Source organism: Cricetulus griseus, chromosome X (genome assembly GCF_003668045.3).
Source record: "Cricetulus griseus strain 17A/GY chromosome X, alternate assembly CriGri-PICRH-1.0, whole genome shotgun sequence".
Taxonomy (NCBI): domain Eukaryota; kingdom Metazoa; phylum Chordata; class Mammalia; order Rodentia; family Cricetidae; genus Cricetulus; species Cricetulus griseus.
This window is the reverse complement of record NC_048604.1, coordinates 100,953,111-101,025,199: the sequence shown is the minus strand read 5'-3', so window position 1 is coordinate 101,025,199 and position 72,089 is coordinate 100,953,111. Positions and strand designations below refer to the sequence as shown.

General features: G+C 42.2%; 1 protein-coding gene across 1 annotated transcript; it reads right to left on the bottom strand.

Annotated features, from left to right (window-relative positions):
* Positions 1–39,210: 39,210 nt before the first annotated feature.
* On the bottom strand, positions 39,211–58,900 carry Gemin8 (gem nuclear organelle associated protein 8). The gene is made up of 4 exons (XM_027432708.2): positions 58,760–58,900; positions 50,419–50,456; positions 48,212–48,668; positions 39,211–39,699 (listed from the first exon to the last, which is right to left on the bottom strand). Exons 2-4 carry the CDS (start codon positions 50,419–50,421, stop codon positions 39,443–39,445), a joined length of 717 nt encoding a protein of 238 aa, XP_027288509.1. The 5' UTR covers positions 50,422–50,456; positions 58,760–58,900; the 3' UTR covers positions 39,211–39,442.
* Positions 58,901–72,089: the final 13,189 nt, after the last annotated feature.

The following is a 72,089-nucleotide window of genomic DNA, read 5'->3' as shown; positions in this document are numbered from 1 at the left end:
GAGGTTGGAGGTCAAATTTTTGGATTCTAAGGCTCAAACGTGAGTCAGACTTGATTCATCTTGTCAGCCCTTCATATTCTTTCTTTCAGTCAGCTTCACTCGGTACACTGTATGCTTCCTATGAGTATGAATCTTGTGTGTTTTAAGCATACCATTGAGTCTTTGTTCACTGAATTTGAACTGGTGCAATTTTGAACATATTTTGTTTTGATGCAAGGGAATTGAATTAAGAGCCTCACACATGCTAGACACATGCCCATGAAATATACCTCCAGCCTTAAAAAAGCCAGTTAAATTTTTTGTTCCAGTCAATAAGATCCTAATGCCTTGTCTACATCATCCTTTGTCATCTTGATTCTCCTACTGTTTCTTCTACTGTTCCTGGCTATATTGCTTCCTTTTGGGCACCATTGTTTTCAGTCACCTGGACAGTCTTTGACTATGCAGCACACATCTCTCTATGTTGTCCACAGGGGATTGAACAACTTCTGTTGTGGAAAAATGCCATCCTTTGTTTAGCACACACAGAGTTCCAGGTTTATGCAGCTGTTCAGCTGGGGAAAGCACCTGTTGGCAGGGTAATTTCCAAAATCTGAGTTCATTTAAAACCTCAGAAAGAACAGCTATCATAATGCTGCAGTTTATGGCATAACTCCATGTCTCCTGGTGAAGGAACTGGTTCTCATACCACACTGTGGCCAAGAGTCAAAGAGCTGATCTAGCAAGGCCATCTGATACAGTTTCTCCTCTCTGTCATTGCTCATTGCTCTGCTTTTCTACCTCCTGAAGGCCAGACGGGAAGTTGAGTGGCATCCTTATTCATCCTAGAAACTTGATCCAGGAAAGCAATGATGTTGGAGGTGGGCAGCAAGCTGCTGTAATGACTTCATAGACCCTCATTCTGTGGGGCCATCTCTTTCTTTTCAAATATGCTCAGCTCTACCCAACATTCATATATGTGCACTACACATTGCCCAAGAGTGCCCCATGGAACTCAGCAAATATGAGTCACATTGTGAAAACTTTGCAGAAGACAATGTCTGAGGATGGAGTAGTACCTTAGTTGTGGAATGAACGATCATAGGTGACTGCTTATCTGCAGTCACAAGAGTTTCTCCATGCTTTCCTTTCCCACATACCAGCATCAGCATATCAGTGGTAGAGTGCTTGCTTAGCATGCATAAGGCCTTGGGTTCAATACCCAGCCCCTCTCCCACTGAAAGTAGGCAGTACTGACTTGGCCACTTGTGGTTTCTTTCCAGAAATAATTCTTACCTAAGCCCTTTGAACCCATTTCTTCTTTATTTTCTTTTGTCTTCCTTTCTTTCTTCCTTCCTTCCTTCCTTCCTTCCTTCCTTCCTTCCTTCCTTTTTCTTTCTTTCTCTCTTCCCCCTCCCACTCTCTCTCTTAAAATTATTTATTGCTGGGGTAAGTGGCACATGCCTTTAAATTCAGCACACAGGAGACAGAGGCAAGTTGATCTCTGTGAGTCCCAAGCCTGCCTGGTCTACATAGAGAGATTCAGGCCAGTCAGGATCTATGTAGTGAGACCCTGTGTTAAAAATAAATTTTATTAGCCAGGTGGTGGCCCCAGCATTCAGGAGGCAGAAGCAGGCAGATCTCTGAGTTTGAGGCCAGCCTACAGAGCAAGTTCCAGCACAGCCAGGGAGGGCCACAGAGACAAACCCTGTCTCAAAAAAGTGTGTGTGTGTGTGTGTGTGTGTGTGTGTGTGTGTGTGTGTGTGTGTGTGTGTGTGTGTGTGTTACAGTGTGCATGTGGAGGTCAGAAGGCAACTTGATGGAGTCCGTTCTCTCCTCTCGAGTTTATGTAGATTCCATGATGAAACTCAAGTTGCCATTCTTGTACAGCAAGCACCTTTACCAGCTGAGCCACCTTGCTTGCCCTGTGTCCTTATTCTTGATTTGTAAAGAAGAGTATCGTTAGCACATGCTTTCTTGTTCACTCAGTGTTTGAAGATGCAGAGTCAGGTGAAGCCCTGCATTAAGGTTGATTATATTTTGTTGTTGATGGCATGGCTTTTTTTTTTCAGTTAACATGTTTCCTTTATTGGAAATGTAGACTCTAGCTCTGATCTTGGTGAGTCTTTGGTTCCTTGTTCATGCTAGTTTACATTGGAATCTCATGACATCTCTGGGCAGTGGCAGGGAGGGGGGTCCGTATTTTTTGTTGGAACAAGGACTCGGGTAGAAGCAGGTGGAGAGAAAGTGAGAGAACTTCAAAAAAGAGTATAACATTCTGGGGCTGGAGTCTCGGCTTACTTGTTAAGAGCACTTGCTGCTCGAACCTGGGTTCTGTTCCCAGCATTCAAATTGGTCAACTTCCAACTAACTGTAACTCCAGTTCCAGGGGATCTATGCCCTCTTCTGGCCTCCATGGACCAGTGGTGTACACATAAGCAAAGAAGTGTGTGCATGTGAGTGTACACACACACACACACACACACACACACACACACACACACACACACACACACACACACACGTTCTGAGAGCTGAAGAGACAGCTCAGCAGCTAAAAACACTTGCTGCTCTTCCAGAAGACTCACATAGTGGCTCTGGAACTCCAATTCCAGAGGAACTAGTGGGAACAAGGCATGCATGTGCAGCACATACATATGTGTAGGCAAAAATCCACACCTAAAAATAAGTATTTTATTTATTTTATTTTTGAGATTACTATGTATGTAACAAAAATTGTGCTTTAAAAGAAAAGAAAGTACATTATGTCAAGGGAGGAAGTTTTGAAGCTCATTGGCAAATTCTGTATGAAAGCTTTCATGTCACATAGTGTGGGCTTTGGGGGTCACTTGCACAGCACAGATTTTCTCCATTGTGTTCCCATAAGTTATCTTCTACATACAACTTTATGTGTCATATATTTCATTGGCAACTTAAACCTTTACCCAAGGGGTCTATTTTAAGATAACTAGCCACAGTTCATCTTTGAGACCCTCTGGAGTGCCTCTGTGTCTGTGACAGTGACTTAAGCCAATTGTTTCTGCTGGGGTGGGAATGTTCCATCCTTCTCCTTTGGCTATAGATTTTTGTCCTGTACTACCTTTGTAGCCTTCCAGACTCCAGTCTCCAATCTGTCCTCTTGCTCTACTGTGGTCCAGAGAGTTGGTGATGATGACTGCAAAGTTCCAGAGACTCCAGGAATGTGTTAAGACTGACAAGCTTGAAATTCTGAACTTGGATGGAAGGAATTAGATGTTCATTTCTCATATAGTCCTGTCTGGGAAGTTGAAGGCAGCAGTAGTTGGTTGGTGGGGACTGCTCCCTGGTTCCCAGAGAGCCATCTCCCCATTCCTCTGTCTTCATGTGGTGGAAGAGACTACTGCTTCCTATGAAACTCCCGTAATAAGGGTACTAATTAACTTCCAATACTATTATCCTGGATTTCAACATATGAATTTGCAGATACAAATGTTCAAGTCATAGTGGAGGTTCTCTTTTCTGACTGACCCTGGAGAGGGCCGAGTTCTTCTCCATGTCCTCCTCTTGCTGTTGTGAGCCTCTCCTGGAATGGGCATTGAGTGAAGGAATGAATTAATGGACGAGAAGACAGACCAAGTATCAAGCCCTATTAGCAGAGCCTGAGTCTCTCCACCTTAGTACCCTTGGTGGGTTGGGCTGGCCATATACACAATAGCTAATCTGTAGGTTTTCATTCCTACATTCAGTTTAACTCAGTCCTCCCTTTCAGAATGGGACCACTTCCATTTTGTCCTTTCCTTCCACATACTTACTTATTTTTATTATTGCTCCTTGTCAAAGGGAGAAGAAAGTAATCTCTCTGTCATCCAATCTGCTCCCACCCATACTTCTATTCATGCTTTGTCCCTCTGCCTTGTCATGGGTTTCAAAATAGCCTTTGTGTTTTGTGGGTCACAAATAAAAGCATAGCACACACAAGGATAAGACATTAGTGTTCCAGTCAGCCAACATAATGTACTTAAAAAAATCCAAGGTAATTGCAATTCATAATTCTAAGAACCCTCATACTTGTTTTGATTTCTCGAAAATGCAATTGAATTTGAGATAAAGAACCAAAATTCTTTATTTAAATTATATTGAAGTAGCTTTCTATTGCCAAACAGGTCATATTTGGGGAGCAATTTCTCAATATTTAAAATTAATAATAATTGCTTTAGAATAATCATAATTACATCCCCCAAAGGGAATTTTATCTCAGTTAATTTTTCTCCTTTGTACTGTAGAATGACTGATTCTGAAGCAATTATGAAGCACAGCGTTCCTTTTCGCCATTGAATGGCATGCCTATTATCCTGCCTGTGTCCTGTGTTTCCCCGCAGCCCCACATGCGTTTGAAAACAGTGGTTTTGTGATTTAAGCTTATCATAGAAAATGCCAATGCTAATCGACCTTTGGGTGTGTACGTCTCTGTACCAAAGCAAAGGGCCATGAAAAAAATATGTAGGCGTGCAGCTATGAGGCATTTGCTTTCCACTGTGCTAAGGGGCTCTGTGTGGGTGGCACGAGCAGATTGAGGTCTTACAAAATCCTGGTCCTCTCTGGAAGAGCTGGCCCTTTGGCAGTGGCTTCCAAGATCAGGTTTTCTGAGCCCGTCTGTCGGTGGGGAGCTGGGGTCTGCCTTCCTGACATGTTTGTCCATTACCTTGCTGCTGGTGCAACTACTGAAGTATCAAATCCTATCAAGAAGGATAGGTAATGAGGTGATGCTGCTCTGTTGGCCCCTGCACAATCCACTCAGCTAGAAAAGTGCTCATGGACTCAGTGGAGAGGCAAGCTTTGAGGGTAGGTGGGCTGAAGTTCAAATCCTGACCCTGCCCATGGCTCATCAGGTGATGCAGTAGGCCTGTCCACTTGTGGATTTGGGGATGCTGAGGTGGAGCTAGGAGGTCACACCATAGCCAGTTTGCTTTGACAGAAGCCATCTGCTGCTCAAAACCCATTCTGGCACGACCCACATTGTGGTATTTTTCAAGACCTGAATCTATCTGAGCAAGTGTTGTCTTTCATGGAATGGGAGAGAAGCCATACCTCTCCTAAGAGGTTTTTAAGAACATGAATATATAATATACTTAGATATGTATTTGTGGCCTGGGCCTTATCCCTTATACAGTATCTACCTATTCTGAGCAGCAAGGGACATCCTAGAAGGACCTACCTCATCTTCTTTGTTAGGCATGGCTTCTTCAGAAGGCAGTGTGTGTGTGTGTGTGTGTGTGTGTGTGTGTGTGTGTGTGTGTGTGTGTGTGTAGGTTAGAGGACAAATTTTGGAAGTCATTTGTCTCCTTCCATCATGTAGGTTTCAGGGAACTGACTCAGGGTGTCAGGCTTAGCAGCAATCTGTGTGACCTACTGAGCCTTCACTCTGATCTCCTTTGTGTTTCTATGTTGATGAGTAGAAGTATAGGTTTAATTTCATGTACATGCATTTATGCAGATATTGATGCCTGCTTCCTTTTGGTAGCATTTTCTTGCTTGTCTCATTTCATGAAGGTTTTACTATAAGATGAAGCATTTGATTTGTGGAATGGAGTTCAAAGCCTAGTGTTCATTTCTTGTGGAGACATTTGTCTCCATATGTATTCAGACCCTCTTGCTAGCACTTCACCAGGTGTTGTGTATACACAGGGGATGCCAAAGTGGGCGGTGAGGGTCATGGCATAGCCAGCTCACTTAGGCAGAAGCCACCAGCTACTCAGAAGCCATTCTTCCACTCCCACAGAGTCCTTGGCTTGGACTCCCAGCAGTTGTCCCCCTTGCTGTTCTCATGTCTTACTCATAGTCACTGTCTGTTCTCAATCTGTCTTTTTCTGATTTCCTTTTTCTTACTCCTCCTACTCCTCTCCCGTCTCTTTGTTGTTTGGCTTCCTTGTCTAATTCCCACCAGTCACTGCTAGAACACATCTATGTTTATGTGTGTATGTATATTTATTATTTTATTTTTAGAGACAGGATCTAATGTAGCCCAGGCTGGCCTTGAATTTGCTGTATATCTGAAAATGGCCTTGAACTTGTAATCTTCTTCCTTCTACCTCCCAAGTCCTATGATTAGGGGCATGCTGACCACACCCAGTGTATTAGTTAGTTAGTTAGGGATTCTGTTGCTGTGAAGAGACACCATGACCTCTTTTTTTTGTTTTTTTTCTGAGACAGGGTTTGCCTGTGTAGCTTTGGAGCCTGTCCCGGAATTAGCTCTTGTAGACCAGGGTGGTCTCAAACTCGAACTCACAGAGATCCGCCTGCCTCTGCAATTTTCTTTCAAACCACCACACCCAGTTTATGTGGTGCTGGTGATACAATCCGGGGCCTGGTGCATGCTAGGCAGGCACTTTACTGAAATTACTGCTTCTGGTATCAAGAGAAGTTAAACTCTGCCAGTTTCTTGTTCCAGTGTCGACTTGTACCACATGATAGGAAGAGCTTGAATGTCCTGGACTCCACTGGCAGGATTTCTCATCCAGTGGGTCTGGAGTGCCACGGGTGCTGGAGAAACAGAGTGTCTTTTCTCTATCAGGGACTGCCTCTCAGCTAAAGCTGGATCTTTGAATTGGCTGCAAAGACTTATAGCATGAGCCAGAGGCAAGCTTAGTTAGCAAGTTCATTACGATAAGGGAAAGGTGTAGCTCAGTTGGTAGAGGGGCTGGTTACTATGCACGAAGACCTGTGTTTGATCTCAGCATTGCACAAAATGAGCATGGTGGCAAATGTCTGTTATCACAGCACTCCAGAGGTAGAGGCAGGAAGATCAATACTTCAAGGTCATCCTCAGCTACATAGGGAGTTCAAGATGAGACATCACTGACACATTGTTTATGAAGGTATAGTTTTAAATCAGCAACTTGCTTGTTCCAAGTACAAAACCCTGACGTTTTTCATCTAGATTTCATGACAAAGTAATAATGTGTTTCCCCAGCCTCCTGGCCTGCTCAACCCGGTTCCAGCCTACATAAAAATGACAGTAGCTCCAAGAGAGGCTTCCTGATATTGCTGGGAGGGATGCTTATCATCTAGTATTGTGTGGTCAGATATCAACATGGCCTTCAGACAGAGCAGGCTATGGAATGTGCCCTGTGAGCATTTGTGCCAGCAAGACTACTTCACTGAGCAGGCAGGTTTGGTTCCTTGTACCTGTAATCCGAGTACCTGGGAGGTCAAGGTGGATTTCAGAGACTCAAGGACGGAAGGCCAGGTAGTAATGAGTTCACTAGACCCAAGATCAATGATAAAAGGGTGTTTTACCAGGGAACAACTTACACAGATAATAGTAAAGAACCGCTGTGGCATTCCTGCTCCAAAAGATGCAGTCTCTGCCCTTCCGAATCGATCCTCAACCCAAGAGAACCAGCAAGAGAGAGCCAGAGCAAGCACCAGCCCCAGGCTTCTCCACCCATCATGTACTACACACCTGAAGCCACACCCAAAGGGGTGTGGCCACTAGCAGGTACACTGGCAAGGTGAGAAGCCACTACACAAGGACAACCTGGGCTACATAAGACTAAAAATGGAAATGGAAAGAAAACAAAAGACTGATTTCTAGACAGATTGTATCAATTATCACTGTTTTGATGCACATTATTATTAGAAAGGAACAGCAGGTGACTCATTGTCATTTGATTTCTGCCCCCCCCATTTCTCATACTCATCCAGAGTGTTACAAATCTTTAAGATATTTGTTTTTGTTTTTCTTTAAGTGGTTTCAGGTAGCAACCAGCACTATAATAAAATTTTGAATGCTTTCATTGACGCTGAAAGAAACTGGTCTAGAACAATCATCGGTGATTTCCAATTGCTCTCTAGCATAAATGAATACAGGGTGGTGCTGGACAGGGAGGGCAGGACATCGGATCTGGCTGCAGAATGTTCTGGTCACTTCAGAGAGTCCTTCCTGCCTGGTAGTCCTCCCTGGCACTTTAAAAGGAAGCTGGCCACACTGTTTTAGGATGAGGTGGTCTTTAGATGATGGGGGTACATCCTCCTCCTTTTTGGTGTCTGGGACTTCACCCAAGTGAGACATTGCAGTTGAATGTACTCTGGGGTTCATTCAAAGTTCTGGGGTTCCAGGTACAAAGCAGCTGACATTAGCGCTGTCAGGGAGACAGAAGCCCCAACCAGGAGCCCCAATTTCATTTAAGCTGAGTTCTATGATTGATAGTCAGTCGCCTATCAGGCTAGAGCCTGGGCCAATGTAATTGGACTGAGTATTTGGCCCCTACCAAACAAGCCACAATGAGAGTCAGAGGCTGGGAATGCTAGCTTTGCCCCCATGTGGAAACTGTTTTTCCCAGCTTGTGAGTGTCCTCAAAGCCAGTGATTCCTATTAGGTTTCCATAGGGCCTAGACTTCAAATCACACACACACACACACACACACACACACACACACACACACACACACACACACACACTAGAGAGAGACAGAGACAGAAAGACACACAGATCCAAAGAGAAACAAAGACACAGAAGGACATAGATACACAGAGACAGAGACACACACAGAGAAAAAAATTGGTCTTCGCAAAGTTTAGAGGAAATAAAGACACAATATTTTTAAGGTTTTTCCTTCTGGTCTTTGCATTGCATGATATTCCAGGGTAGAGAATTGCCTCTATTTTTTCTCCCTGTAAGGAATGGGGAAGGATGTATTTTTTGAAATTTTTTTGAGATTATAACATAATTGCATCATTTCCCCCTTCCTTTCCCTCCCTCCAAGCCCTCCCATATACAACTCCTGGCTCTCTTTCAATTTCATGACCTTTTTTTCATTAATTGTTATTACATGCTTATATGTGTATGTATACACACACACACACACACACACACACACACACACACACACACACACATATTCCTAAATACAACCTGTTCAGACCATATATGTACGTATATATGTGTGTATGTGTATCTAATTTGGTATTAGATAATCACTTGTGTTTTTCCCTGAGGAAGACTATTTCCTTGCTTAGTTACCTCTCAGCATTCCTTAGTTACCTCTAGTTATTTGTGTAGGGTTTACTTTTTTTAATATAATTTCACTACCATAGTTCTCCACTCAGGAGAAATCAGCCCAACATCAGCGTTTGATTTGGAAAGAAAAAATTGAAATCTTCACAGAAAGAAAACCCACTTAACTGTAGAGACGGGTTAGTCAGTGCTCAAGAACACTTGGAGCTGAAGAGATAGCTCAGCAGTTGAGTTCTTCCAAAGGACTTGAGTTCAGTTCCTAGTACCCACAACCCTCTGTAACAACTGTAAAACCCACAACAACTAGGCTCACAGCCATCTGTAACTCTAGTTCCAGGGAATCTGATGGCCTCTTTTGGCTGTGGTGAGCACCAGGCACCGATGTGGTACACAGACTTTCATGTATGCAAAAACACCCTTACACATAAAATAAAAATAATTTTAAGAGAGAGAGAGAGAGAACATGATGTTCTTCTAGAGGACTCAGGTTTGGATCCTAGCACCCACAGCTGATGGCTCACAATTGCCTCTAACTCCAGTTCCAGGAGCTCCAATGCCCTCCAAGGATACCTAAGCACACATGTCATACACACACACACACACACACACACACACACACACACACACACACACACACACACGATAAAAATAAAAGTAAATTTTTAAAAGAAACCTCACTAATATGTTTTCTGCTTCTACAGATGTGCTTATAATGAATAGAATCATTATAAATATGGACCTCTGCCCATACTCCTGTAAATAACTTCATGCCGTGCTCCTATAAGCAACACTAAAGAAACACACACACACACACACACACACACACACACACACACACACACACGAAAATAGAAAGGAAAAGGGGATCAATGGGAACTGGAGGGGAACAGATACGGGGAATTGGGGTGAATATGATCAAACTACATTATATATATGAAATGGGTGTGAAATTCATTATTATATATTTACATATAATTAACATGCTAGTAAAACCATAAAAATGTGGTCCTCTACATCAGCCTCTTTCAGTTAGCATGAAATTTCAAAATGTATCCATGCTGGCATGTGTCACCATCAGTACCATTCTTTTGCTGGCCACCTACTATTAAATTGTACAGATAGATCATATTTTGTTTATCTATTGATTCATTTGTTTTGGATATTTGAGTTGCTTCCAGGTCAAGGGTACTATGACTAATGCTGCTACAAACATTTGTACACAGCCTGTTGTTTTAGAGATAAGGCTTCATGTAACTCAGGTTGGCCTCAAATTCTCTATGTATATCCTTGAACTCTGGTCCTCCAGCTTTCACCCAGTTTTATGTGATGCTGGGGATCAGAACCCAGGGCTTCATGTAAGTACTCTATCCATGGAGCTCCAGTCTCAATTATGCATGGCTTTGCCTTTTTCCTTTTTTGAACTTTCTTCAAACCATACTTTTGTGGTGTGCGTACAAAGTCTAGACATTAACCTTTTTTTTTTTTTAATGAGGTCTTGCTATGTAGCCCAGGCTGCCTTCAAATCTGCAGAAGTGAAAGCTCTCTTGAGCATCTTTTAAAAATTGGCCGCCAGTGTAGAAGCCAGACCATTTGTCTGCCTGCCTCGGAGGGCCTGATCATTCCACCGAGTGAAACTGAACTCTATCAAATTCGAGAGTTCATCTTCTCTCTTCTGAGCCCCCTGGCCTCCCAACCTAAACATAGAAAGCCAGAGATGGAGGAATGGAAAAAAGAAGCAATAAATCACTCATATGAGTGGATCATCTTGAAACTAACAATGTAAAATCCCCAGTGAGAGAACGAGTCTGCCAACTGGTTGAGGTCTTAGTGGAAAAAGAAAAAGAACAAAGGATTTTCAGGAAATGAACCTTTCATTAACAGGAAGTAGAAATCTTCTTCAAATATTGAACAAACAGTCCTTTGGAAAAACCCTGCTGATTTGTTCACTAACAATATGTAGATGCACGTTGATTTAATATGACAACTGAAGCAGGCTTGGTGATGTAATCCCAGCACTGCAAGGAAGAGCAGGATTCCTGTGACTATTGGCCAGCTTGGGCTATATCATAAGCCCCAGGCTAGCCTAGATTAGAGTGTGATACCCTGTCTCAAAGGAACAAAAATGATAGCTGAATTTTTGAAGAAAAATGGGAGACTGTCCTCCAAAGGCCTGTGGCATGTTTATTGGAACCATTTTTGGAGAAAGAATGGATGCATTTGGGGATGTCAAGGTGGCTCAGTGAGTACAAGTGCTTGACTTGCAAGCCTGATGACCTGACTTAGATCCCTGTAACCTTTCCCAAAAGTTGTCCTCTGAGCTCCACATGTATGCATCTGCACACACATATAATACAACAACTACTACATGAAGAATGGGAGGAATTAGAAAGTGCCCCTTTGCACACATCCCTACCACTCAGCCCTCAAGCTCCCTCAGGTCCCACCCTCTCCCACAGCTCCCTCAGCCTACACAGGGACTTTTGTTCTCCACAGCATCTTGCGCTATCATTCAGGCTTCGACTGGATTCTCTACTTCCTGAAATTTCTTCTTTAGGAACACATTGTCTCCCTTGTCTCCCTGCAAGGTCCTAGGTTCCAAGGTTGTTACTCCTTCTCTATGAAAAAATGAGTTTCAGTAAATATTTGCTGGAGTGAGTTGGGTTAGGATATCTGAGAAAGGGATCTGCTACTGGGTGGGCTCTTGTGATCTCTTTGGGTAGTGTTTTGTCACAGTTCTCAAGGCTACTGGCAGAAGTGGGGAACAGCAGGCTTGGGGGCTGCAGCTTCTGTCACTACACTATTTGGCTCTTCCTCTTCTCTTTTTTCCTTCCTGTGCCTCTGCTTTCTATTTCTGCCCCTTTTCCTTTTAAAAATGTCTATCCTCACTAAAATAAGAGGAAAAGATGGTGGTCACAGAGCTAAGACTCTCTCTCCCTCCCCACTACACACACACACACACACACACACACACACACACACACACACACATTTTCTTGTTCCTTTCCTAGTTGGGACAGGGGGAACTAGGGTACTGCAGATCAAACCAGTCTTTGTGATTGCTAAACTCATGTTTCTATTGAGCTATACCCAAATTCCTCATTTATTTCATTTAAAACTACTGGGGGGAATGGCTTTTGGACATTTGGATTCAGCTAGAACTTTAGATGTTGGGAAGGTTTTGAAATATATTGTACAGGAGCTAGGAATGTAGTTCAGTTGGTAGAGGCTTGTCTAGCATGCTTATGAAGCCCTGACTCCAACCCCACTACTACATAAACAGGGTGTGATGAAGCACACATGTGAAGTCAGCACTTAGGAGGCATAGATGGAGGATCAGCAGTTCAAGGTCATCCTCAGCTACATAGCAAGTTCAAGACCAGCCTAGGATAAAGGAGATCCTGTCTCAGGGGGAAAATAGATTTATGCAGACAAACATTCAAATTTAGCATGAGGAGAGAGACATAGACAGACAGAGAGAAAGAGAGAGAGGGGCACTTACAGAGGGGGAGGGAGAGAGGAGAGCAAGAGACTGGTTGAGAGAAATGTCGAAGGTAGTATAACTGAGAGGAAAGGTCTAGGTTAGAGCCTGAGTGTCGGACTCACTGTCCAAGGTGGTGGATGCGATTTCCATGCATATAAATGTTTGGGTCCTAAGGAAGAATTGTTACTGCAGTTAGCAATGTCTACAAACCTGTTTAATGTTTGCTTCAATAGGCCACACACCTAGAATTCAATTCAGGCTCACACAGAAAGAAAACTGTGCACTGTCTGTCTCACAGGTTTCAAAAGTTCATGGCAGAGTTTCCAAATCCCCACAGTCACCTACCCTGGAGAATGGCTTGCTTTATTTCTGGTGGATGATTAAATCCAACATCTGATGATATGACAGGAACCAGGAGCAGGCAAGCTGGTGACATGTCAAACCCAGAAATGAGTGTGAATGTCAAGAGGCCTCTCCTGGGGCTCTAGTACGCCCTCCCCCGCCCCAGCTAGTTTGAATTAGGTTGTTCTGGAATTAAAAGACACCTTATCTGTAGGCCAAGTGGCATGTTCCAGCGTTAGTAAGAAATGCATCTAGTTTGTTAGATTTCCATCAAATGTGTCTTTGAGAATCAGTTGATGTTGAGTAGGGCAGGGAAGCCAACATTTGGTCCTGAGCAGTTTCCATAAACTTACTTCCAGAACCTTCTAGCAGATGTCTTAAGACTAGTTTCCTCCATTTTTGTGGCCTTTGGAAATAGCACTCAACCTTTTTTTTTTTTTTTAAATCACATGTATTTGTTTTGTGTGTACAGTGGGCGGTTCCTGACTGCTACTGTGAGGGTATGGAGGTCAGAAAACAACTTGTAGGAGTCATTTTTTTCCTATCCTTTAGGACTCTGGGCTGCAATTCAGGTGGTCAAATTTGGCAACAGGTACCTTTACCCACTGAGCCATGGGTGGGCCAGTGCTCTTTTCTTTCAATCATAAAAATTGCTTACATGATCCAGCAACAACAGAAGCACGGTAATGGGAAGAAATTGGACCAAGGCACTGAGATAAAAGTCATGTTACAATTTTGCTATTTTGTGAAAAGTGTCCCTGTCTGCCTGCAGTTTCACTTCTTTCATCTTCATGATGGTTGAAAGCCTGACTGGAACAATCAAATTCAAGTGGAGTACCAGTTGAATCTACTCCTGAGAGAACACAATTCACTGAGAAAATGGTCTAGCTCAGCCCCTCTAGCAGTTTTGTCCATCAAAATCCTGCATTGATGCAGGTTGCCAAGGAGATGATTAGTTTAGGGACCCTGGGACAGAGCCCAGCTAGGTGACTGCCAGGGAGTCTGTAGCCCAAAGCCTTTTAAGACCTACTGGTTTATCAATACACACCAGGAAGTCACTTTAGGAGCAACATGATACCAGAGAGGCACCTGTGTCGTTACAATTCTGTCTCTTATGCCTTTGTGGTTCACCACTCATACTCATAAGAGGGCCAATGGCAAAAGTCTCAAGGCCTGAGGTTAACCACTGCTGAAGCTGGCAAAAGGCAAATCACGGGCTTCTGTGGTTTAGTGAAACACTGAGGATCCCGAGAGCATTTTTTTTCTACATACATTGACTACCTGGGTGATTGTCTTTCTCAAAGAGGCAGTGATGATGAGGTCCATGGGAAAGATGAATCCAGCCTGCTGAGAGCTTTCACTGAGAACTTCAGCATGATTTACTCCCTGCATGCACGACTGAGCTTAAGGCCTTTTGGTGTCACAGATACTGAGATACAATGTAGTATATCCTCTACCTAAAGCATCACAGTTCCTAAGGAGCCCGAGACTTAAAAGAGAAAGAGGGGAAGTGCCTGGTTTAGGGAATCTTAGCCTACTTCCTGACCACATGGCATCCACCACGGGGGAGTCAGATGGAATCCCGCCCTGCAGTGCCTTATTCCAAGTGTGAAATTTCACGAAGGTTTGTCAAAGTCCATATGCCAGTGTTTTCTCCAGGCTTCTCCCATGCCCTCTCTTCCATAAAGCCACCCACATAACACAAGCCGAAGTAGAAGTCTAACTGCATTACGTCATCCTTTTGTAGGCCAGTTTCTCTACTGCTGTGGTCTGGGCTTTAAAAGTGCCAGCTTGCTGCAGTTTGAACCATCAGACTTTGGCTCTGTACTGTGTGGAAGAAGAGCAGAGTACAAAATCCCAGAGCAATTTATTGGGTAAATAAGAAGAAAACAAAATGGGAGGGAGGGAGGGAGGGAGAGAGGAGAGAGGTAAAAGAGAGAGAGAAAGAGACAACACACACACACACACACACACACACACACACTCACAGAGAGAGAGAGAGAGAGAGAGAGAGCATGAGCAAGTAAGATATTTTACATACATGTCCGGGAATCCCATTGTGGTTTAATTAGATGATCAGTCATCCCAAGCCCAGACACTTCAGAGCGTTGGTTCTCAGTCTCGGCTGCATATCCACTCCCCTGGGGAACATTTAAAATGTACACATATCCTACCCCCAATCAATTACACTGGAATCTCTGGGGGCGGTTCACAGGCATTCGTATTTATTAGAGAGTATGCTGCTATTCAGAATCACCAGATGCCTGAGAACCATCAAATTAGGTTTCCAGTATCAAATTTAGGAAGACCACGTCTAAAAACATCTTTGCTTTTCTACTTAAGTACAAGACCTCATCACAATTAGCATCTAGTGTTGGGCCTCAGTAACCTCAAGTTGTTATACTATTCTTTACATTTGTAGTTACCAAGAGATTACAAGATATCAGTTTGCATAAAGGCTGTTAGTAGATAGTCATGTATCTATGTAGATAGATTGTTTCTAGAACTGAGATACAAAATGGCTTTATTTTTACTTGGTATTTGTTTCCTGTTGTGACCTGAGCCTTGAAAAGGTCACACACACACACACACACACACACACACACACACACACACACACACACCAAGCTCGAAGGCATGCTCTCACGACACAGTCTTGTGTTTCAAATAGCTCAAGCTGCCCTTGAAATTGCTAAGTAGCTGATGCTGAGCTTGAACTTTCTCAGGTCTTGCTTCTATCTCCTGAGTGCTGAGTTCACAGGCATGTACCACCACTGCCACTGTTGTTTCTTTTTTACAGTGTTACGAATGGAATCCATGGCTTTGGATATGCTAGGCAAGCACTCTGGCACTTTATGAACCATGATAGACTGCCAGCCCTGTCATCCATTTCTTTATGCATAGACCACATTAGAAGCCCGGGGTAGAAACCAACATTTGTCCAAAGAGGAGACATCAGGATAGGCTGGTCGAGTTTGGCTAGTCTGCTAGGAAACAGAACATTGTAGCACTCACAGGACAGGCTTGGAATGAGGTGTAATGGGTGCTGACAGAGTTTTTGGGGGACATGCTTTACTGGCAATCCCGGAGGAATGGAATCACAAGATGAAGGATAGGAGGCCCAGAGGCAGCAAAGAAATTCCTGTTAGACCACTTCTCATCCTAACTGAGATACAACACAAAGTGGGAGGGAATGAGCCTGTTTTGTCTTATCAGGGGCTGTAGACCATCTATCAAGTGGGCAAATGAGAAACAACCATTGCTCTTGAGGAAATGCCAGTGTAACCAGAGGCTCCGACCTTTGAGTAGATTCTCTCTGAAGTAGATTGTTGAATCTGCTACAACAGAAAACAAGACCAAGCCTTTGCAGAGGCATTCAAGGCCCTCTTTATATATGAGTATCCAGCTTTGAGGGCCCAAAGCTTCAAACATGGGAGACCACTTTATCACTTATTAGCATGTATGTGCTCTTTATGAAAGCTCTGTGAGGTAGATCAGATCCTATTAGCCCAGCAGTAATATTTTTACATTACTTGACTCAAAGAACCAAGTGACTGACCTACATGGAGTTACAATGCAACACATTGTTTCAGATATCACATCCTTCCGTTTCTTATCTTGTCCTCATTTTGTGCAGTTCTTCCCTTCTGGCCAATTTGTCCCAAATGTTTCCATGCCGTACCATTTAACAAGAAGAGAAGGCTAGTCCTGAAATGACTCATTGGAGGAGAAGGTGTGAAAAGTTAATTCCCAGTCTCCAGCTTAGTATCTTAGCAACCACATATATTTAGTCATGACTGCTTCTATGCCTACAAAGCACACTTGCTTTCATATGATCCACAAGCTGTACCACAATTTAACTGAAGCTTTGCTCTAAAAGCTCTAATGACTCTTTCATGCACAGAATCTTAGTTTCCACCATCTCTGCCATGCATATGATGTGCGAAATTCTAGCACTTTCTTAGTATAAAAAGAACTCTCCCCCCTTTAAAAGGAGGATGGTGCTAATAATGGGCTTCCTCCCACCCTTTGAGGTTGTATATGACTTTCATGAGCCTGGGGAATTTATATAGGTATAACCTTTTTGGAGCGTGATTTGATAGTGACTATCAAAAGCCTAAAACATGTTCTCTATTTGACTTGCTAATTCCACCTCTGTATTCTGTCCTCAGGCAAATGAATCTGAAAAATAGACTAAAGTTTATGCATAAAAGTCTTTGCTGAAGCATTATTCATAAACATCAAAGCATCATTTACAACAGCAAAAAGTGGAAAGAACCTCCAAGAATAAAAATTTAGTGAGATAGTCAAGTTGAAATTTATATAGTCATAAATAGACTCAATGATATAGGGTGGGGGAGATGGCTTAGGAGGTAAAGTGCTTGTCATGCAAGTGTGAGGACCTGAGTTCAAATCTCCAGAACTAACACGAAAAGCTAGATCTGGCAGTGAATGTCTGCAAATCCCAGCATTGGATTGGTGGCAGGAGAATCCCCAGAAGCTCACAGGCCAGCTAGCCTGCCATTCACAGGGATAAGCAAGAGACTCCATCTCAAGCAAGGTGGAAGGCAAGGACCAACATCCAAGGTTTTTTTCCCCATGGGGTCTTACTATATCACTTTGACTGCCTTGGAACTCTCTTTGTAGACCATGCCCACCTTGAACTCATAGAGCTCTGCCTGACTCTATCTCCCAAATGCTGGGATTAAAGGCATACACTGAAACCCCTGGAGTATATTTTTGTTGTTTTTGAGCCAGGGTCTCATGTGGCCAAGTGGCACAGGCTGGCCTGGAATTCATTATATAGCCAAGGATGACTCTGAGCTTCTGATCCTCCTGTGTCTACCTCCGGAATTCTGAGATTACAAATGTGTGCTACCATGCCTAGAATATGAGGTTGGGGATTGAATCCAGGATAAGGCCTCTAGCAACTGAACTACACCCCCAGCACCCCAGCCTCTTGATTTTCTACTGCTGCTCCTAGAAGCCAATGGGATGTGTTGAAAGGAAGGATGGATTTCCTGTCTCTGCTCAATATCCTTTAGCACTTCATCAAGGCAGTGTCCTCAGGAAAGCTGCTAAAACTCTGGGGGATTTCTCCTATCCTCTTTCTTTTCCGGTCACACTGGCATCCTTGGTGTCCTTTGAACAGGCGAGGCACGCACTTGTCTTAGGGCCTTTACACTGTTAGTGAGCACACTTCTCTCAGGTACCAACATAGCTGTTCCTTCCTTTCTTCCCATTTTTGCCCACACGTCATCTTCACAGTGAGGCTTCTTTAGACACACAATTAAAACATGCACTTTCAAGATTCCCATCCTGAACTTTAGGTTGTCATGGGATTCACTTCCCCTTTTCTGCAGGCAACACCATGTTTTCACAGTCCACTTGATCACTATGAAACAAGACTACTTTTGGCAGGGCAAGAGACAGAGCCCTCCTCCTGTTGGCACATTCTGGGACATTTTTCTTATCTTCTCTCTTCTAAAACTATTATTATATTTCTCATTGTGTGTGCCACAGTGCATGTGTAGACAGACAGAGGATAAAATTCTTCCATCTTTACTTGGGTTTCAGGTATGAAGCTCACATTGCTAGACGCAAACACCTTATCCACTGAACCATCTCATCAGCCTTCCTAATACATTTTTGTTTTTTTAGCAGTGAAATGAGTGCACATGTGTGTGTGTGTGTGTGTGTGTGTGTGTGTGTGTGTGTGTGTGTGTGTGTGAGTGTGTGTGTAATGTCACATCTGCTTGTTTATTTATTTTGTATTTATTAAAACTGGGTGGATAAAGTTAAATCATAGAGGTTAAATCATTTGCTTAGTGGATACAAGCATACTCATACCCACATACTAAGATTTATGTCTAAGGATGAACACAACAGTATTGTTTCCATTAGAAAATCAAAATCGTGGGCTGGAGGGATGGCATTTGTTGTCACGACTCATGCATGACCTTAGTTCAATCCCCAGGACCCACATGTTGAAAAGAGAGAACCAATTCTCTCAATTATCCTCTGATGTCCCACATGCATGCTGTGTTCTATGCCCCTAACACAAAATAAAGGTCTCTTAAACAAGAACAAAGGAAGAAAGGAAGAAAGGAAGGGAGGAAGGAAGGAAGGTAGGAAGGTAGGAAGGAAGGAAGGAAGGAAGGAAGGAAGAAAGAAAGAAAGAAAGAAAGAAAGAAAGAAAGAAAAGAAAAGCCAAATTTCTAGCCTGAGCTTGATGTAGAATTCTTGTCTAGCATGCACTGGGCTGTCCATTTTAATCTCCAGCACTGTAAAACAAACACAAACTGAGTTGCCCCGTAATAAGGAAATGCTGTTTAATAAAGCTGATCTGTATCCATACAATGCAATACTCTATAGCTATTTGATATGTGACCTGCAACTTATCTATAGTTACATAATAGCTTATATAAGATACACTGAATACAAACTATTTGCAAGTAAACTGATGTCAATGTCATACACGGATAAAGATATTATTGTGAACATACACAGACTTTCTGGAAAGAGTCATAATTTGACCACTGGGAGATAGACCTTGGACCCACATTTGAATAGTGAAAGCTTTACTTTTCATTTAATAGTCCTTTTATAGTTCTCAGTTGCTTCTATGAGATATATATGTTATCTTTATTATAGCAGCCCAAATCCAGGATAAACAGTATTCCAACATGCTGTTGGAACTGTGCTTCAATTATAAAGGTATTTTATTCACTAGTCAATTTATGTTCCTGAGCAATAATAAAAGAGCTTTGTTGAGATTGGAAGCAAGAATCAGAATTTAAAAAAATAAAGAATTGACTGAAATTCAGGTGATCACATAAGGGTATCATTATCTCTTAATGAAAGTGATACCTCTACTTGCCAATTAAAACACCGAGATGGTTAACTCCAAAGACCCTGTGGTTTGAGGGGGCTGGGTTAGCATTAAGAAACAACTCCTTGGTTATTGGGTGACCTAAGGCATGTGGCTCTCTATAAGGAAAATTCTAAAAACGTGGTTTAAAAGTAACAGACTTTTCCCCTCTATCATCACAAAAGGTAATTCTACAGACGGGACTCTAGGGCTGCTATGGTGGATTCAGTTCCATGGTCACCAGGAACACAAACCCTTGTACCTTCCTTCTTCATCCTCCTGGAAAATGCTTTTATTTTCAAGTTGCCTCATGATCCAGGGTGGCATTTGAAACACCAGCCACCATACCAGAGTACCAAATGTCAAGCAGGTATAAGAAAGAAAGGATGAAAAAAGGCATCTTTTCATTGATTAAACTTTCTTTAAGTAGCCCAAGAAGTTTCACACAATTGTAGCTGGATGCTTTCTCTCTGGCCGGGTCCCCCTGGACCGCTTTCTCTCTGGTCCACCAGTTCCTGCAGCCACTGCTTATTAAATAAACATTCTGAGGCTTAATATTAATTATAATTGTTTGACCAATGGCACAGACATATTACTAACTAGTTCTCACAACTAAATTAACCCACTTTTGTTAGTCTGTAATTTACCATGAGGCTCATGGCTTGTCACCTCACATCTTCCTTCCCCAGTGTCTGCTGGCATCTTCTGACCCCCTTCTTTCTCTCTCCATATCTCTGGATTTTCCATCTGGCTCCATTCTGCCAGGCCATTGGTTAAATCAGCTTTATGCATCAACCAATAAAAGGAACAGATATTCACAGCATACAGAAGGACATCCCACATCACACAATAGTTTGGCTTGGCTATTGCTAGAAAAATAATATGATCAAACCTAGCTGTGAGGGAGGTAAGGGAATGTAATCTTCTAGCAGATCACATTGTTAGCCTGAATAAACCCAGTCTTCTGATACTGAGAGAGAAGAGCTTACAGGATGGACACAGTCCTCAGAAACAGAAATAGCAATGTCCATTTGAACATAGATGTGTGTGTGTGTGTGTGTGTGTGTGTGTGTGTGTGTGTGTGTGTGTGTGTGTGTGTGTTGTGTGTGTGTGTGTGTGTGTGTGTGTGTGTGTGTGTGTGTGTGTGTGTGTTTGACACAAGATTTCATGTAGCCCACATTAACCTCAAAATTACTGTGTAGCTGAGAATGACCTTGATCTTTTGATCCTCTTACCTCCACTTCCAGAATGCAGCCTAGGACTTTGTGAATGCTAGGTAAAGCACTCTACCAACTGAGTCACATCCTCAGCCTTGGACCTGGATTTAAAGTCACATTCGTCTTACCTGTCATTTCTGTTATTTGGACATTTAGTTAGAATTAATCTTAAACGAGTAGAAAAACAGGATTGAAATGTAATCTTAATCTCCATAGATGATTATTTTATAGACTGACTTTCTTGGGCTTTTTTTTTTTTTTTTTTTTGGTTTTCCGAGACAGGGTTTCTCTGTGGCTTTGGAGGCTGTCATGGAACTAGCTCTTGTAGACCAGGCTGGTCTCGAACTCACAGAGGTCCACCTGCTTCTGCCTCCTGAGTTCTGCGATTAAAGGTGTGTGCCACCAATGCCTGGCTCCCTTGGGCTTTTTTTTTTAAGAAGTGGAAAAGAGTAAAAGGGTTCCTGTGAACCAGTGAACTCCCTGTGGTTGCTTGGAAGAGAATGGCTCCCCCAGGCTCTCGCTCTTTTCCTCTTTCAGTTTTTGTGGTTTTATTTAAGCACAAATAAAACATGCATGTGTGCTATCCATTTTCTTCATTTTGCAGCCTGGTATTGGGATTGATGACTTTGAGGGCCAGCTGTGCTGTTCTTTTTATGATAGCTTTTTGGCTCTTGGGGGAAACACGAGCCATGTCAGCACAGTAAGATTTCTTGCACATTAGCAGCATTTCCAGATCCTTGGTGTATGGACCAAGAGCTTCAGGAAGCTGCCAAGCAGCATGTGCTTGGTTTTCTCCTGTAACCAACGGTGGGCTTCAGGATTTGGTCCTTGGATCTTCTCTGCACCCTGTTGTCAATACCTCTAGTTTCTTCCAGTTTTGCTTCATTTTGCCATATCTGTCTTGATGGTGTCAGATGCACTTCTTGGTCCTCTATTTGATGATCTTGAGCATCATCAGATGTCAGAGGGTGCCATGATGCCATGAAAGATATGGCAACTGCCTTGAGGGCAGAATGGAGGAAGAAGACAAGAGTGTCTTCATTTCTTTCTTAAGTTTTTAACACAATCTAACAAAATGAGAGACTCTGTTAATGCCATGTTTGTGGAATGATATATTTTCAATGTTTTTATGGGACTGGTGTACATTAATTATACACAGTAATGTGTTTCATCATGTCATTTTCAAACATATCCATATACATTGGCCATTTATTTACCCATTGCCCTTTCTCAGTTTCCCTAACCCTCTTGTTTGGAACGCTATTTTAGAGCTATATTTGCTCAGTATATTTTGTTTCATTATATGAAATGAAAAGTACAAAATATTATGTTGGAATTCTACTTTACCAACTAGAACAAAAAGCATTTTTTTTTCTGGACAGATGACATAAAAGAACTGTGTGCTGGCAAATGTACATGATGGATTAATACTCTTCTCTTCATAGCTTGGGCAACAATGGTCTTTTGTGACCTAGAGAGACACACTATCTTCTAAGACAGAAATGACATATGTGCATGTCTACCATAAAAAGAATCTTGTGCAGGGAGTGCCACATACCCCGGGGAAAGTGGAAGGGAGTGACAGAAGAGACAGCAGCAATGCCTTTTATGGCTTCCTTTCAGAAACTTGCTTCTTATGCCCTTTGCATTTCACTTCCTGAATAATGAGCTTCATGCATAATAAGATTCTCTGCTACTTGTGTTGTTTCTATTTGGCAACTAGTTCTATTTCTACTGTACTTCAAACAGGAAAAAAGACCCTTGAAATACCGTAGGAAACGGTCCTAAGCAAAAATAGAAAGGAAATTGACTACTTGTAGGGAAATGAAAAATTGGAAAGAGCAAGTTACTATAAATGTGGCACAGGTGGGCCGGAGACGTGAGTTGGGAATCAATGATGGGCACAGTCTGCAATGGATTCAGCTTCCCTTTATCTGTTTTCTTTTAATCTCTTTCTCTCCCCCTTCTCTCTCTCTCTTCTTCTTCTCTCTCTCTCTCTCTCTCTCTCTCTCTCTCTCTCTGTGTGTGTGTGTCTGTGTGTGTGTGTGTGTGGTGTGTGGTTCATGTGCATGAATGTGTGTGCCCACGTGCCACAGTACATGTGTAGAGGTCAGAAGACAACTTTGGATGTTGGTCCTTGCCTTCCATCTTTGTTGGAGACAGGGACTCTTGCTAGCCACAGTGTCCAGCAGGCTAGCTGACCTGTGAGTTTCTGGGGATTTTCTTGCCCCTGCCTCCATCTCACTATAAGAGCACTAAGATTACAGACATGTGCTAACATGCCTGGCTTTATGTGAGTTCTGTGCATCTGAACTCAGTTCCTTATGCAGCAAAGTGCTTTCTCCACCGAGCCAGCTTTTTAAATTTTGTTTTGAGACAGGGTCTACCTATAGAGCCCAGCCTAGCTAGTCTTGAACTCATGATCCTTTCAGAGGAGTACCTAGCTCACTTCTCTTCATTTTTAAAAGCCCAGATCCTCACCATCTTCATAGGGGGCTTTCTATCACCATGGCTGGCCAGTGACCAAAATTGATTAGGTACAACTGCCAAGTATCAGACTCCAGACTCCAAATCATAGCAGCTCAAGGAAATAAAACTTCCTCTCATGAAAAAAGTTGGGACTGGGTAACTCAGAATCGATATGGCTATTATGCTTCATCCAGTCCTGAGGATGCAGACTCATTTGATGTTTCTAGTATTCCTAGGGCATGATGTCCCACCTGTGGTTGAAAATCATGGTCAGGAGCCCAACCACTATATAAGAATTCAGGGCCTCAGAAGGGAGAGATAAAGAACAATGCTTCAGTGTACATGTGCCAGCTGTCTTTTAAAGATTCCTGGCAGCAGCCATGGGAACTTCTTGCTCATGTCTCATTGGCTAGAATGTAATCACATGCCACAAGTAACAGCAAGGAGAAATGGGAAATGCAGTCTTTCCCTGTAACCAGCTTATTTAAAACAATCAGTTTTCAGTCTGGTCAATTCTCAGCCTTCTGGCTAAGGTCAAATATGAAATCTTCTCCAGTGGAAGAAGAACATTAGATACTAGGGACAATTTCTCTTTTTCCCTTCCTTCCTTTTTTCAAGAAACAGTCTCACTATGTAACTCTTGCTGGCCTGGAACTCACTATGTAGCTGGCCTTGAATTCACAGAGATTGGCTTGCCTCTGCTTGGAATTAACAACATGTGTCTTCTTTGTTGGTATTCTTTTCGATTCTTATGATGTGAGCAGTCTTTTCTGCCATATGCTTCTGCCATGGGTACTGCCCAAAGGTCATGAAACCAAGTGACCATGTAGACTGTAATCTCTGTAACTGTAAGCTACACAGACCCTTCCTCCTTTAAATAGATTATTTTGGGGATTTGTTATAGTAATGGAACACTAACAGATACAAACTTGGTTATAGAAACCCTTGGATGGGTGGGGCTGGAGAAAAGGCACAGTAGTTAAGAGCACTGATTGCTCTTCAGGAGAACCAGGGTTCAATTCACAGCATCCACACAGTAGCTTACAACTAGCTGTAACTCCAGTTTCCAGGGCCTTCTTCTGGCCTCCATGGGTACCAGTCACATGTCACTCACCCCCACACACATAAAACAAAAACAACCAAAAAAGACCACACACACACACACACACACACACACACACACACACACACACACACTCCTTAAAAAAGAAAGAAACCCTTGAATGAATGATAGTTGCATGAGAGCAGGTTGAGAGTTCATGCTTCCCCACAAGAAAGGCACTCTAACACAGGACTGAGAGGGTATTGTCCATCTTCAGCAGGAATGCTGAGGAGAATTTTTTTTAAAGACTTTATTTATTTATTATGTATACAACATTCTGCTTCCATGTATATCTGCACACCAGAAGAGGGCACCAGATCACATTACAGATGGTTGTGAGCCATCATGTGGTTGCTGGGAATTGAACTCAGGGCCTCTGGAAGAGCAGTCAGTGCTCTTAACCTCTGAGCCATCTCTCCAGCCCGCTGAGGAGGATTTTAAACATTCAAATACTCTATATATCTAGAGAAGTATAAAAATGCCTTCTTCTTACCAATACATTTTCTTTGTAGTTCTTACCTTTTCTGATTTTTTTAAGTGTGTGTGTGGTGTGTGTGTGTGTGTGTGTGTGTGGTGTGTGTGTGTGTGTGTGTAGGCCTAAGGTTGATGTTGAGTGTCTTATTCAGTTACTCTCCACCTTATTTTTTGAGACAGGGTCTGACACTGAACCTGGAGTTCAAAGCTAGATGTGCACCAGCAAGCCCCAGTGAACTTCTGTTCTCTGACTTCCTAGTGTTGGGATTATACATTCTGTGTCTTAGGGTTTTATTGCTATAAAGAGGTACCATGACCCCAGGAACTCTTTTTTTATTTGAATTAGAAACAAGATTGTTTTACATGTCAATCCCAGTTCCCACTCCCTCCCCTCCTCCCCTACCACCCCCCCAACTAAAACCCTACCTATCACATATCCTTTCTGCTCCCCAGGGATGGTGAGGCCTTCCATAGGGAGTCATCAGAGTCTATCATATCCTTTGGGATTGGGCCTAGGCCCACCCCTGTGTGTCTTGGCTCATTGTGGTGGCTTAAAAATGTAATTCTACCACTTGGGAGGAAGGGAGAGGATGATTACTACAAGTTAGAAGCCAACATAGGCAATAGACTGAGACCCTGCCATAAACAAATCCTCCCACTCACTAACAAGAAACAGCACACCCATTACCATTTGTTTCCTCCCTTTCTTCAATTCTGTCAGCGTTTGCTATGGCCATTTTACACTCTTTCTCCATAGATTTGTTATTCTGGGAAATTTGTATGCTAGATGGAATCAAAGAATATTCAGATACTGTATGTGGCCATAATTTCACCATCTTCATGAATGTCAGTTAGATATACAAGAGAGACTCATATTTGTTGTTAAATGGTATGATCACAAAACCACAGGCAGTGGTGGCAAATGCCTTTATTCCTAGCACATGTGAGGAAGAGGAAGGAAGATCTCTGTGAGTTCAAGGCCACCCTGCTCTGAAGAGCTATTTCCAGGACAGCCAGAGCTACACAGAGAAACCCTATCTCGAAAACAAAACAAAACAAAAAGCCGTAAATGGTATGATCACAAAACCAGGCCAATATCTAGTCACAGAGAAATAAATAGATGGGATTTGACTATTCCCTTAGTAGAATGCCCGAACTATTTGAAAATTCACACTTGCATGCTAAAACCATATTCTTGACTTATACTATTCATTAAAAAAAAGATGTTGTTCTTGGTATTTTTTCATGCTTTGGCCTTTCTGCCAAGTCAAAAATTTAAGCTCCACTATTCTCTCTGGGCTCATATTAGAGGGAAGGGTTCAAATACATGCAGAACACAGAAAAATAGAGAAACACTTCTTGGCTTTTAAAGTTCAGAAGCCTCAGGAGGATGGATCAGTGGTCAAAAGTGCTTGCTGTCAAGTCTAACAACCTGAGTTCTATCCCCAAGACTTCTGAAAGTTGTCCTCTGGCCTCTACACAACACACACACACACACACACACACACACACACACACACAGAGAGAGAGAGAGAGAGAGAGAGAGAGAGAGAGAGAGAGAGAGGCACACACACACCACATACAATAATAAATAAATTAATAAGATGTTACATAAAAAATAAAGTTAAGAAGCCTTGTCCTCCATAGAGCAAAGGACTACCAGCCAACAATCCATACCACAAGAGAGACTGGGAAACAAGGAGAACCCCAAGAGAAAAGCACATGCTCCCCCAAAGTAGAGGAAAGTGACAAGAACTCCTGAGCAAATTGGGAGCACAGTGCGATAGAGGAGGGAGGTAGGAAAAAGAGAAGGGGAGAAGCAAAGTGGGGAGGAAAACAAGAGGGATCAGGAAGATTGAGACGGGAGGAATAGAGGAGAGCAGGAAGGGAGATACCTTTATAGAGGGAGCCAGTATTGGAGCAAGGTCTGGCACAAGGGAAATGTTTAGGGATCCATAGGGATGACCCCAGCTAAGAATCTTGGCAGTAGTGGAGAGGCTGCCTTTGATGCCCTTCCCCTATAATGAGATTGATGACTACCTTGGTTGCCATCCTAGAGCCCTCATCCAGTAGCTGATGGAAGCAGAAGCAGGCACCCACAGCTAAACACTGAGCCATACTCCCGGAATCCAGTTGTAGAGAGGGAGGAGGGATGAACAAAGGAGCCAGGACTAGGCTGGAGAAACCCACAGGAACAGTTGACCTGACCTAGTGAGGGCACAGAGACCAGAGTTGTAAAGCTAGGGAACCAACATTGGACCTAACCAAGCTCTCTGAATATGGGTGTCAGCTAGGAGGCCTGGGCAGTCTATGGGACCTCTAACAGTGGAGCCAGTGTTTATCCCTAGTGCACAAATGGACTTTGGGAGCCCATTCCCTATGCTATGGAGGGATACTATTTCAGCCCAGATACACGAAAGAGGACCTAGGCCCTCCCCCAAAGGATGTGACAGACTTTGAAGATCCCCCATGGAAGGCCTAGCTATGCTTGGGGAGTGGGTGAGGGTTGGGTGGGGGGTCTGTGGGGGCATGGGAGGATGGGAGGGAGAGGGAGCTGGAATTGATATGTAAAATAAGATTGTTTCTATAATGAGAGAGAGAGAGAGAGAGAGAGAGAGAGAGAGAGAGAGAGAGAGAGAGAGAGAAGGAAAAAAAGTTAAAAAAGAAGCCTGGTTCTCCTGGCAGACTTGTGTAGTTATCAGCTGGCCTGTTGTATGGCAATATTAAAAAGTAGTGTGCATTGGCATGGGGCTGTGTCCCCTAGATGGGAGGGGTGCCTTGGTCTCATTTCGTTCCTGTCATGAGAGCTAGCAGCATAACTGTTTTTAGCTGGCACCCAGGGGTCATAGGGCAGATATCTGAATTCAAACCAGGCTTCTCACACAAACTCTATACCTAGACCCCAGATGGGGTCTAAGAGCAAGCAGCACATGCTTTTAATGACTGAGCCATCCTGCTGGCCCCAGCTGCTTGCTTCTTGATGCAATGTTTGGTCACCAGTGTTGGCTGTGAATCAGTACTGTCCAATAGAACTGAGGTTGATGATGGATGTGCTATATCCACTAAGCTGCTAGACATCTGATATATTGCAAGTGTGACCCAGAAACTGCATCCAATGATATATGTGGCTACTGGCTACCACACTGGACAGTAGACAAAAGTTCTGCTGGAGAGCACTGCTCCTCTGGAAACCAGCCCTGAGCTATAACCTGTAATTGATTTGGAAGCTACTGGAGCAGGAAAATGGGCAGCTGGAAAAGGGAGCACTGAGAAGCAGGTCTGCACATAGGCAGCTGGAGCCCGGTCACCCCCAAGAGTTATGGGAACCAGCAGAGTGCACACCTTAGGATAGGGCTGCCCCAAATGTCATGGAATTGGCACATTTCTTTACCAATTTTCCCTTATGTGGTTCCTGTGACTTTTTGGGCACTTGCCCCTGTCCTGAACAAGAGAGGACACTGTGGTTCTAAAGGGTCTCAATCATAGAATAGCATTAGTCAATGCTGCCATAGCCTACAGTATTGGTATCCACGGGGTCCTGCTCCTGACCTCTAGGCTTAACCATAGTATTTTATATATGCCTTCAGAGAAGTCTCCTATATATTTTGTGTTTCATTTAGACAAATGACTTCATGCTGTAATACTCTTCTACATTGCCTTTTCTACTTAATAGCATGGCTTAGAAAGATTCCAATGGAGTCATTTAAAAAATTTTCTCTTCTTGGCTGTCCTTATTACAAAAAGTTTAGGCCGGAAGAGAAAATGACCTTCAGGGGCTTGGCTGAAAGAACACAACAAGCCCCATGTTTAGCTTATAGATTTCAAAGGCAACTGTTGAGACTGCACTTTGCTTCGAGTCATTTCAGGATGGTGATTTTCCTGTTAAAAACAAACAGGAGTTTGCTTGGTGATAAATTCAGGCAGTGTGTGGGCTGATTAGATAATGGAGTAGGCAATCAATGCATTAACCTCCCAGGATGACTACTGCAGCAGAAGGAAGCAGACTCTTAGGCGAGGCAGCAGCTCCCAGCATGGGGATCTGAGTTGTGGATTCAGTCCACAACCCCACCAGTCAACAGCGTTACTTTTGATGCCTCCTGAATGTCTTCTAGGTTCCTAGTTTCTTTTTCTTCTTCCTACCTCCATTCAAGCACCCCAGGCTGGCCTTGAAATGCCTATGTATCTTCTTGAACTTCTGAGCTCATACCTTCAGCTCCCAATAGCTGGAATTATAAGCATTTACCACCTTGCTCAGCTAAGTAAGAATGCATTACACAAACTACTCTTACCTTTTCCATTTCCTTGACTGTTCAGTGAGGGTGGAAATGACTGCTGAGGCCAGGCTGTGTCCTGCTCTAAGTTACTCCATAATGTGTAAAACAGTGGGTTTTCAGACTGTGTCTTGCCTTGGGAGACTCCATTTTACAAGTGGCTTTTGACTCCATTTGAGAATGGAGGATGATTCTGAACCTTGGGGGACACAAAAAAACACCATCTTTCCCTACCACCCACAAGACACAGGCTGACAAATAACTTATTCCTAAAAGTAGAAAAAGTGCTGCTGTGATGACTTTATCAAGTACACTGGAACTATAGGAAGGCATGGGCATGTTCAAATCACATCAGGATAAGAAGGCCCAAGAACTTATTTGACACACCAGACTGAAGACAAGTTGCTACACTCTCACTTGGACACCATAAAGAGGAAGACACCTAACACTGATGGTGGTGGCCCCATAGACGAGTCATACCTGGTGTGTGTGTGTGTGTATGTGTGTGTGTGTGTGTGTGTGTGTATAAAAATAAGATTAGAATAAAATGGCCAGTATCAAGGAGAAAAGAACTTGGGCGATTGCTGTCAACACAATCATACCTTGTAAATGTATTGTTATTCAGTAAATTCTGACATTGTGGAAAGACAATCTTGTTCATTTCTGTTTCTAACACAGCATGCTCATGACTATGTATTTGCAAATCCCATTCCTCCTAAATGAGTAGGCAATAATAAATACATTCAGGTCTATGTAAGTCAGGCAAGCACTTGAGTCACAGATGTCTGTTCTAGGTAACAGGGAATAGTGGACACTACAGGTAAGAGGAGAAGAAGTTACACACACTGTATCTTGCCTCCTTTTCAACACATAGCATATACTGAAGGTGTATACGTATAGATTGCAGCCCTTCTGCACGAGTTGACAACCTATATATTTGAGTTATGTCCTGTGCTTAGAACAGACAGCCCTGCTGTGGCCTTTTAGCAACCTTGTGGCCTCTTCAAAATCATCTCCCCCATTCCCACAATCCTTTCATACAGCAGTCATGAGCACCAATGTTGCTTTGTGGGAATAACTGGAGGTTTTCTGGCATCTTCACTCACAGTCTGATGGTGGTCATCACCCTGAAGGTCACATCATCTAGTTCTGGTATTTCTGGGACCCAGGGAAGGGAAGAGAAAGGAGGGCAATTGTACACAGGCTTATGAGTTCTATTTGCATCTCATTGGCCAAAGCAATTCATGTGTCTCATCTACTCCTAAGCACGATATGGCAGGGAAAAGAACTAGAAATGTGTGCTCACAGCACTAAGGAGGGACCAGCTATTTCTTCCCTCCCTGTGGTTTACTGTATGCAGACCACTTATAGCATTTGCTGTCCACTGAGTCTCGTAGTTGATTTCAGGGCATTTGCTGCTTACACTCTTGATATCAAGTCCGGTAGGAGCTATTGGCTTTCCATTCTTTCTTTTCTAACTTCTTTTGGAAATGGAGCTCTTTACCTCAGGGATGGGGTATGTAGGAGTGGGGATGGGTCTGGGGTCTTACAGTTAATATCATACAAATGAAAGGTATTCATGCATGTGATTTAAGAGTCAAGTGCTTAGGCATCGGACGTAGCATAGTTGGGGGAGGGCTTGTCTAGCAAACATGAAGCTCTGGAGTCTGGCTCAATCTTCAGCATCTGTAATCCCAGTACACGGGAGGCAGAGGTAGGAGCATCAGAAGTTCCAAGTCATTCTTAGCTACATAGAGTTCCAGATCAATGTGGGCTGCTTAAATACTTGCTCTTTTCATTTTCCACAAGACTGCCTAGCGCTATGATGGGCTGAGCAAAATAAGGAGACATGCTCTGAGGAGAAAGCATGGTCCTGCCCAGTGCCATGAAGGTCTAAGGGGGACAAGGAGAACCACACATAGGCCAGGGTAGTCCATCCCAGGCTCCAAGGAGAAAACACAGTTCCCCCTTGTGTCACCAGGAAGTTGGGCACTATTGTGGTGAACAAATGTATGGTATTTTACATTTACATGGTATTTAGAGAGTCAAAACAGTTCATGTTCTGTGGACAGAGGCATATCTGAAGAGGTGAAAACGGTGAGGAGCAAACTAAGGTGGGTGGCTTGAATGCTACCCAGGGCCATGGTGATGTCTGGGCCTATGTCTGGGTTAATGGCCTTGTTGCAGCTGTGGAGATAGCACCGAAAGCTGAGAGGATAGGCTGTACAGAGTTGGCCTTGTTCCACCCTGGCTGCAACACTAGGGAAGCTGAAGCACTTGGGAGAGCAGGTCCTACATCTCACATGGATAGCACAATAGAGCTGACCCTGTGTGCGAGTTGGGGAGTATGGGTGAGATGGCCCTGAGGGCATGAGAATGGGAGAGCTGGTCCCATCTCCCTCGTCTGCCATGTGGTGGCATGGGTAAGGGAAAGATGTCCTCTCTTGCTCAGTGTTTCTGCCACACTACATCCTCCAAGCTAGTTGCCCCACTAGTTTCTGGATGATTCTGTTTCTCCTCTCAGCTCGCTATAGAAGTGGGATTACACATTACACATCCAGCCTTTTACATGGATTCCTGGCGTGGATGGAGCTTGGGTCCCTGATTGCGTGGAGCTAATGCTTTTACCTGGTGAGCTATGTTAATTTGGTTTCTAAAGTATGTTTTATCTTTTGACACATCATATTTGTTAAGTGTTTAAGGGGTATAGTAGGATAGTTCAGTATATGTGTAAGTATGTACTGACTGATTTGGGATAATTGAATTTCTTTGTCCTCAAATATTTATCATTTATATGGGTTGGAAACCTTTATACTTCTCTAGCTATTTTGAATTACATCATAAACTTATAGACTGTAGTTAGCCTATTGTGTTATAGAACACTAGAACAAATAATTTCTCTTGTGTTCTGGTACTCATTATCTAGTCTCTCTAAGTGACACTGGGTACGGTAGAGGTGGGTGTGGGGAATGATTTATGTGGATCTTTCACCTAGAGGGTTTGTTAGTTAACTTTTCTCATCACTTGGACCAAAATTCCTGGCATAAACAACTTAAGGGAGGAAAGGATTATTTTCACTCATGGGGTTATAGTCCATGGTGGCAGGAAGCTGTACCAGAGTCTGACATGGTAATCAGCACAGGAAACCAAGAGGTTAAGTTGGAGTCAGAAAGTCAGTATAGCCTTCAAGTCCACCTCCACTGAGCTACCAGGTTGGTTCCAGGTTCCGTATGCATCAAAATCCACCAAAAGAGCATCGCCACCTAGGGCCAGAGCTTCAAACATATGAGCCTATGGGGGACATTTTACATTGAAACCAAACCAGAAAGTTTTATGTAGAAGAGATATAAGAAAGCAAGGGTGGGCAGGGAACTATTGAAAAAGTCCTGATTTGAAACAGATAGTAGCATTTGAATAGTATGGAAGTTTGAATGAGAACAGCTCCCATGGGCTCATATGCTTGAATACTTGGTCCTCAGTTGTTTGGGAAGAATTAGAAGGTGGGGTCCTGTTGGAGGAGGTATGTCACTGGGGGTGGGCTTTAAGGTTTGAAGAGCTCACATCGGGCCCAGTGTTGTTCTCTGCCTGCAGTTTGTGGATCAGATGTGAGCTCTCAGCTACTTACTCAGCACCATGCCTGCCTACCTGCTCACTCCACACCATGAGGATCATGGACTAGCAATGTGAAACTGTAAGCAAGCCCCCAATCAAATGCTTCCTTTTATAAAATTTCTTGATCATGCTGTCTCCTCACAGTGCTAGAACAGTAACTTGGCCAGATAGGGAGGCAGGAGTGTGATGTGAGATGTAGGGAGAGCCATCAAGATTTCTGATGAATTGCTTGGAAGACCAAACGGGTTGAGTGGCTGGATCACCTAGAAAGATGGAGTTGTCATTTCTGCTCCATCTCTCACATCTATCTTCTGTCCCGTTTCACTGTCACTTTCACAGTTTAGGTCGCATTGACTGTCATCGCTGTTGTTGCCTTCACAAAGATCACAGTGGAAAATGGGTTTTTTCAGTTCAGGCCTTTGTAAAGACTTGACAGTTGCTCACCGAGTCCAAAGTGTAACACAGAAAACCTGTTCAGTTCAAATATGACTTGTCTCCTCTGAAATTCAGTTGGAAATTAATCCTTAATATGAGAGATTAAGAGATATTGGAACCTTAAAAAGGTGGTTAGGACTCCGAATGGACTAGACCATGTAAGTCCACTCTAAACCCAGTTTAGACAGGTCTCATGTACATTCACTATATTTCACCACATGGTTCCATCACTGCCTCAGGGCCCTGGCAGCAAGAGTATCACTCAATTTCCAGTTCCAGGCAAACACTAACTCTCTCTACCTCAGTGGATTTACCCATTTTGAACATTTTATATCAATGGGATCATTCTCTCTCTCTCTCTCTCTACTCTCTCTCTCTCTCTCTCTCTCTGTGTGTGCGTGGTGTGTGTGTGTGTGTGTGTGTGTGTGTGTGTGTGTGTGTGTGTGTATGTGTGTTGTGTGTTTTATCTTGCTTTTTTTTTTTGATACAACAGTTTTGAGGTTTCTGTTCCGGAACTGGGTCTTCTTATGTTTCCCAAATGGCTCTCCTTCCTTTTAGTCTTTGTAGCCATCTTAAATGGTTTATTCTATTCACATGAAATCTACGCCCACAAATAGACTCACAGTTGATGAGTTTCTGACTTGACCTCAGCTTTCTCTTTCAGATTTTCAGCAATTGCCCATACAATCACTCTGCAACTCCAGGCATGGGAGACAGAGACTCAGTCCCCCAAACAAGAAAGCTGAGGCTCACTCAAATCTTTTCATCCATCTGCAGATAGAAAGTGTAGCAGAGAGGTAAGAGCTCAGAGAGACTCAAATCCTAGATTAATCTTCACACCTGATGTGGCCTCATTTATGGGCTTTGGGCAACTTCCTCTGATTTCATTTCTCTATCTGGGCAATAAAGAATTGACCTTCAGAGGTGTGCTAGGATCGAATCCTGTAGTGTACATGAAGTGCTCAGCACACAGCATCACCGATCAATCACGTATCCCATCTCAGTTTCCTGTTTCACTTTTCTGATAGATTACCACAAATGCAATGGCTTAAGCCACACAGATATATACTCTTACACTTCCTGAGGGCAGAAGTCTGCATTGAGTCTCACAGGGTAAAATCAAGGCATATGAAGAGATTCATTTCTTCTAGAAGCTCTTGGGGGAGAATCCATTTTCTTGACATCTAATTTCTGGAGGCTGCAGGCAGCTGTCTTTCACTCTTCCCAGTCATGTCTTAGACTTCTGCTTCTAATGTTCATTTTTTTCACTCCAACCCACCAGCCTTCCTAATTGTAAAGATCCTTGTGATGACACAGCACATGCAGAAAATACAGGATCATCCCTTCCTTCATGAGATCTTTCGCTTTATCATATCTGCCAAATCCTCCATTGCCATGTAAAGGAATTGGACAAGTACCTCAGACTAGGAAGTACTACCACACCATCTCAGAGATCTGTGTCAATGTCCCTAATACGTGGGCTTTTTCCTTCAGTGCCTAAGGCTAACCCTCTCCAGCTCTATCTACTTCCCACTCTGTTCCCTTATTACTAAGATCTCCTGCTCATTTTCTATTATTATTACTATTATTATTATTATTATTATTGTTGTTGTTGTTGTTGCTTTTTGAGACAGGATCTCTCTACATACCCCTGGCTATCCTGGAACTCACTATGTAGACCAGGTTGGCCTTGAAGTCAGAGATTCACCTTTCTCTGCCTCCCCAGTGCTGAGGTTTAAGGCATGCACCACCACAACAGAATTTACAGTTTTCAGCAGAGCAACCCTAAGTGATATCTAGCACTCTGGTCCTTCCCCACCTGCAGCTAAAGTCCCAAAGCCCATCTTTATGCAGAGACTTTTGGTTGTGTTCTAGACCATAAACATCTGACTAATCTCAGGGCTGAAAAATGATCTGGATGCAAGAGATAAAGGCAGGAAGATCAGAAGTTTAAGGTCATCCTCGGATCCATAGCAAATTTGATGTCAGACTGGGCTACACGAAACTCAGCCACAAACCCCCACAAAATTAAATATAAAATTTAAAAAAAGTCTACCAGGATGTGCTGGTTACTTTTATGTCAACACACGTTTTGGTCACTAGAGAAGAGGGAGCCTCAATTGAGAAAATGCCCCCATAATATCAGGATGCAGGGAAGCCCATAGGGCATTCTCTCTCTCTCCTTCCCTCCCTCCCTCCCTCCTTACTGTTTGCTTTTTTGAGACAGGGTTCTCTGTGTAGCCCTGGATGTTCTGGAACTCACTCTGTAGACCAGGATGGCCTTAAACTCACAGAGATCTGCCTTTCTCTGCCTCCTGAGTGATGGGATTAAAGGCATGTGCCACCACAGCCTGGCTGTAGGCATTTTCTCAATTAGTTATTGATGGCGGAGGGCCTAGCCCATTGTGGGTGGTGCCACTCCTGGGATGGTGGTCCTGGGTTCTATAAAAACAGGCTGAGCAAGCCATGAGGAACAAGTCAATAAGCAGCATTGCTCCATTCTTCTGCATCAGCTTCTATCCCCAGGTCCCAAGTTCCTATCCTGATTCCCTTCAGTGATGAACTAAGAAAGCTAAATAAATTCTTTCTTCCCCAACTTGCTTTTGGTCATGCTGTTTCATCATAGCAGTAATAGGTACATGGTCCTATACTCCTTGTGTGAGTTCCCAACTCTCTACTGCCTGGGCATATATTTGCCTATCTGAAAGGTATGGAATGTTATTCTATTTTAATTATCATGGTTCTGATTAGCAGTGAGATTAATTCATAATGGGCTTGTAATGACTCTCCATGTTTCCATAAATTATTGGCTAAGGCTTCATATAGACAGCTTGTTTCACACTTATTATGTAGTGGACAATAACCTTGAACTCCTGATCCTCCTCCTTTACCGCCTAAGTGCTGGGGTTACAGGTGCACACTACCACACCTTGTTTATAGAGTGTTTGGGATAGGACCCAGGGCTTCATGCATGCTAGGCAAGCAATCTCACAACTGAGTTACATATCTAGCCCTGTGGTATGATATGCAATATGTATTAGTCTCTGCACCTGGTTCTCAAATACAATCATGAAACTTTGGTAGAAATTGGCTCTAGGAGAATATTAATTCTAATGCTTGGCCTTTGATCTTCATGGTATAGAGTTCTTAAATCCCTTGGAATTTCCAGCACAAGATCATCTCTTGATCTAATGAAACAACTCTTGGTAGGCTCTAGGATGGACTCAGTTTGGGAGCTCGCTGCTAGCAGAAACAAGCATGCAACTAAAACTGTCAGCATCAAAATGGAATCCCTTATATCAACCTCTATAAAGCAACTGTTTCTTTACCTTTGGCACACTTTGGTTATTAGTCATTGTGGTAGAGGATAGTGTTTCAAAATGTCTGACTTGACCCTCCACTTTTGACCTAAATCTTCCTCTTGTCCCAACCTGAATATGGACATAGTTTACTATGGCAAAAATATTGCCACTGCCTTGCCCTAAGCTCTCTCTCCTGCTTTTATAGATAGATGCCTCTAGCAGTGCATACATGCAGTAATTAACATGGTGCCATTTGTGTCCCTGCCTAGAATACAATTTCCCTAAGGGAAGGGACTATGGTGTAGCTAATTGGAAAGTATACTCAATATATTCAATAGTTATTTGCTGAGAAATGGATAAGCAATGGGTGCACTCTATCACCAATTATCTTAGATACAAATTACAGCTGGGCATGAGGTATCCAGAAGCTTGAGTGGACAGGGAAAGATTTCTCTATATTTGGAAGTTTTATATTCTGGACCCCCTGTTGACGGAAGTTTCTGTCTCGCCTGGTCCGGCAGCCATTTAGTCCCAAATAAATACACAGAGGCTTATATTAATTATAAACTGTTTGGCTGATGGCTCAGGCTTCTTATTGGCTAGCTCTCTTTTAGTTACTAACCCATTTCTATTAATCTATATATATCTCCATGTAGTCTTGGCTTACCAGAGAATGCCCAAGCTTCCTACCTTCCCTGTAGCTACATGGTATCTCCTCGACTCTGCCTACTAACTTTCTCTATCCCTGTTTGGATTTCCCACCTGGCTAAATCCTGCCTGTCCAAAACAGCTTTATTCATCAACAAATAAGAGAAACATATACTCACAGCATACATAAGAGCACCCCCTATCAACCCCTCCTTGACATTTTATGGCATTTAAAAAAGAGTGACTATAATATAAACATTGACTATTTACTGTGCGCTCAACAGTGTGTTTTATAGGTCCTGCTCAATGGTCTTCGCAAGAGCAGTGAAGAGAAATCATTACCACTCATTTCAAAGAGGAAAGAGAAGCACGGAGAGAGGAAGGAAACAAAGCCAGCAGTGGTGGGGTGGCATGGCAGCATCTCTGAGGCAGGGATAAAAAACTGGACTCTCAGCTAAGCACTTGCTGCTGAGACAGGCTTTGGCTTGTTTGTATCTGAGTCATATTAATTTGATCATTTAGACATTAGAGTTTCTAAGAAAAAGGAGAAAGACCAAACATTGAAAATTTTAGTCATGTGTCACCTTGGGGGCAAGTGAATTCTGATTTTTGTCCACAGTACCTAAGCACAAATTGCAATGCCAGTAATAAAATGAGAGCTTGGAACAAATAAACACCTGGGGCTGCTGAAAGGAATGTGTTTGTCTCAGGGCAGGGGCTGGATGGAAGGTAAATGTGTTCCTAGGGAGAAACATGTCAATACAAAATCTTTTCACCAACCTGTGATGGATGTGCTAATCTTCTCAGGTCAACACAGGCTCACCCCAGCAATGCACTGTAATAACTTACTTAAAAAGCAGCTGGCTTCTATAAATGGACTTCTCCATCAGTGTTTAGATTTTCTTCTCACAGATGTATTTGCTTATCAAATTGTTATTTACTATATGCAATAAGAACTCAACTGTGCATTTTGAGGCTGCAAAAGTGACCAGATTTGGGGATTACTGTTCTTTGCAACCACTTCTGTTTGACATCCAAGCTCTGGACAGAAAATGAAATAACAATAATGTCTGATGGCTGATTTTCACTGTTATACCAACAGTTGTAGATAAAATCTAGTCCATGGCCTGTATTTTTTTTTTATTTAGAGAATACTTTATTAGTTTTTTGTAACCAAACCCATGTAGATAAGACCTTACATATTTAATACAGTACATTACCCCTGTACAAATGGAAAAAAATTAATTTCAACATTTCTAGACCAATATGGCTGTTAATTTCTGTACAATGCCAACTGAACATGGTAAACTGGGATAGTCCATGGCCTGCATTTTACAAATAAAGTTTTATTGGAACACAGTCCTATCCATTTGTTTACTCAGTACATATGGCTGTTTTTATGCTATAAAAGTCAGGGTTAGACAGTTACAAGACAGACTACATGGCCTGCCAAGACCAAAGTATTTACTCTCAGGCCTTTTATAGAGCATGCAGGCTAATAACCTAGCTGAGTGACAAGTGACATTTGTCTTACTGTACAGTTGCATCATTTTCAGAGGGATCCAAATGGTTACAGGCAGAGAGAATATGTATGTGGATTAGAGCCCAGAATGGGGTGCACACCTGTAAGCTAGCATTTGGGAGGTGGAAACAGGAGGGTTTAAGAGTTTGAGGCTAGCCGGGTGGTGGTGGTGCACGCCTTTAATCCCAGCACTCGGGAGGCAGAGGCAGAGGCAGGCGGATCTCTGTGAGTTCAAGACCATTCTGGTCTACAGAGCGAGTGCCAGGATAGGCTTCAAAGCCATAGAGAAACCCTGTCTCTAAAAAAAATCCCCCCCAAAGAGCTTGAGGCTAGCTTGTGCTATATGAGAACTGGTCTAAAAAAGAGAATGACGTGGCTTAAGGCTTTTGTGACATCTAGGAACGTTAAAGAAGGAAATTACAAATGCAAAACACTAGATAGTATCCCTAGGCAAGAATTTCAGTGAAGTGGACTCTATTAGAGAACGTATTAAGAGCCAAAACAATATACACGGTTATCACTTTATGTCAAGGGGACATTCCTTGTGTTGGCAATAGGGTACCTCCTGTTGATGGAGAATAAAAAGTGGCTGACAGATTGTATTGGTACACAGGCCTCTTTCTCTGAAAAATATCCAGGAGGAAGAGAACACACCCAAAAGAAAGAGGGAAAGGCCAGACCATGTTCAGGAGGCATTCCCTAGGGTTCCTGTGTGCCGGCGTCAGAACTTCAGGGGAATGACAGGCCAGTATTTCGGCTGCTTTTTGTCACAGTACTTGTCAAAGCTCAGTTGCACAGCAGCCTCCATGGCCAGGATCTTGGGAGCACTGTCCCCATACAGGCGCTTCATCTCGGCTTGACGCCGTTCCCCAGGCTTCTCAGAGGGGGGCTCCACGGACCGGTGGTGGTTGTAGTACAGGCCATGGTCAGCATTCACATAGTCATCCAGGCGCTCTGCATCTAGTTGCTGCTGTCGCCCTGGGAATGGATAAGACCATGACCATAAAACGTATGCACATACAGGAGAGGATCTGATGAATGCTGCCACTACTGCTATTGAAATTCAGATGCTGCTACAACCCACATGCTGCCCGTGTTCCCTAAGGCCCTTCTGTTGCTCTTTCCAATGGCAAATTTGGATCCTGTTGGGCAGCTGAGGTAATCTTTAGATCCTGAGGCATGACCCAACGATCCTCCTTATCTATTCGTAGTCATGAAGCTCACTGCTCACTTCTTAGGGGCCACTAGCCACTGACAGAAATGGGCAAATGCCACCAAGAAACCCATTATTCCAATTCATCAATCCTCTACAGCAGACCTTGAAAACAGAGAAAAACAAAAAACACATGGCTTTCTCTTGCCATCTGCAGAGCCATGAAGTCCTTGCTTGCTTTCATGCAACGCTCCCCACGAGAGGGAAATGTTTCCTTCCAAGTTCAGTGTTTCAAGAAGCGTATCTCTAAAAATTCCATTGATCTGGGGGTGTATGCACATTGTGCTTTGGCCCATGTGTGGAGCTCAGGGGACAACTCTAGGGAGTCAGTTCTCTTCTTCCACTATGTGAGTCCTGGGGATCAAACTCTGCTTATCAGGCTTGGCAGCATGTGCACATCTCCACTGAGCTGTTCCACCAGCCCCAGTTTCTTTTTTTCCTTTTGTACATGCGCGTGGTGTGCTTGTGTGTGTGCATACTTGTGAGCATGGAAGTCAGAGGTTGATGTCAGGAGTCTTCCTCAATGACTGTCCACTTTCTATATTGAGGCAGGCTCAGTCATTTGAACACAGAGCTCACTGATGCAGTTAGTCTGCTTGCCAGCTTGCTCCTGGGACCTAGCCTCCATTTCTCAAGTGCCGGGATTACAGGTGGCCTGCCATGCACCCCTGACGTTTTAGGTGCTGGGATCCTAATTCCGGTCCTCACACTAGTGCTTTATACAGAGCTGTCTACTCAAGCCCCCAAGAAGCAGCTCTAACTCCCACAAATGAGGTACGTATGTGGGGTGACCCCTCTGCGGCTGACTCAGGGTCTTCCTGCCACATAATGAATCTGCTACATAAGGAATCTGCTTTTCCCGGGGTGGGCTTTCACTTGTCCCTTCACAGCTCAGCCCAGGTGAAACCTGCGGGTCTACTAATTTAGTAAGTCCCTGTCAAGTAAGCATGTGTTGAATTTGTTTCCTCCCTTTCTACTTTTGTTTAAACCACATCAAGTCCCAATAGTACAATTCGATTCCTATGTAAATAGGCACATAAAAGTGTCAACAAAGCAAGGCTGCAGAGGGTAAAATGGAGCCGGCTCACACAGGTTTTTGCAAGTGACTGTGTCAAGAGGGAAATTGATAGCAGAATGCACATTATCTGTAGCTGCTATTGTTACCAAGAGGAATGCCTCAAGATAAGGAGTCAAGATGGCTGGAGGGGAATAAAACAATGGAATAAATCATTCTTCCTTTGCTGGGCCATTCTCTGCTAGTATCTGGAAGGGAAGACAGCAGTGAGCTAATCAAGTGTGACGGGAAGACATTTATATAGCTATTCTCAGTCACCCTTGTAAATCCAGTTCTTTATACTAACACCTTGGAGTTGGTGACTTGGAACCATTATTAAGAATAGATATAGCTAGACCTGACGGCACACACCTTTAATGCTAGCACTCTGGAGGCAGAAGCAGGCGGACAGCTGTGAGTTCCACAGCAGACTGGTCTACATTGTGAGTTCAGGACAGCCAGAACTGCATAAGGAGACCCCATGGAGCACATAGCGCTGTGGCAGAGGACACACATTTCATTCCGGCACCCAAGTTGGGCAGCTCACACTCACCTGTAACTGGAGCTCCCAAGGATCTGGTACTCTGAGAGCACGTCCACACATTTGGCACTCACATAGACAGACATATAAATAAATAAAAATGGCTATGCGGCACACATATTCGGCCACTGTTGTCTTAGAACAGCTGCATTTTACTGTCACGTGTGGGAGTAATATATACTAAGGCAAAAGACTGCGAAGCCACAGAAAAAGAGATGTATATTGATCTATACCAGGAGATGCACAAAATGGGCCTAATGCACAAGTGAACTGGAGGTCACCAAGAATTTACTTCAAGACTTTGGTCTTTGTGTCAAGTTTCAGACATTACTATTTTCGCTGCTCTATACCTCTAACCCTGAGTTCTGGTAGAGGAGTGTGATGTTAATGAACTGGGCCCCACTTAGCCAGGGGAAATGGCCATTTCACCTCTGACCTCACTTCTATTGGGAGAACAAAAATAAAAAACCGAGTCAGGGAGAAGCACCTGACGGTTCTCTGTCTGCTTCTTATTGCTATAGTTCCCTGTGCCTTTGATGGGCGAGCTTGGGTGGAAGCCCAGTTTGGGACCCTGGGCTTCCCCCCTTCCCCTCTCCACCACAGTCCTGGATTCAGTCACCTCTGGTTGTTCTGGCAGAACTCTGAAGTAAGCTTAGATTGCCTGGTGAGACACACACAGTGTGTAACAAGCACTGGGATCTTCGCTTAGCTGGGGCTGGCTATGCAGTCAAGGTGACCTCGAACTTCTTATCTTATGGTCTGCACCTCTGAGGTGTGGGATTATAGTAGAGTTCCATCATGCCCGGTTTAGACAGTGCTGAGGATGGAACTGCAGGCTCTGGGCAGGCTAGGCAAGCATTTTACCAACTGAGCTATATCTTAGACTCAACAATGTAATTCAAAATCAAATAGTCTCTGGTCAGCAGGCTGTGTACTTAAGATCAGCTTGTATCTGAACAAATGGTGGTTCTCAATCTGTAAGCCATGACCCCTGAGGTCAAAAGACCCTTTCATAGGGGTCACCTAAGACCATCTGAAAACACAGATATTTACATTATGATTCATAATAGGAGCAAAACTACAATTATGACGTAGCAACGAAAATAATTGTATGGTTGGAGGCCACTACAACACGAGGAACTGTATTAAAGGGTCACAGCATTAGGAAGGTTGAGAACCACTGATTTATAATATACTGACTTAGAGAACCAAGAACTGTATGATACAATGAGCTTGAAGGCCTCTACTCAGTCTGTTTATTATTCATGGCTCTCTTCCTCTCTCCCAAGGAAAGAAGGATCCTTAACCCTCCACATTTTCTTTGTCAAGGTAAGGTAAGGGCTCAGCCAACTGGATAGTGAATCATCCAACTGAAGCAGAGTACCATCAACATCACACCAGAGGCACAACTGAATAGCTGCCTTGCACAGGTAACAGATTGGGTCCTCTTCAAATTGCAAGCGGTGCTAGCACTCAATGGTTCTGAGCATTTTTTCTCATAGGGTTGTAATATCGAGTCTTGATTAACAATATGACCACACTGAGGGACACACAGGATATATATAGTAAAGCACACCTCTGCATGTGTGTAGGAGTGTTTTTCTACATGATCAACCAAGGAAGAAAGGTCTGTCATGAATGTGGCTGGGCCCAGAGAGAATAAAAGGATTAGCAGGAGGAAGTCCATCAGCATAGGCAGCTCCCTCTGCTCCCACCACAAGCTCCCACTACCTCCTGTTCTGCCATGATTCCATCCGATTGATCTTGGATTAAAACTTCTGAAACTCTGAGCCAAAAATCAATCTTCCCTTCCTGGTTGACAGGTATTCTGTCACAGCCACGAAAAGTCTAACTAACTTAGGGGTATTTGGCCAAGGGGATTTACTAACTTCAAACCAAAACAGCACTTCAGATCCATTCCAGCTTCAACACAGGGCTGAAGCAAGCTAAGCACCAGGGCCTTACCACCAGAGCATCAAAATGGGAGCTGACTTGAAAAGAGGGTTTTTTTGCAGACAGTTAAAGATAATGATGAGATTATACTAGATTAGGGCAGACCCTAAATCAAATGAGAGTGACTTTATACGAGACAGAAAAGGACACAGAGACACACAGGGAATACACAGAGGTACAGACATCCTCTGACATTGCTTCAAGTGAAGGGATGCTGGGAGATACCAGAAGCTGCGGGAAGCAAGGCTTTAGAGCCTTTACATGAAGGCAGTCCTGAGGGAACCTTGAGTTTGAATTTGAAAAGATAAACCTCTGCCATTTGACCATGATATCTGCTGTTATTTGCTGCAGCAACCCTACAGAGCGAATACAAGGATTTTCATTTGGGGTTAAAATAAACACACCCCACCTCCAATCAGTAATATATTTTAAAGGAAAAATATTGCTGGATTCCATCTAAGTTCAGGGTACATGGTTTTGACATACTTCTGCCTCAGTCTATAAGAGCCTGGAAAGATGGCTCAGTGGTTAAGAGGTCAGACTGCTCATGCAGAAGATCCAGGTTTGGTTTCTAGCACCCATGCAGGGGACTTACAACTGCCAAGAATTCCAGGCTCCTCTGGCCTCTATAGGAATTGTACTAACACTCCTATACCTTCCCCACCCTGCCACATAATTAAACATGGCTTAAAAAAGAGATATTACTAATGTAGAATTACAACCCATAATGGGAAAAAATAATCACAGGAAGCCATTCGGACTTTAGGGAAATTTTACACAGCAGGAAAACACTCATTCAATATTCCACAGATAATTAGCTTAAGAGCAGAACAGTTTGAGCGACAAAGCACTACTATAATGAGTGTTAAAGATTGTTATTTCCCTCATTTTTCTAGGATTAGCATGTCTTTCTGATGAGATTTTCTGCTATGTTGCCAGAGTTAATGATGATAACACAACCAAGGGACAGTACAAACTTGAATATATCAAGAATGGCTTTCTGGTTCATCAGCAACAGACTCAGAACACAGGTGCTTGCCAAGCAGAGTGATTTGATTGGTCTTCCCATTCTGTGTCCTTTGTTCCACGTCAAATGTAACCCTGAAGTTAGTGGACAATCACCATTTTAGCTTTTACCGGGAAAGTGCATTTACTCAGCCCCCTTCCATTTTTTCTGACCTTCCACATCCGTCATCTCGACAGTTGCTTTTTTTGTTCTTCTGAACATCTGTACTCATGAGATGAATGCATACGGTGGAATGGTGCACAGTATGATTTCATACCTTAACCACATTACCTGAACCAGAATAGCTCAGGAAACATCGGACTTGTAGCCTTGCTATATGCTCAGTTTTCTAGAGAACAGACTGAGGGGAGAAAGTGGTAGGTTTTCAGTGCACTGACTAAAGGGTTGATCACTATGAACACAACAGTGGAAGCCCCCTGAATGGGGTATACAGAACATAATGGAGCCCATGTTTCCCATGAGATGGACAAACACATATGGGCTCTTTAGCAAAAATAACACAGCAGCCTGAGCACCAAGTGACATTACCCTTTCTCTCATTCCCAATAGATGGTACTGATCAAAGTCCAGAGCACGCTCCATTTCTCCACAGCTACTTGGTAACGGTCGCCCTCCCACTGCCTTGGATACCTGGCTCTACCCCTTGTTTGTGTCAGTAGTTGTGTGTGGACTGTATACTACAGACATTCTTCCACACTTCATCTTAAATAGGATTTTCTTTCAACTTCACTTAGGAATATCATGTTCTCTGAGAACATGTCCTTATTCTGAGCCAACATCCACCCTTGAATCACATCTAATAAAGAACTGACTGGCACAATACCAAGACCACAGGGGCAATATTTGTTTTGGAGGGCTTTCTTTCCTATGGGGGATGTTAACTTTCATTCATGTTCCTTCTAAGTATCAGGGATATAGTCATACAGTTTCAACTGATGTCCATTTATGACTAAAAATTACCCTTCTGGATGCTAAACATCTTTTCCTAATAACTGAAACTACAGCTGACCTTTAAAATGTTACAACTGTGTATTTTCTCATAAGTAGTGCTTTGAGGAAGTATGTTAAGAGGAAATGATGACATATAACATAATGGAAAACATAGATGTTCCCAATACACAAAAGGAGTTTTTTCATTGTGCTATGCTGGGGATGAACATGCCAGGCTACACTATACCACTGAGCTACAGCCATATCTTCAGTATTTGTGTACATGTGAGTGCCTGCAGATGCCTGAAGTTGGTGTTGGATGTCTCCCTTGATTGCTCTCTACCTTAAACATTTTTTTTTATTGAGGCAGGGTCTCTTAGTGAACATGGGGCTGCCTGAGAGGCCACCCTAGAAAGCCAGCTTGCTCTGGAGGTCAAACCTCTGCCTCCCAAATACTGGCTTACACGTCGATGCCACAGCTGGCCAGTTTTCTGTGTCAGTACCGGGATATGAACCCTGGTCTTAATGCTTGTGAGACAAGTACTTTATCAGGTGAACCATCTCCATAAAACCCTCCAGGGTTCCTTATCCTACTTCAAGTTTTGTGCTTTATTATTTAAAGATGTTATTCATTGGGAAGGGTAGAAGTCACAGACAGGAACATGCTTGCTGTCCCCAGGCTGAACAACTGTATTGAACAACTCACTGATGATGAACTAACTCACAGTAGATTCCTGTGGGCTGATTACTTCTGCAATGTTAAAGTTTTAAAAATTCAGATATGCAGCCAGGCAGTTGTAGCCCACACTGTTAATCCCAGCATTTGGGAGGGAGAGTCAGGAGGATCTCTATGAGTTCAAGGCCAGCCTAGTCTACAGAACAAGTTCCAGGAGAGCTGAGGCTACCCAGAGAAACCCTGTCTCAAAAAACAAAAACAAAAACAAAAACATCCGATATGCCTTTCCTTGGGAGTAATATTTTATGAAATCCCATGTTGTAATTCACAAGTACATGTGAATATGCTCCAGCACCTTACCTCTTCATTTGTGGTATATGTTGAAATTAGACTAATTATTTGCTATGAAGTTTTAGAAAAGCTAAAATTTATTTCTAGGGATCAAAGAAAGAAATGTACTCCATGGGCCTCATGAGATGGCCTGGTGGGGAAGGGTACATATCAATACTGACGACATGAGTTTAATCTCTGTGACCCATATGGTGGAAGGAGAGAACCAACTCTGGCAAGTATGTCCTCTGACCCGCACCCCCCCAATAAATAAATAAACATAAAAAAGAAATGTATTCTATGCAAAACATGAAATATTGTTTTCATAGAGTTGTTTGAATATACTTTCTTTTTTCATTATTATTTTTATTGAATATTCCTGGGTGTTTTGCCTGCATGTATGTCTGCACACCATGTGCATGTTTTATGCTCCTGAAAGTCAGAACAAGGATTCAGATACCCTAGAACTGGGGTTACAAGGAGTTGTGAACTACCATGTTAGTGCTGGCAATGGGACGTGGGTCCTCTGGAAACAGTCAGTGCTCTTAACCACTGAGCCATTTTTCTAGCTGCTGGATATACTTTCTAATATGCGTCAAAGAAATCAACAGTTTAATCAGAAGAAAACTGGTCAAAACAAAGGGTTTAGTAAAGAATCACAGGCAGATGCTAATGGAAATAGTACTTCATCCAAAGCCCCTAGGGATCAATAGATGCTAATCTATTGTTAAGAGGGCACAGGTATTTTAAAATGGAAATGAGACTTTCCTACTTTGAAGCTTCTACGTTTCTGTTTACCAGAAAATTCTGGGCTTCAGTGGTGCAAATCTTTACTCCCAATATTCAGGAGGCCGAGGCAGAAGGATCATAAGCTCTAGGTTAGCCTGGGCCATATAGAACACTGCTCAAAAGCCCAACCAATCAACCAACCAAATGAAAATTCTATGTAAAATACACAATGAGACCCTACTGCAAGGTGTATTGAGACCGAATACTGTAAATTTTCAAGGGCATTTATAACAATAATAAATGGTCTAGTGAACACAGGCAATTTTAAATAGAAAAATTCCTGCCTTTGGAACGTACAGTGCAAAGCTCTAAGACCTTAATTGCAACGCTCTAACTTTTAGTGTGGACCAAACAGGGAAGCTGTATATGAGAGGCATTTTGTTATTCTGTTCAGGTTCACACTGATTCTACTCCTCAGGGAGCTATAGAGGAACAGCTCTGAGCTGTGCCTCAGAGAAGCGTTTTGGGAAACCTAGTAGTGCCAGGGAGAAGCATGACACAGAGAAGATGCAGGATAGAGTGCAGTCTGAAAGAACTGAATCCGAACAGCAAATGAGTATTTGTGTAATTAACCTCCTTAAGCTTCACTTTTCTCATTTGCAAAATGAGTTCTAGGTCTTGAGGGACTGCTGTGTGGATAGAGAGGCACACAAGCATCTCTCTCTCTCTCTCTCTCTCTCTCTCTCTCTTCTTCTCTCTCTCTCATCCTCTCTCTCTCTTCTCTCCATCTGGTTTGAGGGATGCTCAAATAAAATGGCAGAGGTATTATTAGCAACTCAAATGAACAGTCCTATATAAAAATAAAGACCAATGTAATTGAGGTACAACATTACCATAATTTTGGGGGGCTTAGGACAAGATTTAGATTATTAACTCTACCTAAAAGAAAAGTTCTGAAATAACTTGGTATGCTAGAGAAGAAGAGATGCAAACGTGAGGGCAGTGAAAAGAATACAAGGTAACAGGCCTGAACTTACGTCGCTCTTCTCTGTGCCTCTCAGTCTCTGCAAAGTACTGGCGGAGCTCCTCGGTGATTTCCATATTGCTCAGGTCACACTCTACTTCGTTATCTGAATCTGACTCTATCTCTTCCTCTTCCTGCGGGGCTTCATATTCTCTTGCGGATGTCTGGGTTCTACTGTTGCTATACAGAGGCTGCCCAGAGCTTTTGAGATGTGAAACATTGTAGGGAGACTCCTGCCAGGCCATGTGCTGGCCTTGATAGTTCCAAGGATGCCCAGCCTCATAATCAAGAGAGCTCCAGGGAAGAACTCCATAAGGGGAGAACCATGGGGAAGTGAAATATGAATCCCTGGACTTTTTGTAGGCTCTCTGGTGGCTTTGCATCCAAGCCATTGCATGATGATAATGTCGCCAGTATCTTGCATATACTGGGTGGGAATACCAAGATGCAGTAGTTCTCCATTTTGATGTCTATGGAATGGACATATAAGACAGACACCAAACAGTTCATCCTTTAGAGAATCTTCAAATGTTTAACCAACTAACCAACCAAGCGCTATTTCCTGAGTGTTAGCAGTTACTTTTCTGTTACTGTGATCAAATACCAGGATCAAGGACAATTTATAGAAGGAAGCATTAAATAGGGGCTTGAAATTTCAGAGGGTTAGAGTCCATTAAGGCCAGGAGGCATGGCAGCACGCAGCAGGCATGGTAGCCTGAGCAAAAAGCTTAGAGATCATATCTTCAACCACAAATTCAAGTAGAGAGAGTGAACTGGAAGGGGGACAAGGCTATAAACTCTCAAAGCTCACTCCAAGTGATGCACTTCTCCAGCAAGGCTGCACTTTCCCATAACCTCCCCAAACAGTGCCACCAACTGGGGATCAAGTGTTCAATTACACGAGCCTATAGGGAACATTTCTCATTCAAACCCCCAAACCAGTATCTCCCGAATACCTACTTTACACAAGGATGCTACTAAGCTTAATAAGAAGTGTAAAATAGGTCTGTACCCACAACAGGGAGCAAATGTAACATTTCCTGATTTACCCACAGGACTATAGCTGAAAGTTATGGAGGTTTATATAGTGTGATTAGCGTTAATAAGGTCACATGATCTAGAATCAGTGGAGAGGCAGATTCGCCTGTGGGGGAATATATTGATTGTGTTAATTGAGTCAGGAAGACCTGTCCAGTAGGTGGCACCATTTCCTGGCAAGGATTCTAGACTGTATAAATGGAGAAGCATGCATTTGTCACCCCATGCTCCTGACAGTGTATGCAATATTACTGCCATGATGAACTGTACTTTTGAACTGGGAGCCAAATTTTTTTCTCCCTTAAGTTCCTTTTATCTGAGTATTATATCACAACAGAAAAATAAGCCAAGACATTGACGACACATGTAAATAAAGATTGTTTTCTTTAAAAAAGCCTTCTTTGATTCATTAATATTTCTAGTAAGAGTTTTTATCAGTATATGTAATAACCATTGCATGATGACATCTTCATACTTGTACATAATGTATTTTGTTGTTATTCACGCCCATTATCGTCTTTCACCCCTCCTATTCCTAATGCCGTTCTTCCCAACCAGTGCCCTCTCTACTTTACTGGTTGTTTTATATAAGACAAGAAAAAAGTCCTGATGTTGTCATTTTGGCTATCTGTAATAGATCAAGTTAGAAATGGCTTGCCAATTCCAATGACCGCAACAGCCTCTAGTTCCTTTTCTTGTCTCCTACTAATCTGCTGGCTTACTCTGCTCCTCAATATCTCAGACATAATTCTAATAACATATGAGGTGGCGCTTTCCCTTTTAGTTGTCTGCCAGACAGGCTGAGCATCCCTTGTGTGAAATGCTGGGGTCAGAAGTGTTTCAGATTTCAGTGGCGTTTGGAATGTCTGCATACATTTTTACTGGAAATCCATAATCTGTACTACCCCAAAATCTGAACTATTGAGCTTGTTGTGTTGGTATACAAACACTTTTGGACTCTGAGTGTTTTGGATTTGTGATACTCAAACTCTTTTTCCTTTGCTCAGCATCATAAAATGCGTCCACCAAAAAATTTTTTTGGGGTGGGAAAGGAGTGCTAGGGGTTGAACATAGGGGTGCTGTGCATGCTAGACAAGTGCTCTCCCACTGAGCTATATCCCCATCCTAAATGTCATTGAAGACTAACTTTAAAAAATTCATAAGAAAAATTGGTAATCTTACCATTGCTGCTATCTCTGGTTGCAAAATCCAAGTGGGCGCTGAAAGACAAACAGTATGAACATTTGATCAGCACTGCTATAGGATAGTCACAGCTATTTCATGGTTTTCAAAATAGCTCTCAAGAGGTTGCCCCTTGCCAGCATCATGCTTGATCTTCATGCAACAAGAACCTGTTAACCTGGGTTGTGATCTCGTAGTCTAGGGAAGAGCAATGCCCTTAGGTATAATTGAGTCATGGGCCATGCCTGGTTTTATATTCAACTGCCAGTTTACTGAAAGAAAAAGTCTACAAAACTAACCACATAACTTACTAGTGTGTGGATACAGAATGACGTACAGGGCACCTGCTCCAAGCTTACATATTACTTTACTGCTTTTAAGCATAGGCTGATGTCTATTTAAAATAACCTTGGTTTGTCTTTTTCTTTTTGAACATTTATTTATTATTTATTATGTATATGGCTGTGGTGTGTATGCCACGGCATGTGTGTGTGTGAGTCACTTGTGAAGGAATCACTTCTCTTTTTTCCTGTGTTCTGTGGGATAGACTCAGGCTGTCAGGCTTGGTAGTATGTAGGAGGCACCTTGACCCACGGGGCCATCTTGCCAGCCCAACCTGAAGAACACCATCTTTCCAAATGACTGGAAGCCTCTGTTAGGTCTTGCCTTAAGTTTGAGACTTGTAGAAGCCTCTTGAAACAAGAGAGTTCTCCAGTCTCCGTTTTCACATACCATATTCTTTCCCTCATCACCCTGCTTCCTTGCAGAAGGAGGCTCTAGAGGCATGGCACGTTCTAACTGCTTTTGCCAAATACACTGCTCTGCCAGTATTGCTCCCTTTCCTACTACCTGGCCACCTACCTACTTGTGTTCATCTACTCATTCACTGAATGCCCTGCCTGAAAAGTCATGTCTAAGTTCCACCTGAATATCTTTTATAACCCACTTGAAAATAAATGTTCAGGTTGTTGAGACTATTCAGCAGGTCGAAGGGCTTGTCACACAAGACTGATGATCTGGAACCCACAGTGGACAGATTCTCAAAAGTTGTCCTCTGACCTTGGCCTGTACACACACACACACACACACACACACACACACACACACACACACACACAGAGAATTAAAAGTTAATTTCTTCTCCTTGGTTACAGTTTCTAAAATGTTTGGCAATACCAGAAAGCACTCTTAAAATAGTTACCACCAGGCGTGGTGGTGAATGCCTGGAAATTCCAGCACTAGGGAGGCTGAGGCAGGAGGATCACCATGAGGTCAAGGTCTGTATGGACTACAGAGATCTTGTCTCAAAACAAACAAATAGATAAATAAACAAAAATATCTTAAAATACATGTAATCTTAAGATCATATGAAATAAAAACACTGATAATTATGGTTTCAGAAACTTCAGAAATCAGCTCTCAAAGAGGCACTATTTATCTTTCTTAACTAGAAGACAGTCTATAAAAACCCCAAACTGTTAAAAAACAAAGCTGACATATTTTGTGACCTCAGTGAAATGTTTTCATGAGTATATTAAAAAAAACTAAGATGTCACACTGACTATCCTTGCTTTCAGATTTGTCTTAAAGAGAATCATTCATATTAAAATGTAACAAGCTTTCAAATAGGGCATTGCTAAGAGGGTTGACATGACCTTCTGCAAACTTCTCTTACACACACACACACACACACACACACACACACACACACACAGTGGATAGAAACTGGGAGAAAGTTATCAAATGCAGTGAGTATGTAAGCTGAATTGATCTCTTCAACTCTAATTTAAATGTTTAAAACAGGGTCCATTTCCTGGAAACACAGCTAGCAGCTAATGCTCTTTATAGGCTATGGAGGAAAAAGAAAATAGTCAGTAATTGGGTGTGTTACCATCCAACAGAATAAAATGCAAATGCAATTATCTTAGAAATCAGTGTACACCTAAGTGCTAAACTGCACAGAAGTCTGTAAGTGGCTAATTCACTAAAGCCAGGTTTCATATTTCTATCACTGAAACCTGAAGAGCTTTCATTGCCTGCAGCACACAATGACATCAAAGTGAACTCTATGTGTGTTTTAATCAAGCTTGTTTTCTAGGTTAACAAAGAGCATAGGAATTAAATAAGAAAAGTCCAAGAGTCAGCATGTGTCTTCTGGAAATTAAGAGCTTCACATCTGCATGCCTGTGATCCCAGTTCTCATGAGTCTGAAGTAGGAGAATAGAAAGTTTGAGGCCAGCATCAGCTACAGTAGCAAGTTCCAGACCAGCCTAAGCTATATATACAGGTAGACCCTGTGTCAAATCTATGGGGCCCCTTGTAGTGGATCAGTACTTATGCCTAGCATAGGAATGGACTCTGACAGCCCATTCCACATAGAGGGGTGGACTTTAGGAGCTCCTTCCACATAGAGGGATACTCTCTGAGCCTAGACACAAGGGGGTGGGCCTAGGCCCTATCCCAAAGGATATGACAGACTCTGAAGACCCTCTACGGAAGGCCTCACCCTCCCTGGGGAGCAGAAAGGGTATGGGATAGGTAGGGTGTTAGTTGGAGGGGGTAGAGGAGGAGGGGAGGGAGAGGGAACTGGGATTGACATGTAAAATAATCTTTCTAATTCAAATAAAAAAATAAAAAACACCAAAACAAATAAAAAAAAAACAAGCAAACTGCTTGTGATCTAGACTTCATTCTATGCATTACAAATTACAGAAGTAGGTCAAGTCTTATAAGCTCAAATGTAATAAACCTCATTATTAATGAACATTTATTATAGGCCAAATCTTGTTTTGACTTATAATTGGGAAGATTCAATCTGGCCTTAAAGGTACTAGCATATTCGGAAAATCTATGAGACAGCTGAGGCTCTTCTCCTACAGCTAGATGTTTAGATAGTGTGGGAAAGCAGGTAACCCTTGAAGTGTTTTAAGGGTAATTGGTGACATTTTCCCAGCAGCTCAAATGTCAATGCCTATGATTAAAAGGGGCTTCAAAAGAGTTCTACTTTGCACAGAGGTTGCGTATGATTTGGGTTCAAGAACTAATTAAGTAGCAGGGTTGTAGTGATATTCTGCTCCCTCTAAGCATTCCTGCAAGGCAGACACCAGGAAACCCATCTTTGTTCACCTAAAGAAACTGGTTTTCAGCTTCCCAGCCAGAAGTGGTTCATGTTGAACCTGGTGTCCCACCATCTAAAAGATACCATAAGGTAACATACTAAATTCTGTCAGCCATGCTGAGGAGAGAGCCATGGTCATTGTGCAAGGTAAGCAAGTACTCTACAGTTATAGACCTGGTCCAGCTACCAGACACTTTGAAGATACAACTTATGTCAATGATGGATTACAGGAACTTTGCGAGCAATTTTGTTTGGTTTTGAATACCAAATAGAAGAAGAATTCCATGAGTTTTGGCTGCTGGAATACTTAAATCAAATTGCTGCCTCCTTCAGCATGTACAGTGTTACTGGGGCTGGATATCAGGAATGCTTATATCACCTTAGTCTTTCGTAACTTCTCCTTCCTAAATTTCTGAATCAACTTATCATATTCTTTTACATTTTAGGACCCCTAAGATCCTATGAATATTCAAATTAATAATTTTGAAGAGTTTTGAGATTTGCACTTACAAATTAATCTTCCAAGTTCAAATAAAGCACAGAGAAACAGTCAAAAGGAACAATTTGCACCAAGCTTTACATATATAATTATTAGCTCGGTATTTCTAGTATCACTCTTCATATTTCCTGTTAGCATTTTTCAGTAAAGGTCCAGATAGGAAGTATTTTAGCATTGTGGGTCACATACAATTATTTTTACATAATGTTTATCTTTGCATTAAAAAACACCCAACAAAGCAAGCCCCCCACCCCAAACTTTTAAAACATAAACTCAATTCCTAGCACCCTGTTGATCACAGTTTTAAGTTAATATGATGATACCTTGTAAGTTCTACACCTTATATATTGAGCATCCCATGTTCTTCACTTTCTACTTGAAGTCAGTGGGGGAATTATGTATGTCTTATATATTTCATGAATTATTAGGCTCTACTTAGGACTAGCAGAAAGAAAGAAATTAGAATTGACTCCAATCTTGGTAAGTGATTCCTAATATTTGGGGCAAAAAAAAAAACATTTCCATGAATAAGTAAGGAAATTGGAATATTTATTAAAGCTCTTCATAGACATTTAAAGACTTAATTAAAAACCCCAACAAGGACTGCAGAAATGGCTCAGGGGTTAAGAGCACTGGTTGCTCTTGCAGAGGATGGGTTTGATTCCCAGAACCCATACAGTGTTTCACAACCATCTGTAACTCCAGCTCCAGGGGGACCTAATGTCTTCTGACTTCCTTGGGCACTATAGGAAGGCAGTGCACTTATGTCCATGCAGACAAAACACCCATACACACAAAACAAAAATAAATAATTTTTTAAAAAGCAACAACAAAAGAGACTAATAAAATAGCATTAATCAACAATAGAGAGCATGGGTAGGGCCATGATTTCTGATACAGACTGCTAGCTTGTCAATGCTAGACAGCAACATGAAGAAGCAGGTATAACAGAGTTTTGAGTAGATAGACCTCGAAGGAACACACAGTCTTCCTCACAAACCACCACCTCTCCAAATGAGTCTGGTAACATTTTTAGGCTGGTTAAGGATTTAATAAGAATACTTGGCATCCCTGGCAAAGCCAACACTGCAACATTCCCAGTCATTACAGCAGCATGTCTCATCTCAAGAAAAGAGAGTATGGAGCAGCGGGGCTTAAGATCTTCCATTTTATCGTTCATCCTCACTCCCTACACAGAAACCTCCAACTCCTTTCTGGAACAAGCCATCAGGGACTGAACAAGTTTTCTTCTGAAGGGCTGGTGGAACTGAGAGAAAAGGGGTTGGCAATGTCAGGGAAGGCCGGATCCACAGCTCTGCAAACTGGGCAGCCCTCCACAGCCAACACAATGGCATCATGGTCACCACCCAGCTGAGCTCCGGGGAATACAGAGACCATTCATTGTTCTCAACTACCAAAGAAGGGAGGAAAAAACCCACAACAGCATTGAGGTCATTCACTAAACACTGCTGAGGCCTACGGACAACAGAGCCTCCCAGTCTTGAATGGTATATTTTCCCATACAGCCTTTCTAAGGCAAAAAAGGACAAAAGAAACAAACAAAAACAAACAAACAAAAAACCCGCCCCAAACACCCCCCCCACTTGTTTTGCAGTGACTCTACTTGCTCTGAGAGATGTGTTTTATAATGCATAGCTATTCATGAAGAACAAGAGCTTTGTCATTTTTCCACAGATAAAATGTGACTATTTCCACTAAATTACTAAAAAACTCCACCTATAATGCTTTGTTGAAAATATGTATTCTTTCCCTTGCATATTTATATACTATTTCTTTTTTTTGAATATATATATATATTTAAGAATATTAAGAATATATTTAAGAATATATATTATATATATATATATATATATATTATATATATATTCTTAAAAATATAGGATGTAGGGCGTTCCATGACAACCAGAGAGTAAAGATCACAAACTCCCTCCAAAACATGAATTTTCTTTCTGCTTTTGTTCCCTTTTGTACAATTTTGAAAATCAAATACATGACAGCTCATTTGCTTTTACTTTTGCAAAGGAAGATAGTCAAAATCAATTATTAAATTAGTCTTTGTGGCCACAGTCTGGAGGCTCAACCCTTTCCTATTGAGGTCCTGACTAATTTGGCTCTGAGTCAGACTGACAGTTTGGGGATGTAATTAGGACCCTCAGAACACACTGCCAAAAAGGAGTATGCTGGAGTTAAAACAAAGTAAATGAAGGCACCATGAGTAACAGTAGTTAAGTCACATGTGATTCTAAGAAATCTTCCTGAACATGTAATGCTAACCCCATCGGAGAAGCCTTTCAATCATACAAACACTGAGTTAGCTCAATGAGGAAAAATGGTAACATGCCGATTTCTGAGTTTGTTGTCTGTCCTCCTACTCTGGCTGTCTCCATGCCACCCCTAGCTGGTATGGTAGCTAGTCAAGCACATCAGGCTTGATACCGCATGGATTTCTTCCTATGGCTCTGTATGGTCCCTACTCAGTCATTTAGACATTAAAGATGGCATAAGTCCAAATGGGCTACTTCCACCCACGGGACAAGTCCAAGCTCCATTTTTAAAACAAGAACATTTGTTTATTGTGTGTAGTGTGGATGTGTCATGTTTGGTGACAAGTGCCTTTACCCAATGAGCCACCTTGTCAGCCCCTCAAACTCCATCTTTAGCTGGACACAGGGCCTGCTTACAAGTATACATCTCGCCGTGTTTCTATCTGTAACAGACACCTTTAAAGCTGAAAATGGAGAGAGACAAGTAAGTATTATTTAATTCTGTTTCACTCTCTTAGCCCAGGTTTACAGTGTTCTCATAAGGCAGGCATGGGGAGTATAATTAACAACTCTTGACCTGCCCCCCCCACAAATCACATCCCATCCACAGAAAGGCATTGTTTAGTTATCGGCAAGGGTGAGAAACATTTGTGAATGATTTTATTTGCAAGTCCATTGAACCCTTATGTGGCTAGTGTCAATAAGAAATGAACTGTGAGGCCATGAAAGGGCAGGATATTCTGACTCAGGAACATCACAGGCAGTGGGAGAATTAAAAATGGGGACAACAGAGAATGGCAATAACAATCCAGTTGAAAAGAGGAAACAGATGGTGGTCGTTCCATTCCAGACATGTGTCTTTCATACAACATATCCTAGTGTGACCATGAAAGAAAAGGGGCCGAATAGAGCACACACTCAAAATTGTTGGTACAGCAGTAAAAATCTTTTGTTTAAGTACTAAAAGCCACTTTTGTATTTCCAGACACTTATTTTTACATTTCTTTCTATAAACATATTCCTAAAAATTCCATGCTAATTTATTTTTTCTGAATACTGTACTTGCTCTGAGCACCTATAATGGAGATATACATCTGACAATTTATTCCTTTTAGAGTTCCCATTTTGCTCCCACCAGAGAAAATAACAGGTATTATATCCTGCCTTTGGAGGCTACTGGAATTGTTGAGATTGTCTGTTGTATCCTGATAATATTCTCTCTTGCCTCTGGTCCCCCAAATTATTAAGGGTGAAGTAACTCAAAAAAACTGTAAAAAGCTCCAAATGTTCTCAGCAGAACATTGAAATGCATTAATATATTTTAAATTCATCTGGCCTTAATCAGTTACAGTTTGTATTCACTTGTCCAAATATTTTATGGGTGGATTTCCTAATGTAAAGAATTCTGAGAGTTTTGCATTGTATTTGTGAACTCTGTTATCTATCTATACTCCAGCAATGTTTAATTTCCTGCCACCGTCTTATCTTAACTTCTCCATAAACGCTGGATTTTAAGAAATACAAACTAATTCTCTGCCATCTGTAAAACAGTTTTAGAATGAAAAATGTCTCTCTGCAGCTTTAGTTTGTCTACTTTCCCAGTACAGCAGTCAATAGAGGGGATTATATACTTTACTGTGAACTTGCCTGTTAGGTTTACCCAAAGCATATGCACATGGTTTCTATTCTTACTGCCATCCTAAAGGGACTGTTATTCTTACCAATTATGCTAGCATAAATTGTACTTTTAAATACTATCACAGCCTCACAATTCATGGGAATAGTGAAAGTAAATAACTCTGGAAGCATTGTGTTACTAACTTTTAGTTTAAAGATTTCAAGTGATGTTCTGGCTTTTGGTTAAAACAAAAAAAAACAAACAAACAAAAACAGTTGATTTTTGTTTCTGCAACTACCTCGTGCTGTCAGATGATGGTAATTAGTGCCACAACGTGACTGCCAAGACAGTACTCCAGAGCCTAGCCTTTCAAATGTTCTCAAGATAATTTCCACTAAGACCTCTGACCTACAGAGCTCAAAGCTGCGATGTGTCCCGAGTTAGGGTTGGATAGGCAAAATCAAGTTCACCTATAGACCTACTGCAAAACGGTGATTTACTGCACATTTGAATTACAGCTTTAAAAATGTTCCCAAGTTTGAGCCTCACTTCTAAAGATTTGGACTGAAATAGTCTGAGGGGGGGCTTGAGCATTCAATGATTAGGAAGCACGACGGGGTTGAGAGCATAAATTAGAACTAGGCTTCTTTAAACATTCTGTTAGTTACTCTCACGGGCTCTCTGCAACTACCTCATGCTGTCAGATGATGGTAATTAGTGCCACAACGCGACTGCCAAGTCAGTACTCCAGGCTTCTGTGGCTATCAGGTTCACGCTATTCCCTCACTCCCCCAAAGCAACCCATCAGTCCCCGAAGTCACCTCGTGGGTACGCAGCTTGCAGATCTCAGGCGGTGGGCCCCAGCTCTCGGTGTAGGGGTGGGGGGCGTGAGGGGAACGGATACGAAGAGGGAGGGAAGTGTTGCCTGGGCAACTAGGAGCGCGCTTCCGGTTCGGGTCCAGAAGGACGGAAGTCCCGCCTTAGCCGCTGACGTCGCCGCGCATCAGTGGCTACACCGAGCCGGAGGGCGGCGCGGGAAGGGAATTCGCTCCTCAGGGCGGGCGAAGGCGGTTGGAGGGCGGTCCTGGCCGAGAACTGAGTGCTTATTGGGTACCAGGGTGGGGCCAGAGCCGAAGCGGGACCGTTAGCTCCCATTTTTGTTTTCTTTAGCCTTCTCTTTCTTCCTACTTGTCTAAAATGGAGGGTGGGAAATGCTACTGCTTTGAAAATACAGATTCTGATCTGAGCTCTGTGTATTTAACTGACTCAGTCTATTTCTCAACCTTAACTCGTATCTAACCTGATATACTGTGTACTACCTCAGACAAAGAAAAAGTACCAACAATTTTTGTCATTATAACCATCAGCAGTACAGAGTCCTTAATAACCAAATACTAAATAAATAAATAATAAATAATAAATAAATAAATAACCAAATACCAAAAGTCTAAGTGGAATTATTTGGTAAAATGTGCCTTACCTTGTGGGAATTTTTTCCTATGAAAACCGAATTTGTACAGATGCTTAATACACGGTTATTCCAAAAAGTGAAAACTGGAAACAATTTAAACACCAAACGAAAGGGTAAGACAATTAGGCAGCGTCAGTAGTGAGACATGATTACCTTATTATTCATGTAATATGGACAAATCAAAGTAGTATAAAAGTATATTTAACAAATACATACTGGCTGCCTACTGTGTGCTATGTGTCTGCATTGCCTTGTAGCTTCTAGGCACACATGGCTTTGAGATATTAAAATGTGAGAGTTATTGATGTGTGAAAGTAAATTCCATAGTATATTTTAAATAGTATTGAAAAGAGAACATAAACTATCTAGTTGTTGTTGAGACAGTCTCACTTTTGATTGGCTTGAAACGCACCATGTAGCCCAGGTTGACTTGAATTCACAGATATTTACCTACCTCTTCCATGCTGGGTTTAAAGGCATGTGTTACCAAGTCTGGCTTAACTATCTCAAATTTTAAGCAATCTTCTACCTGACAGTGATATAGGTCAATTGATAGAATGCTTGCCTACTATGAATAATGCCATGAATTATAGCCCTACTGCAATTTCAAACTGGCCATGGTGACATACCTGTAATCCCAGCTTCTGGAGATGGAGGCAAGGTTTGTCTGAGGCTGACCTGAAGCTCTGTTCCATGAAAAAATCCTTGCCCTAGGGGAGGAGAATTTTTCTTAAATAAAAGTAAGATTAAGTTCATCTTTATATTTTACCTTATTAATGTGTCTGGTAGAATGTGAAACGATTTATGTGGCATAAATTATGATTCTAATGGAGAGTGATATTTTATTTACTGAATATATACTGGTAAACAAGACAGTTTTTTACTTCATAAAATTGAAAATTCGTTGGGTAGAGAGCATAGACAGTAGATGAAAGTGCAATTATGTTTTTGTTTGTTTGTTTAGAGTCTTATGTAGCCTCGATAGAGCTCACTAGGTAGCTGAAGGTGAACTTGAATTCCTCATTTTCTTGCTTCTGTTTTCTGGGTGGGAAACTGTTTACTACCATACCTGGAATTCTGTAGTAAGTTATATGAAGAATATGTTGCAGAAAGGGGCAGTACAGGCATTCACATGCACAAAGGCAGTTTGATTTAGGCAAGAAATGAGTTATCTATAGGTAGAAAGGGCTGTGATGTGTGTGTTTGTAGGACTGTGAGCATCTTCTGGGCGAAGTCAGGTATATCTAAAGCAGACAAGTCGGAACCTCAGGGAAGAAAAGAAGGAAAGAAAAGAAGGTTATATAATGAGAAAGAGGTGAGATGCTTTTAGGAAAGGTGGAACAAGGTGGACTTAGAGTAAATTTGTTTCATAATGGAGCAGTTCCTGAAATACTGTGATGTCTACATATATACACACCAGTATGTATGTGTATTCTATATTGTTAGCTAGAATAATTACTATTGTATTGGCTCTTTTTTCTTTTTGATTAAAATTTTTTCATTTATTTTACATACCAACCACAGTTCCCCTCCCTCCTCTCTTCCCAACCCCTCTCCCCACATCCTATCTAACCCCACCCCCATTCACTCCTCCTCCATTCAGAAAGGGGCAGACCTCCCACGGGAGTCAACAAAGCATGGCATATCAAGTTGAGGTAGGACCAAGCTCTTCCTTCTGCATCAGGGCTGGGAGAGGCATCCCTGCATGGGGAATAGGTTGCAAAAAGCTAGCTCATGTGCCAGGGACAGGTCCTGATTCCAGTGCTAGGGGCTCCATAAACAGACCAGGCTACACAACTGTCATCCACATGTGGAGTGCCTAGGTTAGTCCCATGTAGGTTCCCTAGATGTCCATCCAGATTCTATGAACTCCTGCAAGAAGCTCGGGTCAGCTGTCTCTGTGGGTTTTACAGCCATGATCATGACCCCTGACCCTCTTGCTCATATAATCCTTCCTCCCTCTCTTTAACTGGACTCCTGGAGCTTGGCCCAGTGCTTTGCTGTGAATCTCTGCATCTGTTTCCATCAGTTACTGGATGAAGACTCTCTGATGACAATTAGGGTAGTCACCAATATGATTACAGGAGAAGGCCAGTTCAGGCGCCTCACCACTATTGCTGGGAGTCTTAGCTGGGGTCATGGCTCTTGTTCTAGAAATTTAGATGAGTGGTTCAAAATGATGAGAAGTAGGTTTCTCTCTCACAATAGTGAGTTTGAAGAGTCCTGAGTAATGTGGCAACTCCATGGAATGAGAAATTCATCCTCTACCTGTCTTTTATCTTCATTCCATCTTGACTCTAGCAGCTTAGTCCAAGTTTACTTACAGTGGCTCGTTTTTTCCCTATTCAGTGGGAGGGAGAAAGGGAAACCCCTTTGAGTGCCCCTCTTACCAGTTAGCATTTCTCAGCATTAGTCACATTTGAATTAATCTGTGTACTGAGGGCTGCCTTGTATAAGATACCTAGCAGCATGTCTGTCCTCTACCTACTACACCCCAATAGTATCCCTTACATGTGACAACTCAAAAAATGACCTGACATATTGCCTAATGCACCCCCGGGGGCAAAGCCTTTCTCAACTGAGACTTATTATCTTAGGATTTTCCCAGAACGACTGTTCAGTCGTGGTTTGAACATCACAACCCCTCCATCATAAAGACAAAGTACTTTTGGAATGTTCTGTCTTTCAGGTGGCCAAGGTGCCCAGCAAAAAGTTAGCTTAAGACAAAGTCAAGAAGCTAGCAGAGCCTGGTTTACAAAGCCAGTTCCAGAACAGCTAAGACTGTTGTTACACAGAGAAACCCTGTCTGCAGGGGGGGGAGGGGGCTAGCTAGCAGATCTCCATCCCCCATCTCTGATTGAGGTAGCTCTCTTCTTGGCTGAATTTTAGTTGTTGCTTATTTTAAATTAGTTGCATAAAAGCGTTAGTGGTGTTGAACAATGATCACCTGATCACTTTCTAATCCATAGGGCAGAAATTAATGCTGTCCACAGAGAGCAACATAAGTGTATGGATGGCATGTGACCCATCTGCTTAGGGATAAAGGGAAGAATTACTGTGGGAAAAAAATGAGAATTCTGTTTAAGAAGCAGCTCATTCTCTACAGGGTGGAAAGGGTGAGAGGACTTGGAAATGCTAGTGGAGTCCGAATTATTGCTTGTCTTCTAGCGCCACCTGGTGGGAATTTATAATTCGATCACTCCTCATCTAGCATTTTCTTTTGTTCAGGTTTACTCTTCAGCTTGTGCACAACTTAAAAGGTCACCTATGATCAGGAAGTTTAAAGTGCTGCGTTCTCATGCTTGAGACGATTGACCGAGTAACACTTCATTGTGGGGACTGTCCTAGAAACATCCCTGGTGTCCCAGGTTGCCCCTCATTCGTAAGAAACAAAAATCTTGCCAAATGTCTCCCGTGGCACAGATTTGCTCCTGGTTATGAACCACTCCTTTAAGCAAGTCATGTACATTTTCCTGTTTTTACAGTTTGCAAAGCAGCGGTTCTCAACCTGTGGGTTGTGACCCCTTTGGCAAACCTCTATCTCCAAAAATATTTACATTAGGATTCACAGCAGTAGCAAAATTACAGTTATGAAGAAGCAACAAAAATAATTGTATGGTTGGGGTCAGAACAACATGAGGAACTGTATTAAAGGGTTGCAGCATTAGGAAGGTCAAGAACCACTGCTGTAGAGCATCCTGGGAATGGCTTCTAAGGTAAGAATAGGAAGACAGTGCACCTAAGAAAGGAGGTTCCATCTACAAATACCCTGCTTCAGCAGGGTATGCCTTCCTTTTCTCAGTTTGCAAAACCCCACTCCTCCTCATCCCAGCACTGGGAGGAGAGATCTATGGAACTTCATGGCAAGGTGAGACAGTGTAGTGTTAAGTCCTACAGGCTAAGGCAGCTAGCTAATCCACAGAGGGAGTAGCACAGAACAACCCTAGGCTATGCCTCCAAAATGGGACATACAGGTGTGGGTGACCTGGCTCTGGAGTCCATAGCTAATCTCAGGGGTTCTTTGGACCTTCCTATCCCCATCCTAGGACCCACGAGTCACCAAGAAAGTGATTGGAGTGCACATCCCCGTAGTAGCAGCACTTGGGAGGTGGTGGCAGGAGGATCAGAAATTCAAGGTGATTCTTCATTACATAAGAAGTTTGAGGTCAGCCTGCAATACATTGACAAGTGAGGAAAGAGCAGCTTTCTAGGAATACCTGAAGGTATTCTCAGCTCCTGACTCTCTTAGGTCCTCTCCTATGTTTTCTCTTTGTTCTGGGATCCATGACCCACCAGGCAGGCCCTCTCAGTGACTGGCTGCTCCTAATGACAAGACCAGGCATTCATGCCATCACTCCAAAATGCCTTGCCATCCAAGGCCTCGCGCCTTATGCTGCTTGCTTCTTTCTCCTGCCTGGGTCACTGCAATCATAGTCTTTTCTGGATCTTTCCCAGAGCCTCAGAGGCTTCCAATTCTCCTCCAAAGGCACTCACTCTTCCACCATCACTTCTTCTTTTTCTATTCCCTTCCCTCTGAGCATCAAATTTGTTTGGGTTCTCTGGTCCTTCCAATACCTTGGAGGGTCTTTGTCTTTGCTGTTCTTCCTTTCTGGTTCTCTGTTTTGGTCACCCTTCTGTAAAAACTGAGCTGCCTTTATTTCTTCACCATCTCCTCTACTTTCACCATTCTCTCTCTCTCTCTCTCTCTCTCTCTCTCTCTCTCTCTCTCTCTCTCTCTCTCTCTCTCTCTCTCTCTCTGATACCACTGCAGACTTTTCCTGGTATATTGTCATTCGTCTGCTTCTCTGCAGTGCTTTACGTAAATTGACTACCTTCTTTTTCTTTTTGCAATTACAACATTCATCTCATATTGCAAAATTAACGTGAGCTTGATGCAACAGATAATGAGAGAGGGGGTGGAGGGAGGGAGCGAGGGAGGGAGGAAGGAGGAGCAGGAAGAGACAACAACAATAAAAATACAAGTCTTGGAAAACCCAGGTAGTTTAAGCGCAAAGGAAAATACTAGGAATCACTTGTTCTGTGATCAAGTACTAGGGAGGTGAGCTATGAGGGTTGAGAGTTGGAGGCCAGCCTGGGATTCATAAAACCCAACAAAAACCAAGGTTGTTGAGAGTGCTCAGTGAGCAAATGCACTTGCTGTGCAAGCCAGATGATCCCAGTTAGCTTCATGGGCTTCCACAATTGCTCCCTGGAATTCTCTCTCTCTCTCTCTCTCTCTCTCTCTCTCTCTCTCTCTCTCTCTCTCTCTCTCTCTCTCTCTCTCTTTCTCTTGCACACACACAGCCACATACAGACATACAGACATATAAATAAGATAAAATATGTCTCCTTAGGCCCCACATCAATCTCATAAATACTAGAAAAACATTCAACCCCCCAACCAATCACAGAAACAAACAAGTATAACTGTCAACATCATTACTATGAACTCTTTTACTTAATGTTAATCTTCCTAATTTTGTTTCACACTTCCAATACTTTCTTTTAAATTTTGTAAATTTACAAACGAATGCAATAATCTGTCTTTCTCTTACACATGTGTAAAACCCAATGGTCTCTTATTGGAGATGTTACTGTATAACTGTTCTTAGAAAGCTGACTGTTAGGATGGAGTTTAGGGTATAGGATGGTTAGTAAAGAATGACCTGGGGACCATACCTAGGAAAGGTAGAGGAAGACCCAGGATTGGGTAGAGCAGACACCCTCAGTGGTGGCATATTGACATATTGGGCAGGGTAGTACTTTGTGGTCAAGGCTGTCCAGCATACTGTAAGTGGCTTAGCAACATCCTTGGTCTCTATTCTCTAGATGCCAGTAGCATCCCCCACACTTCAACACTGCCAAATACCTTAGCATATGGGTATCAGACCACCCTCAGTTAAAAACCACTAGAGTAGCAAGAAGGGTTTTGATTGGATGGGAATCTAACAGTAGGCTTGGTGTGTCTTGTGTCAAATTTCAGGAGCCAGAATTGCTCCTCTGACCTGTAGGAAGGAGGGCTGAGGTGGTAGGGCCTTTATCCTCAGACATGGACCGGTCATCGAATCCAATACACTGGGAAGAGGTGTGATGTTGAAAGCAGTGGCTCTCTACTACTGGAGCCTTTTGTGGAAGGCTAATCTAGTGTTTGCAGCATGGGACCTTTAACAATTGTTAATTTACCTCTTACTGTCTGCCACTCAATGTAAGGGTTCTTGAGAACTGGACCACATCTCATTGGTTCTATATTATCAAAATCTAGTATACTATGAGGGAATAAGCTGTGGTAAAATAATATAGTTAAAAAATGGGATGGTACTTGTGGTTATCTGGTTATTTACAAACTTAATTTTCAGCCAGGCAACTGTGGCACATGCCTTTAATCCCAGCACTTGGGAGGCAAGAGGAAGGCAGATTTCTGTGCGTTCAGGGCCAGCCTGGTCTTCAGGCCAGCCTGGTGAGTTTCAGGACAGTCAAGGCTTACACAGTGGAACCCTGTCTCCAAAAACCAAAGCCAAAAACAAACAAACAAACAGTAAAAGCTTAGTTTTTACTTTACTGAGATGTGGGGGAACTCTCAAGAGACTAACTCATGTCCATATTGTTATTTTAATCTATGAGTTTTTAAAAAGAAATAACAAGTATAACTTAATATAAAGCTGATCTTCATTAATGACCTGAATCTTTTGTACATGAGAGTATTAGTAACTTGAAAAGAGTATTAGAAAATTGGAATGGGAGAGAACCAACTAATTTCTGTTATTAATCTTGGAATTCCAACATAACAATGTATTTTCATTAATTAATTTTTTGAGACAGGATCTCACTATGTAGCTCTGGTTGTCCTAGAACTCACTATGTAGACTAGGCTGGCTTCAAACTCAGAGCTCCACTTACCTCTGCTTCCCAAGCGCTGGGGGATTAAAATCATGTGCTCCTACTCCTGGATTTGTATTTTATTTTTAATTATTTGCTTTTGAGCTAATATTTTATCAATTCTTTGAGACCTTCATATAGTGCATTTTGATGAAAATTTGCATTTTAGTATTTCTTTGCCAATTTTAAATATTTTCATTTAAGAAATTGCATGTTCATTTAGGATACAGTGCTTATAAAGTGAAATGTTATTTCCTCTCCTTTTGCACATGAAAATTGTGTGTATATGTCGACTTGACATAAACTAGAATCATTTGGGAAGAGGGAAACTCAACTAAGAAAATATTCCCACATGATTGGCCTATGAATAAGCCTGTGGTACATTTTCTTGATTGATAATTGACATGGGAGGGTCTAGCTTGCTTCGGGCGATGCCACCCTTGGTGGGGAGGTTCTGAGTTCTATAAGAAAGCAGGCTGAGCAAGCCATGAGAACAAACCAGTGAACAGAACCCATCATCAGCTCCTGCCTCCAGGTTCCTTCCCTGTTTGAATTCCTGTCCTGACTTCCCTCAGCAATGGAGTGTGGCCTGAGGATTTTAAGCTGAAACAAACCCTTTCCTTCCCAAGTTGTTTACAGTTATGGTGTTTTACCAACAGCAATAGAAACCTCAATAAGCAAAATATTACCCATTTGCATCCAGCAGAGGGCATAGTTGTACATGATTATTCCTGGAGAAACACTGTCTTTGTCAAGTTGTAGCAAGTATTATTAATTTGTCTTCCCCTGTGGTGACATGTGTCACAGGTAAATTAGTCTAACTGTACATCTAAAATTCAGAAATGTATTGTTTCTAGATGATAGTCCATTAATGTATTTCCAACTCTATTTTTTCATGTTATTGCATTTTGAACAACCTCAGAAATGGGTTTAAATTAATTCTTTAACATTTAATTTCCACCAGCTATTGTTTGAGCTTCACAATGGGCAAGGCTTTTATATTTGTAGAGCACAGTTTCCCACATGCTATGCTTTCTGTCCTCACATGATGCTTTATTACGACAGAGGGAAAGCCCATCTACTGTACAGTGTCTAAGGTGCCATAGGGATTAAGAAAAGATCAGTTTACTGGGCGTTGGTGGCGCACGCCTTTAATCCCAGCACTTGGGAGGCAGAGGCAGGCGGATCTCTGTGAGTTCGAGGTCAGCCTGGTCTCCAGAGCGAGTGCCAGGATAGGCTCCAAAACTACATAGAGAAAACCTGTCTTTTTTTCTTGGCCTGGATAGTATACATACTGAACTTGCCTTGTGTAATGGATGAACTGGTCTGGGGTGGTTTTTGAATTCCCTGGGTTGAACTCCTGTCTTCATCTGTTACTGGAGGATCAGTGATGGCTGCTGGGCCCCTTTGCAGGTAAGAACTGTGTGCTTACAGGGCAAGGGGGCCCACTCTTCAGACGCATGGCCCTGTCATCTATGCCATAGACCAGAGTAACTGAAGCATCAACAGCCATTGTGACATAACCATAGGAGATCAGATTGTCTAGCTTCCCCACTGCAAAGACATGAGCTGAATGAATTTCTGAGTTCCCTCCTACAAAAACTTTATATGGATGAATTTCAGAGTTCTCAGGCAATTCAGAGAAATCTCTAAGTGAGATCTTAGAACTCTGCTAGTCTGAGGAGGAGGGCCTCGGCTAGTATTACAAAATATTTTCACCTTTAAAGCAGGTCAAAAATATTTTGTATTTTATATATGGTTTAAATTCCATATTTGATAATTTATTCAAAACTATAAAAGGACCAAGTGGCTATATATGTGAAGATGATTATCAAGGTATTATTTATGGACAATTAGTTAAATTTGAACACGGTTAGCAACATGGATTATTCGGCAGCCATCAAAATGCAAATTATAAATATTATATAGGTATGTGTAAAGGGGGTGAAGTAAGTAAAATGAAAACAGAATAAATTATACATTGTGTTACTAGTTGTGTTGAGATCAAGGGCAATATGGTTGGGGAAAGATGACAGGAAGGATCGAATGGCAGTGATTCTTAACATGTCCATGCCTGGGAGCTAGAGAGAGATAGCTCTCTGTCTCTTTCCCTTTTGAAGTCCCATCATTGCTGTTATAGTTGTGTTACTGGAAAAGAGGCTTCTAAAGAGCTTTTCTTGTTTAGTTTTAAGTCTAGTAGTTCACATTTATCTAGTATGTTAGAGAAGTAGTATATTTAATAACTTACGAGTCTATTTTTCCTTTTCCTTATTTTTTGCTCCTCTCAACCTACACACACACACACACACACACACACACACACACACAGAGAGAGAGAGAGAGAGAGAGAGAGGAGACGAGAGAGAGAGAGAGAGAGAGAGAGAGAGGTGTTTTGACTAGAAATCTTTCTAAAGCGTGATTTTTGCTTTCTTATTATTGCCAGTGGTTATCTGAGCACTTTTTCTTCTTTTCCTTGTGTCTCAGGCTTACCAAGATAAATGTCAATCTCTCTCTGAAACTAGTCTACAATGATGTCCTTATGTGAAGCTCAAGTATAGGCTTGTTTGCTTCTGTATGGAGTGATCAAATGTATTTGGTGTTTGATGGCTTGATTTTTATTTTTTTGCAGGTTTCACATTGTGTTGTTGATCTTTTTTTCTCTTGCAGTTGGTTTTTATCAGGGGCTGTGTTTCATGGCTCCTGGTGTCTCAGCCTTTGGCAACCTTCTTTCCTAACTTCTCAACCAATTTGCTGCCTCTAATGTGCTTTGTGAGAAAAGTCACACAACTGTGTTTACTAGGATCTCTACTCAGAGTGCCCCAGTGGCTATTCTGCTTTTTTGGGAGCATCTTACTGCTGGAGGGATGTTTATCTTGGTTGTTCAGAGGTACATTTTGCTTACTTCTCAGCTCTTGGCTGTTTCTGGTGTAGGTTGAAGTCTCTGGAAGACCTCTGTGCATGAGGGACATGCTGCTGCAGGGAAAATAGAATACTGGCTCACTGAATCTGAGCATAGCCATAGTAAATCCAGTCAACACCAACAAATCAATGGGAACTGAAAGCAGAGTCCAGCAATCAATAGCTATAAAAAAAAGTTCACAGTGCCTCTGCTCCCTTCTCTTTCCTTGTCACTTCATCTTTTCCCCTCACAGACTTCATCCTGATCTGCTTTACTGGCAGTTGAGAAAGGAGCAATGCGACAAGGAAAATCAGAAATTATACAAAAATAAAGCAGAGAAGAATATTTTATGCTATTTAAGATTCTTTTTATTTATAGTCTGGGAATGAAGCTCATTTGGTGGAGTGCTTGTCCAGTATTCATGGAGCCCTGGATTCAACCCAGCACCGCATGAACCGAGTATGGTAGTACTCATCTATAATACCAATGCTTGCAAGGTGGACATAGAAAGACTGGAAATTCAAGGTCCTCCTCAGCTACATAGTGAGTTTGAGGTGAACCTGGGCTACATGAGACCCTGTCTAAAATAAAGTAAACCGTTTCCTTTATAGAAGCAATGCATGCTACATAATTTGAAACATACACAACATATCTTGAACATAGAAAGCAAGTTGCTAGAGGTGGGGGAGATGGCTCAGACAGAAAGAGCACTTGCTGCTCAAGCATGGGGACCTGACTTCAAATCTCCAGCATCCCAGTTAAAAAAAAATCCAACACTGTTTTCTTTTGGCTCCCATGAATACATATAATACACACACACACACACACACACACACACACACACACACACACACACACACACACACACACACACACACACACACACACGGTTGTGGTGGTGGTGGAAATTTTGTTCACTGTTATAGAAACGATCTTCAGTACTTAAAAAATAGTTGAAGGCTATAGTCATGAATACCTAAAATGTCTATTGGCACCTGAACAAAGAATATGTTGGAAACTGATACACACAGTGAATTCTGATTTATTCACAGTCAAGGTTAACTTTTAAGAAAATCATCTAATCAGACATTTTAGAACAATTTCAAACACAGTGTTGGAAGCTCCAAAACCATTCCAAATCACATTTCGTCTAAGAATTAAAAAGTTCTCTCATCACATTTTGAAGTGTTGTGAAAAATTCTCAAATAACCAATATTCTTCCTATCGTTTTTTTTTTTTTGCTCATTTTCTGTTGAGAATATTAATGGGAGACAAGATGGTCCCAAAGTTAAGAACTAGAGAGTATTTTAATTTCTGACTCAAAGATGCTGTGAACATCTATACATCTGATAATTAACTGCTCAGTGAGTGTTAAGGATAATGAGTATACTTTATTATTGATATTTAGTTTCCTATGGCAATAAATGTGCAATCACTTTAATAGCCCCAATTGATAATACCATGTAGAAAAAGCACCAATTTGTTCCTTTACCACAGTATGTCTTAGCTAAGGATTCATATTAGAAACACTTGGCAAGCTTAAAATAACCCCAAAGCCAGGCCACATTGCAGACCAATTAAGCTCCAGTCTCTTGGGAATGAGGCCTACATCCCAGATTTTAACAACTCACTAGATGATTTTGATCTGTATCTGAGTTTTTGGATACCCTGCTTTAGAGACTATCCCCACTTGGTCTTATTTAAGCTTAAATCCTTTAGTTACTCAACAATATTTAATAGCCCTCTCCCTTAAGTCTTTTGGGACTGTTTCTGTGTCTTTAGCTTTAAACAAAAAGAGACTTATTCTAAATGAATAATATCACCTATTTTCTTTTTTTCTGTCCCTCTGTTGCTTTGTTGTAGCTTTTTCTCTGCCATATTGATGAAAATTGTGTAATGGCACATGAAGTCAGGTCATCCTGTGGTAAACTATTTACTAATCATTAGGGATTGGTGATTTAGCTAGTATCTAAGCTGATTTCTCCAACTTGCACAGTAGGTTTCCCCCCAGATGGAGGTGTCTTTACTCACTACGAGATATTTGGGAGTATTGAAGATGTTTTTGACTGTCACTACTATTCTGACATTCACTAGGTAGATGCCATGGGTAGGTCCAACAGCACTAGTGATAATGTGAAGGAATATTGGTTTATAGAGGAAGGGTAGAGTTTGGGTGTCTGAGTTCAGTATCATTCCTCTACTTTGCAGTTGGGTGGCCTTGAGTAGCTTAGTATGTCTTCCTGAGTCCCACTTAGATGTGCCCTTTGCCTTAATACTGGTCTTGGACTTGAGGTGGGCTTTATATAGGATAATATGTTTATCACATTAACACAGTGCTAATAATCATCATCAAAATATGTCTCTCTATATTCTGGAGAATGTATGGCACCCCTCATAATGTCAGAGCTACTGTTTCATGATGGAGGAATAGAAGAATGGAAGAGGTTGGAGGGTGGTACTGTCCTTAATTGTGAATCTGCTTTGGATCCTAAGTAGAAATTCAACAAAGATAGTGGTACAGAACACCAGCAAATCCCTGCCCGCATTTACATTCCTCTTCTACCTTACCTCTTGCTGAATACTTGTGCTGAAATAGAGCCTTCCAGTACACAAGCTGGCATTGGGCCTGATGAACAGTAAGATATGCTTCCAAGTGCTGATCTTAAAGGCAGAGGCTTTAACGGTAATGAACATGGTTTGTTAATAAACGTTATTACTAACAAGAGGCAGATAGTTACAGGAGTTTGAAGTTCAGGGAAGAGCTCAGTGTTAAAAACAGGGATTTGGGAGTCATAACTGCAGAAGGAGTCCAAGTTATGGGAGAAAATGAAATTGCAAGGGATGGTGTAGGGATATTCTCCGGATATAACTGGAGAAATAACACCTAGCTTATTGTCCTTGCAAA

What these genes read in the sequence shown, in the direction of transcription:
- Gemin8 (XM_027432708.2), bottom strand. An exon ending in GAGGCACAGAGAAGAGCGAC is followed by an intron (nt 39,700 to 48,211) that starts GTAAGTTCAGGC and finishes ATCCATTCCCAG; the next exon opens with GGCGACAGCAGCAACTAGAT.